Source organism: Neovison vison, chromosome 6, assembly GCF_020171115.1.
Source record: "Neovison vison isolate M4711 chromosome 6, ASM_NN_V1, whole genome shotgun sequence".
In the NCBI taxonomy this organism is placed as follows: domain Eukaryota; kingdom Metazoa; phylum Chordata; class Mammalia; order Carnivora; family Mustelidae; genus Neogale; species Neogale vison.
In genome coordinates, this window is record NC_058096.1 from 211,012,324 (window position 1) to 211,084,412 (window position 72,089).

At 39.5% G+C, this 72,089-nt stretch overlaps 2 protein-coding genes across 2 annotated transcripts; both read left to right on the forward strand.

Moving 5' to 3' along the window:
- Positions 1-13,849: 13,849 nt before the first annotated feature.
- Positions 13,850-14,818, forward strand: LOC122910221 (olfactory receptor-like protein OLF4). The gene has a single exon (XM_044254879.1). The coding sequence runs from the start codon at positions 13,850-13,852 to the stop codon at positions 14,816-14,818; it is 969 nt and encodes a 322-aa protein (XP_044110814.1).
- Positions 14,819-26,244: 11,426 nt separating this feature from the next.
- LOC122910222 (olfactory receptor-like protein OLF4) lies at positions 26,245-27,100 on the forward strand. Its single transcript, XM_044254880.1, is given in 3 exon segments — positions 26,245-26,599; positions 26,885-27,051; positions 27,053-27,100. Coding segments are annotated over 3 exon segments (570 nt in total).
- The last annotated feature ends 44,989 nt before the right edge of the window (positions 27,101-72,089 follow it).

A 72,089-nucleotide genomic window follows, 5' to 3' on the forward strand; every position in this document is an offset into this window, starting at 1 on the left:
TGAGATCAGAATTACACATGTCTGGATCTCTACAGGGGCAGAAGACGCCAGTGGGCAGGTAAAGCAGTGTGGGAACTGCAGACTGATATCAGAAGATAAACAAAAGGGGGAGGGAGCCACCAGAGGCGACAGGTTGGAAAGTAATACCCCCAATACAAATGAGAGTGCCCTGTATCTGGGGACCAGCATTAACTTGGAGACTGGTTGAAAGCACTCCAAAAGAGCAAAGGATCGCCAGAGAGGGGGGGAATTGTGGGAATCGGGGTGGCTAGGGACAGGGGCTTAAGTCCCTGGTCCCAGGACAGCCTCCCCAGGCACTGAGCCAGAGAGAGTGTGACAGAGAAACCAGGTCTTGGTCCCTAAGTCGCCAGTGCGCCAGAGAACACGTGGGGTCTGGCTCCTGTGAGGGGATGTGAGCCACGCCAGGCAGCAAAACATGCAAGCCCTGCTATAGAGCCCGAGATGTGCGTGCCCCTCATCGTTCCCTGAGAGAGGTACAAAGGCCCAGCCAGAGCCCTTTGATATGTGCCATGTTTCAGAGCCTAAGATGCATGCACCAAACTCTCTCCTCAGAGAGGCGCACAAAGGCCCAGCCTGGTGAGTTCGGACCTGCACCCAGTTCTCAGAGCCTGAGACCCATGCGCGACCCACAGCCTCCCCTGAAAGAGGTGTGTGCAAGCCGGGCGCTCTTAGACACAGAAAGACCAGGCACTCCCAGCCCGGGGCCAGCGGCAAAGTCTCAGTGTGCGATTGCTGCTTGGAACCTCTCTGGCGGTCTGGAGCTGCCCAGACAGCTGCCCCTGCCATGGCTTTGGGTACAAGCAAAAGAGTCAATTATCATATGGTTTCACTCATTTGTGGAGCATAACCAATAGCATGGAGGACAAGGGGCGTTAGAGAGGAGTAGGGAATTTGGGTAAATTGGAAGGGGAGGTGAACCATGAGAGACTATGGACTCTGAAAAACAGTCTGAGGGGTTTGAAGTGGCGGGGGGGGTGGAGGTTGGGGTACCAGGTGGTGGGTATTATAGAGGGCACAGCTTGCATGGAGCACTGGGTGTGGTGAAAAAATAATGAATACTGTTTTTCTGAAAATAAATAAATTGGGGAAAAAAATAATAATTAAAATGACATACTCTGTAAAAAAAAAAAAAAAAAAAAAAAAAGATCCTGCATCCCCAGTGACCGCGACTCAAAACCTGCTCTGCCAGCAGCCACAGGGGAACTTACTTGGGCTCTGCAGCCAGACTGAGGCTTCTCTCTGAGAGGGAGGACAGGGTTCACTTTGTTTTCTTCTAAAACTACAAAAACCATCAAAAGTGGTCAAGGTGAGAAAAAAAAGTGAACAAACATAAAAACCGCCAGAGAACAAAAGCCTGGAAAAAAACAGTTTCCTCAGAGCCCACCCCCTTGAGGGGGGCAGGAGGACTTAACTCAGGGAACATCATTGACTGAAAACCCATGTGGCAGGACGCTCCCCCAGAAAACAAGCCAAGAAAAAAAAAAAAAAAGGATGACAAGAGAACAACCACCACTACTTCATAGGAAAACTTTTATTTTTTATTCGTTCCCACTACTCTGATTCAATTTTTTTCAAAGATTCTGTTTATTTATTTATTTGATAGATAGAGATCACAAGGCAAGCAGAGAGAGAGGAGAAAGAAGGCTCCCCGCCAAGCAGAGAGCCCGATGCGGGGCTCAATCCCAGGACATTGGGATCATGACCTGAGACAAAGGCAGAGGCCTTAACCCACTGAGCCACCCAGGCGCCCCTCAATTATTTTTATATAGATAATTTTTTAACCTATTTACCATCACACTGAACTGTCCAGTATATCAAATTCCATAATAACCTTCTACCCTAAACTTTTTGATAGATACACCTATGTTTTTCTTTTGAATTTCTGTTTTTTTTTCCCAATTTATTTATTTTCCCAAATTCCCTACTACTCTCTAACGCCCCTTGTCCTCCATGCTATTGGTTATGCTCCACAAATGAGTGAAACCATATGATAATTGACTCTCTCTGCTTGACTGATTTCACTCAGCATAATCTCTTCCAGTCCCGTCCATGTTGCTACAAAAGTTGGATATTCGTCCTTTCTGATGGAGGCATAATACTCCATAGTGTATATGGACCACATCTTCCGTATCCATTCATCCGTTGAAGGGCATCTTGGTTCTTTCCATAGTTTGGCGACTGTGGCCATTGCTGCTATAAACATTGGGGTACAGATGGCCCTTCTTTTCACGACATCTGTATCTTTGGGGTAAATACCCAGGAGTGCAATTGCAGGGTCGTAGGGAAGCTCAATTTTTAATTTCTTGAGGAATCTCCACACTGTTCTCCAAAGAGGCTGCACCAACTTGCATTCCCACCAACAGTGGAAGAGGGTTCCCCTTTCTCCACATCCTCTCCAACACATGTTGTTAGTAAGGAGACTCTTTGCCCTGGCAGCTTTCAAGAGATTATACCTACAATTATGATTCCTCAGTTTGACTATCAGGTGTCGTGATTTTTTTTGGAATGTATAATCTTGGGTGGAGACCATTCAGCTTCTAGTACATGAACGCTGGTTCCATTCGCAAGATTCCGAAAATTTTCATGAAGAACTCGTTCCACGATATCTTCTAGACTTCTTTCTTTCTCCTCCCCTTCAGGCATTCCAATAATTCTGACGTTGGAATGTTTCATGGCATCATTTATTTCCCTGATTCTGTTTTCGTGGTTTCTAAGCTGTTTGTTCCAGGCTTCCTCCTTATCCTTTCTATCTGTTTGTCCTCCAGATCTCTAATTCTATCTTCTGTCTCAGTTACCCTAGCTTTGAGAGAGTTTAGATTGGATTGGATCTCATTGAGAGCATTATGTATCTCAGCCCTTGTAACTTTCCGCTCAGCCCTAACATTGTGAACATCATCTGTCATTGCTTTCAGCTTGGCCCTAATCAATTCTGTTTGGTCATCCATGGCTTTCTCCAACCTAGCTATTGCCTGGATAATTGTTAGCCTGAATTCTCTTTCCGACATATTGTCTATGTTGATAGCCATTAGCTCTGTTGCAGAAGGTCCATCCTCTGTATTTTTCTTCTGTTGGGCATTCCTCCTCCTAGCCATTTTGGTGGGAGATGACTGAATAGATGTAGCTGGATGTATTGACCGTGGTGCAGTCAAGGTGCACCCTGGAACACTTCTGAGCAATCAGGACCCCACCCAAACGAGAGACAAAAGAAAAGAAAAAAAAAAAAAGAGAGAGAGAGACAGGAAAGAAAGGGATGATGAAAAAGGTGGTTCAGCCCAAATGGGCCCAAGGTAAGATTTAGGAAGTAGACAAACAAAAACAGACAAACAAAAAGACTGATAAAAGTATATGACAAGAGAAAAATATATATATATGCAAATAAAGGAAGAACCTCATCAAAAAGAACCCCAAGTGTAAGATTTATATAGTATCAGGACAAACACAAAAACACAGAAACACTGGTGGAAGAAAAAGATGGGAGAGTGGTTATGAATTCTCAGTGTGTGCGAGGTGTATCTTGATATCTTTGTTAAAGGACTCAACTTTCCTAAGATAAAGGGGGATTAAAAATTGGTTCACCTATAAGGGAAGTATTGATTGGGTAAAGGGGATTACTTTGAAGTTTAACTCTATATGAATATTAGAAAATAAAAATAAAAAGGAATAAGTGGTGGGGGGTGGGATTTCGGGGTACCAGGTAGTGGGTATTATAGAGGGCACGGATTGCATGGAGCACTGGGTGTGGTGAAAAAATAATGATACTGTTATGCTGAAAATAAATAAATTAAAATAAAATTTTTAAAAAAGGAATAAACTAGACTAAACTAAACTAAAATTTTAAAAAAAGAAATTCAAAAAACAGAAATTCTGATTTCAAGCTTTATTACAAAGCTGTGATCACCAAGACAGCATGGTACTGGCATAAAAACAGACACATAGACCAGTGGAACAGAGTAGAGAGCCCTGATATGGACCCTCAACTCTATGGTCAATTAATCTTTGACAAAACAGGAAAAAATATACAGTGGAAAAAAGACAGTCTCTTCAATAAATGGTGCTGGGAAAACTGGACAGCTATATGTAGAAGAATGAAACTCGACCATTCTCTTACACCGTACACAAAGATCAACTCAAAATGGATAAAAGACCTCAACGTGAGACAGGAATCCATCAGAATCTTAGAGGAGAACATAGGCAGTAATCTCTTTGATATCAGCCACAGCAACTTCTTTCAAGATACGTCTCCAGGGACGCCTGGGTGGCTCAGTTGGTTAAGCAGCTGCCTTCGACTCAGGTCATGATCCCAGTGTCCTGGGATCGAGTCCCACATCTGGCTCCTTGCTTTGCAGGGAGCCTGCTTCTCCCTCTGCCTCTGTTTCTGCCTGCCACTCTGTCTGCCTGTGCTCGCTCTCTCCCTCTCTCTCTTTGATAAATAAATAAAATCTTAAAAAAAAAAAGATACGTCTCCAAAGGCAAAGGAATCAAAAGTGAAAATAAACTTCTGGGACTTCATTAAAATCAAAAGCTTCTGCACAGCAAAGGAAACAGTCAAAAAAACAAAGTGGCAACCACGGAATGGGAGAAGATATTTGCAAATGACAGTACAGACAAAAAGTTGATATCCAGGATCTATAATGAACTCCTCAAACTCAACCCACACGAAACAGACAAACACATCAAAAAATGGGCAGAAGATATGAACAGACACTTCTCCAATCAAGACATACAAATGGCTATCAGACACATGAAAAAATGCTCATCATCATTAGCCCTCAGGGAAATTCAAATTAAAACCACATTGAGATATCACCTTACACCAGTTAGAATGGCCAAAATTAACAAAACAGGAAACAACATGTGTTGGAGAGGATGTGGAGAAAGGGGAACCCTCTTACACTGTTGGTGGGAATGCAAGTTGGTGCAGCCTCTTTGGAGAACAGTGTGGAGATTCCTCAAGAAATTAAAAATTGAGCTTCCCTACGACCCTGCAATTGCACTCCTGGGTATTTACCCCAAAGATACAGATGTCGTGAAAAGAAGGGCCATCTGTACCCCAATGTTTATAGCAGCAATGGCCACAGTCGCCAAACTATGGAAAGAACCAAGATGCCCTTCAACGGATGAATGGATACGGAAGATGTGGTCCATATACACTATGGAGTATTATGCCTCCATCAGAAAGGACGAATATCCAACTTTTGTAGCAACATGGACGGGACTGGAAGAGATTATGCTGAGTGAAATCAGTCAAGCAGAGAGAGTCAATTATCATATGGTTTCACTCATTTGTGGAGCATAACCAATAGCATGGAGGACAAGGGGCGTTAGAGAGGAGTAGGGAATTTGGGTAAATTGGAAGGGGAGGTGAACCATGAGAGACTATGGACTCTGAAAAACAGCCTGAGGGGTTTGAAGTGGCGGGGGGGTTGGAGGTTGGGGTACCAGGTGGTGGGTATTAGAGAGGGCAAGGCTTGCATGGAGCACTGGGTGTGGTGAAAAAATAATGAATACTGTTTTTCTGAAAATAAATAAATTGGAAATAAAAATGTCTATACTGCCTAGAGCAATCTATACTTTTAGTGTCATTCTATTCAAAATTCATCTGGTATTCTTCAAAGATCTGGAGCAAATAATCCAAAATTTTGTATGGAAGCCAAAGAGACCCTGAATCGCTAAGGAAATATTGAAAAACAAAAATAAAATGGGGGCATCACGTTACCTGATTTCAAGCTTTACTACAAAGCTGTGATCACCAAGGCAGCATGGTATTGGCATAAAAACAGACACATAGACCAGTGGAACAGAGTAGAGAGCCCAGATCTGGACCCTCAACTCTATGGTCAAATAATCTTCGACAAAACAGGAAAAAATATTCAGTGCAAGAAATAAATCGTGCTGGGAAAACTCGACAGCTATATGTAGAAGAATGAAACTCGACCATTCTCTTACACCGTACACAAAGATAAACTCAAAATGGATAAAAGACCTCAACATGATACAGGAATCCATCAGAGTCCTAGAGGAGAACATAGGCAGTAATCTCTTTGATATCAGCCACAGAAACTTCTTTCAAGATATGTCTCCAAAGGCAAAGGAAACAAAAGCGATGTTGAACTTTTGGTACTTCATCAAAATCAAAAGCTTCTGCACAGCAAAGGAAGCAGTCAACAAAAGAAAGAGGCAACCCACGGAATGGGAGAAGATATTTGCAAAGGACAGTACAGACAAAAGGTTGATATCCAGGATCTATAATGAACTTCTCAAACTCAACATACACAAAACAGAAAATCATATCAAAAAATGGGTAGAAGATATGAACAGACACTTCTCCAATGAAGACATACAAATGGTTATCAGACACATGAGAAAATGTTCATTATTACTAGCCATCAGGGAGATTCAGATTAAAACCACATTGAGATATCACCTTACACCAGTTAGAATGGCCAAAATTAGCAAGACAGGAAACAACATGTGTGGGAGGGGATGTAGAGAATGGCGAACCCTCTTGACTGTTGCTGGAAATGCAAGTTGGTGCAGCCTCTTTGGAGAACAGTGTGGAGATCCTCAAGAAATTAAAAATAGAACTTCCCTGTGACTCTGCCATTGCACTCCTGGGTATTTACCCCAAAGATACAGATGTAGTGAAAAGAAGGGCCATCTGTACCCCAATGCTTAGAGCAGCAATGGCCATTGTTGCCAAGCAGTGGAAAGAACCAAGATGCCCTTTAAAGGACAAATGGATAAGATAGACGTGTGGTGTTTTTTTTTTAAATATATACACTATGGAGTATTATGTCTCCATCAGAAAGGACGAATACCCAACTTTTGTAGCAACATGGACGGGACTGGAAGAGATTATGCTGAGTGAAATAAGTCAAGCAGAGAGAGTCAATTTTCATATGGTTTCACTTATTTGTGGAGCATAACAAATATCATGGAGGACATCCAGAGATAGAGATGAGAAGGGAGTTGGGGGAAATTGGAAGGGGAGGTGAACCATGAGAGACTATGGACTCTGAAAAACAATCTGAACCATCCTTGTAGTCCAGGGATGAATCCCACCTGATCAATGTGGATAATCTTTTTATGTGCTGTTGGATCCTGTTGGCTAGGATCTTGTTGAGAATCTTAGCATCCATATTCATCAGTGATATTGGTCTGAAATTCTCCTTTTGGGTATGGTCCTTGCCTGGTTTGGGGATCAGGGTAATGCTGGCTTCATAGAAAGAGTCTGGAAGTTTTCCTTCTGCTTCAATTTTTTGAAACAGCTTCAGAAGAATAGGTGTTATTTCTTCTTGGAAGGTTTGGTAGAATTCCCCAGGGAATCCGTCAGGTCCTGGGCTCTTGTTTTTTGGCAGGTTTTTGATCACTGCTTCAATCTCGTTATTAGATATCGGTCTATTCAGGTTGTCGATTTCTTCCTGGTTCAATTTTGGTAGTTTATATTTTTCCAGGAATGCATTCATTTCATCTAGGTTGCTAAGCTTATTGGCATATAACTGTTCGTAATAACTTCTGATGATTGCTTCTACTTCGTTGGCGTTAGTTGTGATCTTTCCCTTTTCATTCATAATTTTATGAATTTGGGATTTCTCTCTTTTCTTTTGGATTAGTGTGGCCAGTGGCTTATCGATCTTATTGATTCTTTCAAAAAACCAGCTTCTAGTTTCATTGATACATTCTACTCTATCTCTGGTTTCTCCCTCATTGATCTCAGCTCTAATCTTGATGATTTCCCTTCTTATGTGTGGAGTTGGTTTGATTTGTTGTTGATTCTCAGGTTCTTTAAGGTGTAGAGACAGCTGATGTGTTCTAGATTTTTCAATTTTTTTGAGGGAGGCTTGGATGGCTATGTATTTTCCCCTTAGGACCACCTTTGCTGTATCCCATAGGTTTTGGACTGAAGTGTCTTCATTCTCATTGGTTTCCATGAATTGTTTCAGTTCTTCTTTGATCTCCTGGTTGATCCAAGCATTCTTAAGCAAGGTGGTCTTTAGCTTCCAGGTGTTTGAGTTCCTTCGGAACTTTTCCTTGTGATTGAGCTCCAGTTTCAAAGCATTGTGATCTGAGAATATGAAAAACAATCTGAGGGTTTTGTAGAGGCTGGGGGTGGGTGGTCGGGGTACCAGGTGGTGGGTATTATAGTAGGCACGGATGCATGGAGCACTGGGTGTGGTGCAAAAATAATGAATACTCTTATGCTGAAAATAAAAAATAAATTAAAAAATAAGAAGATATGGGACTGGAGGAGATTATGCTGAATGAAATGATTCAAGCAGAGAGAGTCAATTATCATATGGTTTCTCTTACTTGCAGAGCATAGGAAATAACACAAAGGACACTGGGAGAGCAGAAGGGAGTTCGGGGAAATTGGAAGGGGAGATGAACCATGACAGACTGTGGACTCTGAGAAACAAACTGAGGGTTTCAGAGGGGACAGTGGTTGGAGGTTAGGTGAGCCTGGTGGTGGGTATTATGGAGGGCATGTACTGCATGGAGTACTAGGTGTGGTGTTTAAAAAAATGAATGTTGGAACACTGAAAAAAATATGTTAAATTAAAAAAAAAGTAAAAAGGGAAAATAACTTGCTAGAGATGTCAGGGATATCATCCACCCCAAGTCAATGCTTTGACGGACAAAAGAGACCTAGTCAGGATCAATTCCTCAGTCTTAAGCAGGAGAAAATGTTCACTCAGGGATGTTATAAGGTGCTGGGAGTTAAGATCTCTAAAAAGCAGAAGTCATAGAAAAAGAGTAAGAAAAACTGACTTCACTTGGCTTAACATCTGGTCTCCTATGAACAAAAATTCAATAGGAAAACATTCCTTTCTGTCCACACTAGTGTCCCTCAGGGAAAACATGTGCTTACAGGTAGGAGGAACAAGAGGAAAATGTGCCTAATGAGCAGACCAAAGCAGCTGTAAATATCTCCATTGCTGCAGTCCCACAGCATGGGCAAACTTGTAAGGGACAAGATCTGGTCTTTTCTTGTGCAGCCCTAAGTCTGGATGGGGCACTGGAGCCTGATTCATTCCTGCTTTCTTGTCTGGGGACAGAGCTTCATCCTCCATCATCTATCGACCAGACAGGTATTTTTGATTTCCATGTAGAGACCTTCCTCTCCGTGACCCTATCAAGTTGAGTTTACTGCCTATTAGGGACAGAGCAGGAAAAGATAAAGAAAGTGAAAGTCAAGGGAATTTACCTGAGTTCATCTGAGGGCCAGCCAAGCCCAGCCCAGAGCTGAGAGTTTGCTGTGGCTGTTTGCTGGCTTGATTAAGAAATTTACTGGTTGTTTCATGTATATATTTATGATGCTAAAAATGGAAGTTAACATGGAACTCCAAAATGAAAGGTTTAATGTTTGCAAGGAATAATAATAAGGGGAAACCCAATTCTGTGAGGGATAGAAAGCATAAAAGTAAAACATGATATCAAGGATCTTTGCAATTAACCAGAGTAGAAAAGTCAAGTATTAGATGTGGAAGGATATACAGTGAAGTGAGTATACAGTGAAGTGGGGATATGTCTCTTCATGTTTAAGATGGGACATATTAGACTATATTTCTATGTTGAGGAGAAAAGTCCAGATGAAAGAATTCTCACAGATATATCCATGTAAGAGCCGTCCATAAAACATACGTATCAAAGTACTTCCTTTTTCAAGTATTCCAATGAAATTTTTTACAAGGATTTGTGGAAAAGTGTATGCTAATGAGCTTCCTTTACAATTACCTCATTACCTGTGAGCCACAGTATGTGCTGGGTTAGCTAGTCACACACTTTCTCTGTTAAAAATTGTCTGTAGGAGTCAGAATGGTTTTATTTCTGTTTTTTATTGCATTCTTTCAAGCAAATTACTGCTATTTATTTCACCAATTTGGCTACTTGCCATTTTTTTCTTTTTTAAGTATGTGTAGATGTATTTGTGCAGAATGTGCGAGTGTTTAAATTTTGAGTTTTAAGTCTCTGAGTTAGTCATAATATATTCCCTATACTGATTTTCTACTTTTTGTTTGTTTTGCTGGAACAATTGATATTACCATAATATTCTTCACTTGTTCATACTTTTTTTCTAAAAATGAATGTCCTTCTGCATATTTATTGCTCACAAATCGCTCTTTATATCCAACTTGTGTTCACATCTCCACATACCTTATTGTTCCTTTTGGTCTTTTATTATTGGCTCTATTTCTAAAATAGAAATGCCATCATTTGAAAGGAATTCTTATTATATTTGACCATGAATCACCTTTACCTTCCATAAGCATACTTTCATCTCTTTCCGTGAGATGAAACTAAAAAGTTAGATACTGCTTCTCTCCACATTAAAAGACTTTTTCAAATTCTTTCCTAAGTCCTTGGCAATCTAATTTATATTTGAATAGGCACAGGAAAAACAAGATTTTCGTTGCCTGCTATCTGGTTAAAAAATGCCCCAATTTTGTGAAATTTTTGTTTATTCTTTTTACTCATTTTTTTCTTGTGACGTTCACTCTGTAAGGTGTTTCACACCATAAACATGTCACTACTTTGTGTTGTGGACAAATTTAATTTAGCTCTCATTATTTTTTTTCCAATTTATTTATTTTCAGAAAAACAGTATTCATTATTTTTTCACCACACCCAGTGTTCCATCAAGCCGTGCCCTCTATAATACCCACCACCTGGTACCCCAACCTCCCACCCCCCGCCACTTCAAACCCCTCAGACTGTTTTTCAGAGTCCATAGTCTCTCATGGTTCACCTCCCCTTCCAATTCACCCAAATTCCCTACTACTCTCTAACGCCCCTTGTCCTCCATGCTATTTGTTATGCTCCACAAATAAGTGAAACCATATGATAGTTGACTTTCTCTGCTTGACTTATTTCACTCAGCATAATCTCTTCCAGTCCCGTCCATGTTGCTACAAAAGTTGGGTATTCATCCTTTCTGATGGAGGCATAATACTCCATAGTGTATATGGACCACATCTTCCTTATCCATTCATCCATTGAAGGGCATCTTGGTTCTTTCCATAGTTTGGCGACTGTGGCCATTGCTGCTATAAACATTGGGGTACAGATGGCCCTTCTTTTCACGACATCTGTATCTTTGGGGTAAATACCCAGGAGTGCAATTGCAGGGTCATAGGGAAGCTCTATTTTTAATTTCTTGAGGAATCTCCACACTGTTCTCCAAAGAGGCTGCACCAACTTGCATTCCCACCAACAGTGTAAGAGGGTTCCCCTTTCTCCACATCCTCTCCAACACATGTTGTAATCTCATTATTTTTGATAGGTATAAATGGGTTGTAACCAGAAGGGGATGACATGAACACCAAAGTAACTTTCCTTCCTTGTAAGGAAGGAAATAAGCTCAGAACAACTGAGATTATTAGGTCATTTTATTCTTTATGGCCATCTAATTTCTCCCTCCCTCCCTCTGTCTATTTGTCTCTATCTCTCTGTCTATTGAATAGAATTTTTTTCTGCTGTTATTTTTATAATTTCTAACTTAAATTCAATTTAATTTAATGAACATATTGTGTATTATTAGGTTCAGAGGTAGAATTTAGTGATTCACCAGTTGCATATAACACTCAGGGCTCATTCCATCAAGTACCCTCCTTAACGACCATCTCCCAGTCACCTCATCCCCTTACCCACTCCCCTCCTGCAACCCTCAGTTTCTGTCCTATACTCAAGTCTTTATGGTTTCCCTCCTTCTCTGCTTTTACCTTATTTTATTTTTCATTCCTTTCCCCTATGTTCTTCAGTTTTATTTCTTAAGTTCTACATATAAATGAAATCATATGGTATTTGTCTATCTCTGATTTATTTTGCTTAGCATAATACATGCTAGTGCCATCCACATCCTTGCAAACAGCAAGATTTGATCTTTATTGGCTGAGTAATACTACATTGTGTATATATACCACATCTTCTTTATCCACTTATCTGTGGATGGACATCTGGGCTCTTTCCATTTTTTGCCTATTGTGGACATTGCTGCTATAAACATTGATTGCATGTGCCTCTTTGTGACACTATGTTTGTACTGATTGGATGAATACCAAGCAGTGCAATGGCAAAATGGCAAGGTAGCTCTTTTTTGAACTTTTTGTGGAACCTTCATACTGTTTTCCAGAGTGGCTGCACCAGATTGCATTCCCACCAACAGTGTGAGAGGGTTCCTCTTTCTCTGCACCTGGGCGAACATCTGTTGTTTCCTGAATTGTTAACTTTAGCCATTCTGACAGGTGTGAGGTGGTATCTCATTGTGGTTTTTATTTGTATTTGCCTGATGATGAGTGATGTAACCACACATTTTTCATGTGTCTCTTAGCTGTATATAATTGTACAAAAACCATGAGATATCTAGGAAGAAACCTAACCAGAGAGGTAAAATATCTATAGCTTGAAGAATAATTATGAAAGAAATTGAGGAAGGCATAAGGAAATGAAAAACATTCCATGCTCATGGATTGGAAGAACAAATATTACTATAATGTCTATGCTACCCAAAGCAATCTACACATTTGAAACAATCCTTATCAAAATACCACCAGCATTTTTCACAGAGCTGGAACAAATAATCTAAAATGTATATGGAGCCAGAAAAGGCCCCAAATGTTGAACACAATTTTTTTATGTTTCTTTACATATAGGTCAGAAAGTGGCCATTCCAAAATGGAGCCCCAAGATGATTTGTCCCTGGGAAGCTCTAAATAGGAATTTCTGGGTCCTAGTTTTACATTCTTTATGGGAAAGGTAATATGATGTATATGCATTCATATTCCTAAAAAGTGTGTTAGAGCAGGTGGGGAAGAGGTGAGAACGACATAGAAGTAATAAACACCAGGAGGACATGGTGTGCTGAGTTGCATGTATGTGACACTGTGTGTGTGTGTGTGTGTGTGTCTGTATGTGTGTGCACGTGCACATGGGCATCTTAATGAGTGAGAGGAGTCCTCAGAGCAGTGATACACAGGATCCTCCATTTTAATGTGAACTTTATAATACACAGGCCAAACTCAATCAACATATGATACTAAGAAGGGATAGTCAACTGACAGGATCCTATTGCAACCATTATAAAGTGCAAGACGTACATAGTGGGAACAAGGAATTTTCCGTGTCTTGAACTTCAAGCAGCTGTGAGGCTACATGATTCTGTGTCATCCACTGCCACCACCTTTCATCACTCTCCCTTCTTGTCCATTTCCCTAACCACACTGGATGCTTTCTGAGCTTTGATTTTCTGACAGAAGCACTGCCTCAAGGCCTTTCCCCCAGCTTTTCCCTCTACAAGGAAAGCCTCCCTTCTTCCATCCTCTCTCCCATGAGGTCTTTGTTCAAAGGTCACCTTGGTAGCTAAGCTTGACTGAATATTCAATATAACACCTAACACATTCTCTCCCTTAATCAGCTTCTGCTCTGTTCATATCATCTCTCCCCACCTCATGATTATTTGACCTTTAAATGTGCAACTAAGCTATCACCATCACTGAATTGTAGGAACATTTTTCTTTTCAGCACTCTACTTTATTACTAGAGTTTCCAAAACATGGTCAATGCGCTATATAGTCCTCCAATGCATGAAATATTTTCTTGCTAAAATGGTAAAATACCCAACCTTTTGGGGAACATCTGATGTTGTGATGAAAATTCCTAATCAGAGAGGAACTAGGGATCCTCTCAAGGGGCCCAAATCCATTCACAAAATATTGCAATTGGTTTCTTCACTGAAAATATAAATTGTTTCATTTCCACAATCTGAGGAAGGACTATTTGTGTGAAAATTAGTTCTGTTATTTTCCCCTGTGCTGGTAGTCAACTGCAACATATGGACCCAGGAAACAATACAGGAATTTCAGAGTTCCAGCTTCTGGGATTTTCAGAGAAACCAGAACTGCAGCTCCTCATTTTCGGACTTTTCCTCTCCATGTACCTGATCACTGTGGCTGGAAACATGCTCCTCATCCTGGCTGTCAATTCTGACTCCCACCTCCACACCCCCATGTACATCTTCCTTGCCAACCTGTCCTTTGTAGACATATGTTTTACCTCTACCACCATCCCCAAGATGCTGTGGAACATTCAGACTCAGAGCAAAGTCATAACCTATGCAGGCTGCATGACACAGATGTATTTTTTCATACTGTTTACAGGATTAGATATCTTTCTCCTGACTGTGATGGCTTATGACCGCTTTGTGGCCATCTGTCACCCGCTGTACTACACAATCATCATGAACCCCTGGATTTGTGGACTGCTGGTTCTGGTATGCTGGATCCTGAGTGTCTTTCATTCCTTACTACACACTTCCATGGTGTTGCGGTTGTCCTTCTGCACAGAGGTGGAAATCCCCCACTTTTTCTGTGAACTAAACCAAATGATCCAACTTGCATGTTCTGACACCTTTCTCAATAATATGGTGATGTATTTTGCAGCCATGTTGGTGGTTGTTGGTCCCTTCATTGGTATCCTTTACTCTTACTCTAAGATTGTTTCCTCCATATGTGGGATCTCATCAGCTCAGGGCAAGTATAAAGCATTTTCCACCTGTACATCTCACCTCTCAGTTGTCTCCTTATTTTATTGTACAGGCCTAGGAGTGTACCTTAGCTCTGCTGCTACCCAGAACTCCCATTCTAGTGCAGTAGCCTCAGTGATGTACACTGTGGTCACACCCATGCTGAACCCCTTCATCTACAGTCTGAGGAACAAAGACATAAAATGTTCTCTGATGAGATTCTCTGGGATGGCTGCTCAAAAATGGACAATTTTCCTGGAGCTGAAGAAGCACCCATGATTGCCGGGTTGAAAGCCTGAGCCAAATGTTGTGATACTTTGATCAAGTTGTGAAAGTGGAACATACATCTTCTATATTTTCTTTCCTGTAATATCTACTTTTTTACCTTTCTGCATAATTTATGTAACTCACTTTTTTAAAAAATATTTTATTTATTTATTTGACAAAGTGAGATCACAGTAGGCAGAGAGGCAGGCAGAGAGAGAGAGAGGGAAGCAGGCTCCCTGCTGAGCAGAACCCGATGCTGGACTCAATTCCAGGATCCCTGAGATCATGACCTGAGCCGAAGGCTGCGGCTTAACCCACTGAGCCACCCAGGCGCCCTGTAACTCACTTTATTAATATTTGTGATAACTCTGATATCCAAGAAATTTTCCCTTTGTCATTTTCCTACTCTCTTAATGTCCTTTCTAACCTTGGATATGAAATATTTGGACATCATTCCTTATTTGAGGGATTGCGTGCATATGTTAAGAATAATTTCTTCTTAAATAAAACATCCTAGTGATTTTTTTTTCTTTTGTTTACCTAAGTACACTTCTATGGGAAATCTACTCTTGGCCGCAACAGCTACTTATGTAAGTTTATAACAGAAAAATCTGAGACAACTATGCTTCACTTTTGTGAACATTATTCCTTTGTATATCACTGCCTTAAGTGCTTTTCTTAAGAATGCAAACTTCAACATAATGGTGGCTATAGCAGATTATGGGATATTTCTACACATTAGGATCTTTTTGTTACATAGCTTCTGTCCACCACGAGTTCCATAGTCACTTGCAAAAAAAATGATAATAAAATACATGTCTCCAAGTGCAATCTACCCAAAAAGACAAATATGTGTAAAAAGAGTGACATAATATGGCCTTAGAATCAAACTTGGCTTCAAGGATGATAAAGCAAAATATTAAATCATACATTTATTGCTGTGAAAAATAGTTCTTTCTCTGGCATTTCATGTATTCATTGAATTATGGTATATCAAAGTCATTTGTAAAGTGTGTTCATTAAGGTGAAAGACCAGTGGCATGTTTGGGTTTTTATTAAATTATTTTCTAGATTCTGGTTGGAATTTTCATGTGCTACATACAAATGTGATTCCTTGGGCCCCTGCGTGGCTCAGTCTGTTAAGTGTCTGCCTTAAGTTCAGTATATGATCTAGGGGTTCTGGGTTTAAGGTGGGATCCCTGCTCAGCAGGAGCTTCATCCCTTGAAACCAGCAGTCGGAGATATTCTGTTGGTATAGATTCTGATATATCTTCTTATGTCTCAGGCTGATTTTGTGGGCATTCAGAGTGGTCTGGTAGATATCCAGCTCAATTCAGGGAATGGTTGAAATAGGATCCCCTACTCCTCCACCTTCTTGACCTCCTCCCCTGTAGGCCATCTCTATGTCTTCATTGAAAAATGTCTGTTCAGATTATCTGCCCATTGTTTAATCAGATTGTTTGTTGCTATTAAGTTGCATGACTTCTTTATACATCTGGAATATTTACCCCTTAGATACATGATTTGCAAATATTCTCTGCTACCCAGGAGGATGCCTTTTAATTTATTGATGGTTTCATCTGTTGTGCAGAAGTACTTACTTTGAGGTAGAACTTTTTAGTTTTGCTTTTGCTCTGTTGCTTTTGCTGTCAAATTCTAAAAATTGTTGCCAAGACCTATATGTTTCCTTTTAGGGTTTTTTATGGCTTCAGGTCTTACAGTCAAGTCTTTAATCCATTGTGAATTAATTTTTGCCTTTAGTATAAGATAGTAGTCCAGTTTTTTTTGGGGGGGGTGTGGTTGTCCAGTTTACCCAACACCATTTATTGAAAGACTGTTTCTTCCTTAATTTAGATTCTTGCCTCTTTTGTCATAAACTTGTTAACCACTTATCTGTGGGTTTATTTCTGGGCTCTCTATTCCATTCCATTGACCTGTGGGCATTTCGTGCTCTTTCGGTAACCAGACCCTTGTAATATAGTTTGAAATCAGGGAAGATGTTGCCTCCAGGTTCGTTCTTCTTTCTCATGATTGCTTTGGTTATTGGGGGTCTTTGTGATTCCATAAAAATTGAAGGAGTGTTCTGTTTCTGTAGAATATGCCATTGAAATGTTGACAGGGATTACACTGAACCCACAGATATCTTTGTTTTTCAATGTAGTAGGAACATTGTAACAGTATTAATTCTTCCAAATAATGAGCATGGAATATCTTTCCATTTCTTTGTGTCTTCAGTTTCATTCAGCAATGTCATACAGTTTCCACTGTACAGATGTTTCACCTCCTTGTTTAAATGTACTCTTAGATATTTTATTTTTGTTGATGTAGTTGTAAATGGGATTTTTTAAAAGATTTTCTGATAATCTCATTTTAGCGTATAGAATTGCAACCAATTTTTGTATATTGTCTTTATATCTTGCTGAGTCCATTGATTAGTTATAACAGATTTTTTTCTTTTAAACAATTCATTGAATTATAATGACACACAAGAAACTAAACAGATATAAAATGCAGAATATTCTGAATTAAAGCAATCATACAAAAAGCATGAGCACATGGCATCAGGAAAATACAAATCAAAACCACAGTGAGATACCACCTCATACAAGTCAGAATGGCTAAAATTAACCAGTCAGGAAATGACAGGTGTTGGCAAAGGTGCAGAGAAAAGGGAACTCTCCTACATTGTTGGTGGAAATGCAAGCTGGTATAGCCACTCTGGAAAACAGTACAGCGATTCCCTAAGAAGTTATAAATAGAGCTACCTTATGACCCAGCAATTGTGCTATTGGGTGTTTACCCTACAGAAACAAATGTAGTGATCTGAAGGGACAGTAACCCAATGTTGATAGCAACAATGTCCACAATAGCCAAGCTATGGAAATAACCTAGATGTCCATCAACAGATAAATGGATAAAGAAAATGTGGTATATATATATATATATGAAAGTTATGCAGCTATAAAAAAAGCTGAAATGTTGCCATTTGCAATGTTGTGGATAGAACTAGAGGTTATTATGCTAAGAAAAAATAAGTCAATCAGAGAAGGACAATTATCATATCATATCTCTGATATGAGGAATTTAAGATAGGATGGAGGGTTGTAGGGGTTGGAACGAAGGGAAAAATGAGACAATATGGGACTGGGGAGGGAGACAACCATGAGACTCAATCTCAAGAAACAAACTTAATCTCAAGAAACAAACAAACGGAGCAGGGGGTGGGAAGAAGGGATATGGTGTCTGTGTTATGGATATTAAGGAGGGTATATGCTATGGTAAATCCTCTGAATTGTGTAAGACTGATGATTCACAGACCTGTACCCCTGAAAAAAATAATACATTGTACGTTAACAAAAAATAAATCTAAGAGTACATATGCGGCCTGAGCCCATTTATACATAAACCAAAAAAGTGAACAAAAGCTTTGAAGATTTGTTATATGATTGTAAGAGAAATGTAATCAATCTGAAACTTCTGTTTCCTTATCTCTAATGCAGGTGGATGTTGTTAGGAATAAATACAGTGTTTGAAAATAGTGGGAGAGTTTAAGAAGAGTTTTGTCTATATATGTATGTATTACTTCTTACAAATACATTCTTACACATGTATGTGCAACACACATCAATAATCCCATCTCTTATATTGATAGGAAATCTGAAAGAAATTTGGAGAAGATAGAAATAAAAGAGTGAATTGTTGAAATAACATGAAATTAAAAGAATATAGATATTTAGACACAAAGACTTAAAGTATAATGGAACAACTTAATTTTAGTTATGAATTCTTTTTTAATCTCAAAATACATTGTATGTTAACAAAAAATAAAGGGAACAAAGAGAACAAAGTCAGAATTTATATTTTAATAAAGAGAACATTTAAATAAAAAACTAATGACATACTATAGGATGACAAATAATAAACAAATAAATAAATAAATATCACAGGGCACCTCAGTCAGTGGATCAAGCAACCTTTTTTTTCTCTTTAAAAACTTTATTTTTAAGTGATTTCTACAACAACATTGGGCTCAAACTAACAATCCTGAGATCAAGAGTCATGCACTACACCAACCATGCCAGCCAGGCAGTCAGAGCATGTAACTCTTGATCGTTGGGACATGGGTTCAAGCCCTTTGTTTGACATAGAGATTACTTTTAAAATAAATAAAAGGGGCACAGGGTTGGCTCAGACAGTTAAGGTCCAACTCTTGATTTAGTCTCACAGGATGAACTCAGGGCATGGATCAAAGCATCATGTCAGCTCCATGGTCAGTGGGGAGTCTGCTTAAGGATTCTCTTTCCCTCTCCCTCTCCCCTTCCCATGGCTCACCTGTGAGCACACTCTCTATACCCTAAGTAAATAAATAAATAAATAATTAAGTCAGTCACATTTACATTTTAGCAATGGGGAAGTCACCTTTTCCATTCCATTTCAGCAATGGAGGAGAAGCCCCAAATTGACTTTCTTTTATTTTTCCTCCATTTAAGGTGGCATTTTTTTTTTTAGACTTCTAATTTTCTTTTCTTTTTTTTCCAATTTATTTATTTTCAGAAAAACAGTATTCATTATTTTTTCACCACACCCAGTGCTTAAGGTGGCATTTTAACCCAAATGCCCTCACCCAAGAGTAGAGAAATGAATTGAGAAGCCAAAGTCCACTTTTCTCTAAAACAATTTTTTTGGATAGATGTCCATATTACATTCCTTTTTCTGCTGTAACAAATGACCACATGAGAGGCTTCAAAGAAACAAATATAGGCTCTTACTGTTTTGGAGGTCAGAAGCCTGGAATAAGTCTTAGTGAGCTAAAATCAAGATGTCTGTAGCATATGGTTCTTTCTACATGCTCCAGGAGAAAATATTTTCTTTCCTATTGCAGTTTCTAGTGGCAACAAGCATTCTTTGGCTCAATGCTCTTTCTCCATCTTAAAAGCCAAAGACGTGGCATCTTCAGATCTCTCTCTGACCCAACAATTCTGCTTTCCTTTCCCATATTCGGAGGACCATGGTGATCACTTTAGTTCCACCTGCATAATATTGGCCAATCTTAGTTTAATGTCAGTAATTAGCAGCCTTATTCTATTTGCTTCCTTACTCTCCTCCTTCCTATAAGAAAGAGCATATTCAAAGTTTATAGGTATTATAATGTGGACAACTTAAAGAGGCTTTTATTTTGCCTACTAGAAAGTCTTTTCCAAAAGTATTTTTTGTGCCCCTCAAGGGTCTTTTCATAAAAGAAACAAATGCAGAATTTCTCACAGCCCCTAGAATGACTGTATACACTAGTCATTCAAAGTATTATACAAACATGATCTTTTTGTGTCTGTGGGAAGAAGACCTAAAAATACCCACACTTTATCACAAAACAACAGCCTTGCTACTCAGAGAGTGTTCTACAGACCATGACGTGCAACATCAACATCACTCATTTGTTGGAAATGCTGAACTGGGCCTACCAGCACCTGCTAAAGCAGAATCTTCATTTAAGCTAGAATCCTACATGATTCCCATGCAATTTGAAGTTGGGAAAATGCTGGTCTGAACTACATTTTCTCACATTTTCATTTGACCTTTAGACAGGGTCATTATTTGTATTGGGAATTGTTCTGCTCATTGGAAGTGTTTAGCAGCATCCCTCAGACATTGACAGCTATGCCCAGGGGACAAGGACCACCTCTGGTTGGGACCACTAGGACAGAGTTTGAAAACTGGGAGCATCCTGAGAGAATGCAATCAACACCCTTTCCTCTCTGCAATGATAATTTTAAGAAATTACTAAATTCTTCAAGCCTCTTGTCCCTATGGGGAATAGAGTTCACACTAGTGCTTCCTTACAGAATTAGCTTCTGGAAAAATTAAATCAGACAATTCCTATAAGGTGCTAAACTTTGATCATAGTGCAGAAACACTCTAAATATATCTCATATTTAACAAATATTTTATTGTGATGTTTCAAGTTACAGATCTGAATTTGTGATAAAACTGTAAAACTCTTAATTGTTTTTGGCAAAATTGTCATGAAGGCCAGGAATGTAGTCTGCAAGGTTTTTATATTAAAAGAACAAACCTTGGGGCACCTGAGTGTCTCAGTCCTTAAGCATCTGCCTTTGGCTCAGTCACAATCCCCAGGTGCTGGGATCCAGTGCTGCATCTTGCTCCTTGCTTGGCTGAGAGCCTGCTTCGCCCTCTCTCACCCTCCACCCCTCAACTTGTGTTTCCTTCTTGCTGTGTCTCTTTCTGTCAAATAAATGAATAAAATCTCAAAAAAAAAAAGGAACAAACTATTCATCTCTGTTGAAAAAAAGCTAAAGTAACTTTCTAGAGATATCAGGGGTATCATTCATCACAAGTCAATGCTTTGAGGACAAAGGGACATAGCCAGGACCAATTTCTCAGTCTTAAATAGGAGAAAACCTTCACTCAAGAGTGGGTTAAGGTGATGGGAGTTTAGATCTCTGAAAGGAAGAATAAGGTATGCAAAAGAGGTAAGGAAAACGGACTTCTGACTTATCACTGGTCTCCTAGTAACAGAAATGCAACAGAAAAACTTTCCTTTCTGTCCACACTAGTGTCCCACGGGGAAATCATGTGCTTACGAGATGGAATAACAAGAGGGAAATGTGCCTAATGAGCAGACAAAAACAGCTATAAATTCCTCCCCAGCTGCAGTCCCACAGGGCAGACAACCTTGGAATTGACAAGACCTGGGCGTTTCTTGTGCAGTACTAAGTCTGGATGGGGTACTGGAATTTGACCCATTCCTGCTCTCTTGTCTGGAGACAGAGCTTTATCCTCCATCATCTTCCAACCAGACAGGTATTTTAATTTCCATGTAGAGACCTTCTTCTTAGAGATCCCATCTAGATGAATTTTACTACCCAGTAGGGTCTTCAGAGAAGGTCTAGTGGGTAGGTGTTTTAGCTGAGGTCACCTGAGGGCTAGTCCAGGACAACCCAGCCCAGAGCTGAGAGTTTGCTGTGGTTGTTTGCTGGCTTGATTAAGAAATCTATGACTTATTCATTTATGTACATATGATGTTAAATAGAGAAGTGAATAGTACTCAGAAATGCAAGGTTCTGTGCTAACCACTAAATTATAATAATGGAAAACCAATTAAATGGGACATGGGAAGCATAAAATTAGAACATGAGACCAAGAAATTTTACAATTAACCAGAGCCAAAAAGTCAAGTATTACCTGTAGAGGGATATACAGTGAGGTAAGAATATGTCTTTTCAAGTTTAAGACAGGGTGTATTAGATTACATTTCCATACTGAGGAGTAAAATCTGGACAAAAGAATTCTCCCAGGCATATCTATGCAAGAGCAGTACATGAAACATACATATCACAGTACTCCCTCTCTCGAGTGTTCAAATGTTATTTTTTACTTGTATTATGTGAAAAAGGGTTTGCTAATGAGCTTCCATTACAATTACCTCATTACCTGTGAGCCTTAACATGGTCTGCTTTAGCTAGTCACTCACATTTTCAATTGAAAATTGTCTGTGGTGTTTTTATAGTGGGATCAGAGTAGTTTTATTCCTAAGTTTTTTTGTTTTATTTTGTTTTTATTTTGGTTGGTTGTGTGTGTGTGTGTGTGTGTGTGCTCTTTCAACAAAGAATTGTTGTCAATTCTTTGTTGAACAAGCACACTTGTCCCATATATCTTTATATGAGATAAAACTAAAACTTTAGATACCGTTTCTTCCCACACTAAAATACATTTTTAGATTCTTTTATTCTTAGGGTGCTGGCTGGCTCAGCTGGTTAAGCAACTGCCTTCAGCTCAGGTCCTGATCTTGGAGTCCTGGGATGAAGTCCCACATTAGACTTCCTGCTCATCGGGGAGCCTGCTTCTCCTTTTTCCACTCTCCCTGCTGTTCTCTCTCTTTCTCTCTCTCTCTGTCAAATAAATCAATAAAATCTTCTAAAAAAGTTATTTTATTCTCAAGTTCGTATATAATGAGAACTAATTCCTTTTTTTAAATTAATTTTTTATTTATTTTCAGCATAACAGTATTCATCATTTTTGCACCACACCCAGTGCTCCATGCAATCCGTGCCCTCTATAATACCCACCACCTGGTACCCAGACCTCCCACCCCGCACCCCTTCAAAACCCTCAAATTGCTTTTCAGACCTAATTCCTTATTCATCCAACACAGCTGAAAGAGCATCTGCTCTGTGCTTAAAATTTGCTTTCTTTTTTTTTTGTTTGTTTGTTTGTCAGGAAAACATGTTTATTATATTGAAGATTGCTATAATAAACCCAGTATATAAAGATAAACAAATTCATTCAATAATTACATGTATTAAGATACATAGACATAAATTTCTAAGAACTTTTTATGTTATACCCTTGTATTTAAGGCCTTAGGGAATTTCCTTATTCATCCATGTTTATTTTATTTTATTTTTATTTCTAATATTTTATTTATTTATTTGTTTTGTTGTTGTTGTTGTTGTTGTTTTCCAATTTATTTATTTTCAGAAAAACAGTATTCATTATATTTTCACCACACCTAGTGCTCCATGCAAGCCGTGCCCTCTATAATACCCACCATCTGGTACCCCAACCTCCCACCCCCCCGCCACTTCAAACCCCTCAGACTGTTTTTCAGAGTCCATAGTCTCTCATGGTTCACCTCCCCTTCCAATTTTCCCAAATTCCCTACTCCTCTCTAACGCCCCTTGTCCTCCATGCTATTTGTTATGCTCCACAAATAAGTGAAACCATATGATAATTGACTCTCTCTGCTTGACTTATTTCACTCAGCATAATCTCTTCCAGTCCCGTCCATGTTGCTACAAAAGTTGGGTATTCATCCTTTCTGATGGAGGCATAATACTCCATAGTGTATATGGACCACATCTTCCTTATCCATTCATCCGTTGAAGGGCATCTTGGTTCTTTCCATAGTTTGGCGACTGTGGCCATTGCTGCTATAAACATTGGGGTACAGAAGGCCCTTCTTTTCACGACATCTGTATCTTTGGGGTAAATACCCAGGAGTGCAGTTGCAGGGTCGTAGGGAAGCTCTATTTTTAATTTCTTGAGGAATTACTGCTCCTCTAGGTCTTGTTTCAAGTTAGTTCTCTAAACTCCCCTCAATGTTGTCAGTGTAGTGGTGCTGAAACTGCTCTTTTTAACCTGGTTTTATCTCTTCAGTCGTTCTTTGTATTTCAGAAGGTCTCATTTTCTTTAATTTCTTCCAATATAAGTGCATATACAATCACTTACATAAAGAAAAAGATGAAGAGTGCAGGTGAAGTTGTTAAATCTTTAGTCCTTATCTCAGAGTGACAGGTAAGAGGGCTGTGAGATAAACATGAGTATGAGATAATATCTTCAGATAAGTCACATGAGCAGTATTCAAAGTAAGAGGTTAGATTGCCACAGGGTGTCTAGGGTTTTACAGAGTCCGGGGAGGCCTTTGCATGTTGGACAAGGAACATAACTGTGAGTAGTGGTGCTCCACAGACTAGTCAAGAAAGTGACTAAAACCCAAAGGCTAAGAATGACAAATAAACACAGAAGGATGTCACATAAGAAAAGTGATAAAGGGGCTCACCTCATTCTCTATTGAGCCAAATAAAAATCAGTGGGTTAAAAAATATAGAAAAGGCACAGGCGAAAAAAATTCTGCTTTTTGCTGTCTGGTAATAGAAATGCCTAATTTTGTGCAGTGTTGGTTTACTCTCTTTACTCATTTTTCTCTCTTGATATTCAATCTGGAAGGTGCTTCACCATAAATATGTCACTACCTTTGTCTTTTGGGCGATTTATTTTTGCTCTTTTATTAATTTTGCTCAGTATAATTGGGATCTAACCAGGATTGGAGGCTACCAGCACCAAGGAAGCTTTCCTTCCTTACAGTCTTTCAGGACAACAGAGCTCATTAGATCATTTTACTCTTTATGTCCATCTCATGTCTCTCTCCCTCCATATATCTTTTCCTCTCTCCTCTCTCTTTCTCTATGAATTTATTGAACACAATTATTAATGTTCTATACACACAGGTCAAAAAGTGTTCATTTCCAAATACAAGCCCAAGATAATTTGACCCTGGGAGTCTAGAAATAGGAATTTCTGGGTAATATTTCTATGTTCCCTATGGTAAAGTCTACACACCTTATGTATACGATGTGTATCCATTCATATTCTAAGCAGTGTGCTGGGGCAGGTGGCAGGTGGGGTGAGAAGGGCATAGAATAATACACACCAGGAGTACATGATATGCTGTGTTCTGTGTATGTGATTCTGTGTGTGTGTGTGTGTGTGTGTGTGTGTGTGTGCAGGAGTGTGTGTGTGTGGGGTCCATGATGAGTGAGAGCGTTCCTCAGAGCAGGGATACACAGGCTCCTTTATTACAAGGTTACCCTTATAATACACAGGCTGAACTCAATCAACAGATGATATGAAGGGAGGATGTTCAATTGACAGTACACTATTGTAACTGGATTCATAAAGAACAAGAGGTACATAGTGTGGATGAGGAAGTCCCTGTGTCTTGAACTTTAAGCAGCTATGAGGCCACATGACTCTACAGAATTAACTGCCACCATCAGTCATCACTCTCCTTTATGACCAATCGCCTGGGAACACTGGCTTCCCCTTGAACTTTGATTTTCTGACAGAAGCAGGTGCTCAACACCTTTTTTTTTTCCAATTTATTTATTTTCAGAAAAACATTAATCATTATTTTTTCACCACACCTAGTGCTCCATGCAAGCCGTGCCCTCTATAATACCCACCACCTTTTAACTGACTGTTCCCTCTGCCAGGAAGACCTCCTGTATTCCACCCTCTCCTCCTTGAGGTCTTTATTCAAATATTACCTTCTTAGCCAGTCTTGCCTGAACACTCACCATAACACCCCACCCACTGTCTCCTTTAAACTGCTTCTGTTTTTGTTTTTGTTTTCATGGCATCTGTCCCCATCTCATGATTAATTAGTCTTTACATTTGCTTCTATCATATCCCCATCCTTGAGTTATAGGGACTATTGCTATTCTGCACCCTCTACTTAATGACTAGGAATTTTTCAAACAGTTTCAACATTCTAGATTTCCTAAAATGTGTGATATAATTTCTTATTAAAATTTTATAATACCTGACCTGTTGGGGAACAGAGCAATCTTATGTTTGGATGGAAATTCCTAATCAGAGAGGAACTGAGTATCCTCTCAAGGGAGCCAGATCCATTCACAAAATATTGAAATTAATTCCCTTACTGGAAAATATAATTTGTAGCTTTTCCACAATGTAAGCAATGTTCAATTCTGTGAAAATTAATCTTATTATTTCCCCTATAGTGGTAGTCGGCTCCAACAATGGATCCAGGAAACAATACAGGAATGTCAAAATTTCTTCTTCTTGGATTTTCAGAGGACCCAGAACTGCAGCCGCACATATTTGGGCTTTTCCTCTCCATGTACCTGATCACTCTGTTTGGAAACCTGCTGCTCATCCTGGCTGTAAGCTCTGACTCCCACCTCCACACCCCCATGTACTTCTTCCTGGTGAACCTGTCCTTTTCAGACACCTGTTTCACCTCCACCACCATCCCCAAGATGCTGAGGAACATCCAGACACAGAGCAAAGTGATTACTTACGAAGGCTGCCTCAGCCAGATGTATTTTTTTTTATTCTTTTCAGGATTAGATGTCTTTCTCCTGACTGTAATGGCTTATGACCGCTTTGTGGCCATCTGTCACCCCCTCCAATACTTGGTCATCATGAACCCCTGCCTGTGTGGACTACTAGTTCTAGTGACTTGGGGCATAAGTTTCCTGCATTCCTTGTTAGAAACCTTAATGCTATTGCAGTTGTCCTTCTGCATAGAGGGGGAAATCCCCCACTTTTTCTGTGAACTCAATCAGATGATCCAACTTGCATGTTCTGACACCTTTCTTAATATTATGGTGATGTATTTTTCAGCTATGTTGCTGGGTGGTGCTTCCCTGGCTGGGATCCTTTACTCTTATGGTAAGATAGTTTCCTCCATATGTGGGATCTCATCAGCTCAGGGCAAGTATAAAGCATTTTCCACCTGTACATCTCACCTCTCAGTTGTCTCCTTATTTTATTGTACAGGCCTAGGAGTGTACCTTAGCTCTGCTGCTACCCAGAACTCCCATTCAAGTGCAGTAGCCTCGGTGATGTACACTGTGGTCACACCCATGCTGAACCCATTCATCTACAGCCTGAGGAACAAAGACATAAAGAGGGCTCTGATGAGATTCTCTGGGATGGCAGCTCTAAAAGGGTGAAACATCTTGGAGCTAAAGAAATGCCTGTATTGCAGGGCCCAAAACCTTTGAGTCAGAAGTTGTGAATTTTTACCATGAGGGTGGAAGTAGAGCTTGTTTCCTTAATTTATTTAGTAGACTTTCTTTGTTTGTGATTTGATGTCTCATACAGTGTATGTAACTTATTTTATTTATATTTGTTTTATTTTCCTCATAACAGTGTTCATTGTTTTTGCACCACCCCAGTGCTCCATGCAATCCGTGCCCTCTCTAATACCTACCACCTGGTACCCCGGCCTCCCACCACCCACCCCTTCAAAACCCTCAGATTGTTTTTCAGAGTCCATAGTCTCTCATGGTTCACATCCCCCTTCCAATTCCCCCCAAATCCCTTCTCTCTAACTCACCATGTCCTCCATGCTATTTGTTATGCTCCACAAATAAGTGAAACCATACGATAATTGACTCTATCTGCTTGATGTAACTTATTTTATTAAGCTTTGTGATATCTCTGATATCCAAGTGATTTTCCCTTTGTCATTTTCCTATGTCTCAATATCATTTCTAGGCTCGAATGTGAAGAATTGGACATAGTCTCTTATTCAAAGGACTACAGAAATGTTTTAAAAATAATTTCTTCTCAAATAAAATATAGCATAGTGATTATTTTTTCTTTTGATTTACTGAATACTACTCCATGGGAAAGCTGGTCTTAGTCACCACAGGTAGCTATTTATTTATTTATTTATTTATTTATTTATTTATTTTTCAGCATGACAGTATTCATTATTATTATTTTATTTTTTTAAAGATTTTATTTATCTAAGAGAGAGTGAGAGTGAGAGCAAGAGAGCACAAGCAGGGAGAGGGAAAAGCAGGCTGTCTGATGAGCGGGGATCCTGATGTGGGACTCGATCCTGGCACTCCAGGATCATGACCTGAGCCGCAGGCAGATGCTTAACTGACTGAGCCACCCAGGCGCCCCTTCTTGTTTTGTTATTTCATTTTTGTTCTCTTCTTGACGAAGTTCCGTAACTTCATAACCTTTAGAGCTAGGAAAAAGTTTGCAATCACTTTTTCCTTTTTTTTTTTTTTGGTGATTACAATATTTTAGTTATACGTACATTCTTTTTTTTTTTTTTTTTAGGTAGCTTTTGAGTTTCATTTATTTATTTATTTATTTTATCTATAAGGCAGTAGTCCTATGTATTTTTTTTTCCCAATTTATTTATTTTCAGAAAAACAGTATTCATTATTTTTTCACCACACCCAGTGCTCCATGCAAGCTGTGCCCTCTATAATACCCACCACCTGGTACCCCGACCTCCCACCCCCCCGCCATTTCAAACCCCTCAGATTGTTATTAGAGTCCATAGTCTCTCATGGTTCACCTCCCCTTCCAATTTACCCAAATTCCCTACTCCTCTCTAACGCCCCTTGTCCTCCATGCTATTGGTTATGCTCCACAAATGAGTGAAACCATATGATAATTGACTCTCTCTGCTTGACTGATTTCACTCAGCATAATCTCTTCCAGTCCCGTCCATGTTGCTACAAAAGTTGGATATTCGTCCTTTCTGATGGAGGCATAATACTCCATAGTGTATATGGACCACATCTTCCTTATCCATTCATCCGTTGAAGGGCATCTTGGTTCTTTCCATAGTTTAGCGACTGTGGCCATTGCTGCTATAAACATTGGGGTACAGATGGCCCTTCTTTTCACGACATCTGTATCTTTGGGGTAAATACCCAGGAGTGCAATTGCAGGGTCGTAGGGAAGCTCTATTTTTAATTTCTTGAGGAATCTCCACACTGTTCTCCAAAGAGGCTGCACCAACTTGCATTCCCACCAACAGTGTAAGAGGGTTCCCCTTTCTCCACATCCTCTCCAACACATGTTGTTTCCTGTTTTGTTAATTTTGGCCATTCTAACTGGTGTAAGGTGATATCTCAATGTGGTTTTAATTTGAATCTCCCTGAGGGCTAATGATGATGAGCATTTTTTCATGTGTCTGATAGCCATTTGTATTTCTTGATTGGAGAAGTGTCTGTTCATATCTTCTGCCCATTTTTTGATGTGTTTGTCTGTTTCGTGTGGGTTGAGTTTGAGGAGTTCATTATAGATCCTGGATATCAACCTTTTGTCTGTACTGTCATTTGCAAATATCTTCTCCCATTCCGTGGGTTGCCTCTTTGTTTTTTTGACTGTTTCCTTTGCTGTGCAGAAGCTTTTGATTTTGATGAAGTCCCAGAAGTCTATTTTCGCTTTTGTTTCCTTTGCCTTTGGAGACGTATCTTGAAAGGAGTTGCTGTGGCTGATATCGAAGAGATTACTGCCTATGTTCTCCTCTAAGATTCTGATAGATTCCTGTCTCACGTTGAGGTCTTTTATCCATTTTGAGTTGATCTTTGTGTACGGTGTAAGAGAATGGTCGAGTTTCATTCTTCTACATATAGCTGTCCAGCTTTCCCAGCACCATTTATTGAAGAGACTGTCTTTTTTCCACTGTATATTTTTTCCTGTTTTGTCGAAGATTAATTGACCATAGAGTTGAGGGTCCATATCAGGGCTCTCTACTCTGTTCCACTGGTCTATGTGTCTGTTTTTATGCCAGTACCATGCTGTCTTGGTGATCACAGCTTTGTAATAAAGCTTGAAATCAGGTAAGGTGATGCCGCCAGCTTTATTTTTGTTTTTCAACGTTTCCTTAGCGATTCGGGGTCTCTTCTGATTCCATACAAATTTTTGGATTATTTGCTCCAGCTCTTTGAAGAATGCCGGTGGAATTTTGATCGGAATGGCATTAAAAGTATAGATTGCTCTAGGCAGTATAGACATTTTAACGATGTTTATTCTTCCGATCCAAGAGCATGGAATGGTCTTCCATCTTTTTGTGTCTTCTTCAATTTCTTTCATGAGTGTTCTGTAGTTCCTCAAGTATAGATCCTTTACCTCTTTAGTTAGGTTTATTCCCAGGTATCTTATGGTTCTTGGTGCTATAGTAAATGGAATCGATTCTCTAATTTCCCTTTCTGTATTTTCCTTGTTAGTGTATAAGAAAGCCACTGATTTCTGCACATTGACTTTGTATCCTGCCACGCTGCTGAATTGCTGTATGAGTTCTAGTAGTTTGGGGGTGGAGTCTTTTGGGTTTTCCATATAAAGAATCATGTCATCTGCGAAGAGAGAGAGTTTGACTTCTTCATTCCCAATTTGGATACCTTTTATTTCTCTCTGTTGTCTGATTGCTGTTGCTAGGACTTCTAATACTATGTTGAACAAGAGTGGTGAAAGTGGGCATCCTTGTCTTGTTCCTGATCTCAACGGGAAGGCTGCAAGCTTTTTCCCATTGAGGATGATATTTGCTGTGGGTCTTTCATAGATAGATTTGATGAGGTTCAGGAATGTTCCCTCTATCCCTATACTTTGAAGCGTTTTAATCAGGAACGGATGTTGGATTTTGTCAAATGCTTTTTCTGCATCAATTGAGAGGACCATGTGGTTCTTCTATCTTCTCATATTAATTTGTTGTATCACATTGATTGATTTACGAATGTTGAACCATCCTTGTAGCCCAGGGATGAATCCCACCTGATCATGGTGGATAATCTTTTTAATGTGTTGTTGGATCCTGTTGGCTAGGATCTTGTTGAGAATCTTAGCATCCATATTCATCAGTGATATTGGTCTGAAATTCTCCTTTTTGGTATGGTCCTTGCCTGGTTTGGGGATCAGGGTAATGCTGGCTTCATAGAAAGAGTCTGGAAGTTTTCCTTCTGCTTCAATTTTTTGAAACAGCTTCAGGAGAATAGGTGTTATTTCTTCTTGGAAGGTTTGGTAGAATTCCCCAGGGAATCCGTCAGGTCCTGGGCTCTTGTTTTTTGGGAGATTTTTGATCACTGCTTCAATCTCGTTATTAGATATCGGTCTATTCAGGTTGTCGATTTCTTCCTGGTTCAATTTTGGTAGTTTATATTTTTCCAGGAATGCATCCATTTCATCAAGGTTGCTAAGCTTATTGGCATATAACTGTTCGTAGTAACTTCTGATGATTGTTTCTACTTCCTTGGTGTTAGTTGTGATCTCTCCCCTTTCATTCATAATTTTATGAATTTGGGATTTCTCTCTTTTCTTTTGGATTAGTGTAGCCAGTGGCTTATCGATCTTATTGATTCTTTCAAAAAACCAGCTTCTAGTTTCATTGATACGTTCTACTGTATCTCTGGTTCCTCCCTCATTGATCTCAGCTCTAATCTTGATGATTTCCCTTCTTATGTGTGGAGTTGGTTTGATTTGTTGTTGATCCTCCAGTTCTTTAAGGTGTAGAGACAGCTGGTGTGTTCTGGATTTTTCAATTTTTTTGAGCAAGGCTTGGATGGCTATATATTTTCCCCTTAGGACCGCCTTTGCTGTATCCCATAGGTTTTGGACCGAAGTGTCTTCATTCTCATTGGTTTCCATGAATTGTTTCAGTTCTTCTTTGATCTCCTGGTTGATCCAAGCATTCTTAAGCAAGGTGGTCTTTAGCTTCCAGGTGTTTGAGTTCCTTCGGAACTTTTCCTTGTGATTGAGCTCCAGTTTCAAAGCATTGTGATCTGAGAATATGCAGGGAATAATCTCAGTCTTTTGGTATCGGCTGAGTCCTGATTTGTGACCCAGTATGTGGTCTATTCTGGAGAAGGTTCCGTGTGCACTTGAGAAGAATGAGTATTCTGCTGTTTTAGGGTGGAATGTTCTGTATATATCTATGAGGTCCATCTGGTCCAATGTGTCGTTCAATGCTCTTGTTTCTTTATTGATTTTCTGCTTCGATGATCTGTCTAATTCTGAAAGAGGCGTGTTAAGATCACCTACGATTAGTGTATTCATATCAATATGACTCTTTATCTTGATTAACAGTTTTCTTAAGTAATTGGCTGCTCCCATATTGGGAGCATAGATATTTACAATTGTTAGATCATCTTGGTGGATAGTCCCTTTAAGGATTATGTAGTGTCCTTCTGTATCTCTGACTACAGTCTTTAGTTTGAAGTCTAATTTATCTGATATGAGAATCGCTACCCCAGCCTTCTTTTGAGTCCCATTGGCATGAAAGATGCTTCTCCACCCCTTCACTTTCAGTCTGCGTGTATCTTTAGGCTCAAAATGGGTCTCTTGTAGACAGCATATGGATGGGTCCTGTCGTTTTATCCAATCTGCAACCCTGTGCCGTTTTATGGGTGCATTTAGGCCATTCACATTGAGAGTGATTATTGATAGATACGTTTTTATTGACATCGAGTTACCTTTGAAGTCTTTCTTTCTGTAGACTGTCTCTATATTTCTGTTCAATGCTATTCTTGGGATTTTTCCTCTTTTATAGAACCCCCCTTAATATTTCCTGCAGTATCGGCTTGGTGGTTGCATAGTCTTTTAAGTCTTGCCGGTCTTGGAAACTCTTTATCTCTCCATCCATTTTGAATGTCAGTCTTGCTGGATAAAGTATTCTTGGCTGCATGTTCTTCTCATTTAGTGCCCTGAATATATCTTGCCAGCCTCTTCTGGCTTGCCAGGTCTCTGTGGACAGGTCTGACGTTATTCTGATGGGCTTCCCTCTGTAAGTAAGGAGCCTCTTTGCCCTGGCAGCTTTCAAGAGATTATACCTACAATTATAATTTCTCAATTTGACTATCAGGTGTCGTGATGTTTTTTTGGAGTGTATAATCTTGGGTGGAGACCGTTGAGCCTCTAGTACATGAACGCTGGTTTCATTCGCGAGATTCGGAAAGTTTTCATGAAGGACTTGTTCCACGACATCTTCTAGACTTCTTTCTTTCTCCTCCCCTTCAGGAATTCCAATAATTCTGACGTTGGAACGCTTCATGGCATCACTTATTTCCCTAATTCTGCTTTCGTGGGATCTAAGCTGTTTGTTCCAGGCTTCCTCCTGATCCTTTCTCTCTATCTGTTTGTCTTCCAGATCACTAATTCTATCTTCTGTCTCAGTTACCCTAGCTTTGAGAGAGTTTAGATTGGATTGGAACTCATTGAGAGCATTGTGGACCTCCTCCCTGGTAGCTTTAAGCTCCGCCCTAACATTGTGAACATCCTGTCTGGTCGCTTTCAGTTCGGCTCTAATCAATTCTGTTTGGTCATCCATGGCTTTCTCCAACCTAGCTATTGCCTGGATAATTGTTAGCCTGAATTCTCTTTCCGACATATTGTCTATGTTGATAGCCGTTAGCTCTGTTGCGGAAGGTCCATCCTCTGTATTTTTCTTCTGTTGGGCATTCCTCCTCCTAGTCATTTTGGTGGGAGAAGACTGAACAGATGTAGCTGGATGTATCAACTCTGGTGCAGTCAAGGTGCACCCTGGAACACTTCCTGATCTCCGTCTCAGAAGCCTCAGTCTGGGTGCAGAAGCTGAATAAATTCCCCCTTGGACGCTGGCAGTGCAGGTTCCAAGTTAAAGCCCCTGGGGGCGCAGGATCTTTTGCTCGTCCCCAAAGCCAAGGCAGTGGCGGCTGTCTGGGAGCTCCTGACCGCCAGAGAGGTTCCAAGCAGCGATCGCACACTGAGATTTTGCCGCTGGCCGGGGCTGGGAGTGCCCGGCTTGCGCGCACCTCTTTTCAGAGGCGGCTGTGGGTCGGGCGCGCGTCTGGGGCACTGAGAACGGGGCGCTGGTCCGTAAGCCGCAGGCTGGGCTTTTGCGCGCCTCTGTCCGGGGAAGAGTTACGCGGGCGCGCGGCTTAGACTTTGAAACAATGGCCCGGGTCAAGAAGCTCCCCAGGGCCTTAGAAACCCAGGAGAGCTGGAGCGACGTGCACGCGCATCTCAAGCTTTGTGGTAGGGCTAGCGCGCGTTCTGCAGACCGGCGCGGCTCCCATCCCCTCACCGGAGCCGGAACCCCGCGCTCTGGGGCACGCTGGCGGCTTAGGGACCAGGAGCCGATTTCTCCGCCGCACTCTCTCTGCCTCCGCGCCGGGGAGGCGGTCTGGGACCGGGGACTCAAGCCCCTGTCCCTAGCCGCCCCGATTCCCACAATTTGCCCCCGCGATCCTTTGCTCTTTTGGAGTGCTTTCAACCAGTCTCCGAGTTAATGCTGGTCCCCAGACGCAGGGCACTCTCGCTCGTATCGGGGTGTTACTTTTGCACCGGTCGCCTCTGGTGGCTCCCTCCCCCTTTTGTTTATCTTCCGATATCAGTCCGCTGTTCCCATTCCGCTTTACCTGCTCACTGGCGTCTTCTGCCCCTGTAGAGATCCAGACGTGTATAATTCTGATCTCAGGCTGATTTCATGGGTGATCAGAGTTCTTTGGTAGGTAATCAGCTCACTTTGGGGTACCAGCTGAAAAGACGCCTCTTCCTAGTACCCCGCCATCCAGTATTCATTATTATTGCACCACACCCAGTGGTCCCTTCTCCTCTATCTCCCCATGTCATCCATGCAATTTGTTATGCTCCACAAATAAGTGAAACCATATGATAATTGACTCTCTCTTCTTGACTTATTTCACTCAGCATAATCTCTTCCAGTCCAGTCCATGTTGCTACAAAAGTTGGGGATTCATCCTTTCTGATGGAGGCATAATACTCCATAGAGTATATGGACCACATCTTCCTTATTCATTCATCCGTTGAAGGGCATCTTGGTTCTTTCCATAGTTTGGCGACCGTGGCCATTGAAGCTATAAACGTTGGGGTACAGAAGGCCCTTGTTTTCACAACATCTGTATCTTTGGGGTAAATACCCAGGAGTGCAATTGCAGGGTCATAGGGAAGCTCTATTTTTAATTTCTTGAGGAATCTCCACAATGTTCTCCAAAGAGGCTGTACCAACTTGCATTCCACTAACAGTGTAAGAGGGTTCCCCCTTTCTCCACGTCCTCTCCAACACATGTTGTTTCCTGTTTTGTTAATTTTGGCCATTCTAACTGGTGTAAGATGATATCTCAATGTGGTTTTAATTTGAATCTCCCTGAGGGTTAATGTTGATGAGCATTTTTTCATGTGTCTGATAGCCTTTTGTATTTCTTGATTGGAGAAGTGTCTGTTCATATCTTCTGCCCATTTTTTGATATGTTTGCCTGTTTCGTGTGGGTTGAGTTTGAGGAGTTCATTATAGATCCTGATGACATGATTCTTTATATGGAAAACCCATTCCAATTTTAATATATTTTATCTTTTAATATGTTCAGTTAGTCACTGTATAGTTCATCATTGGTTTTTGATGTAGAGCATACTCACATTGATGAGCCCAAGTCATGTGTAGAATTATTAAATCACTGTATTATGCAGCACTAGATTTTTTTCTATGTTCGCTTTATGATCTACACCAATAAAAGTTTATCAAATTGAAAATTGTACTTGTGGTAGACCTTTTGCTGAGATGCCCACAATTCAATACTTATCTCTGTATCCATGTACTTGGTAATGTGACTGTGAAGCTCCTTCCACTGAGAGGTGGAGTCTGTTTCTCCAACTTTGAATCTGGACTTAGCAACTGAACTTAGTCAGGGTTGTTTTTTCCTTGACTAAATGTATATGCTGAAAATGACAATGTGCTGCAAGGGGTCATAGTGTGTTTTTGCTGCTCCTTTGTAACCCTGCCTCTGCCACGTACAAAGTCCAGACTACCTTGCTGTGAGAGGTAAAAATATGTAAAACAGAGCTCAGCAATTGTAACCATGGTCAACCTAGACCAGCCTACCACCAGCAAGAGACCCCAAATGTGAAAACACGCTAGTATGAATGGAGCATTTCCAGCTGAGCCACAAATGACCACGGCCTCAAGAGGAGACCAGTGGAGACCAGAAGACTTTTCCATCATAGGCCCCCATGCTATTTAAAAAAAAAAACATTATCTTATATCATTTACATTTAGCATGGCTTGTCATGAAGCAACAGCTGACTGATTAAATAACCAATGTAAACAGAACTGAGAATATTAAGAATAATCTACTGCTTCTTAGATTTGATTTTTTTGATATATGAAAGCACTATTCATAATGGCTGGTTATTCACTTTTATTTCAAATAACTGTACAAGAAATTGACCACCATTGAGATTCCCATTCAGCTAACTGGGAGAGTTAGGAAAGACCTCTATCTTTTTAGAGGAATAACTTGTGGGACCCTCAGTCACAATTTCCATTCTCAGAGCATTACTAGCCATAATTCCAGCTCCTGTCTGGAATTGATCTATGATCCTTTGATCATAGGATGAAAGAGAGTTTAGAACAAAAATATGGTAAAGAAAGTTGATGGAAATTGGAAGGAGAGGTGAACCATGAGAGACTACGAGCTCTGAAAAACAAACTGATGGTTTTGAAGGGGCAGGGGGTCGGAGGTTGGGGGAACCAGCTTGTGGGTATTAGTGAGGGCACGGATTGCATGGAGCACTGGGTGTGGTGCAAAAACAATGAAATCTGTTATGTTGAAAAGAAATAAAAAATTAAAATTACATTGACTTTGTATCCTGCAACATTTCTGAATTGTTGTATTAGTTCTAGTAGTTTTGGGATGGAGTCTGTTGGGTTTTCCATATAAAGAATCATGTCAGGGGCACCTGGATGGCTCAGTGGGTTAAGCCAATGCCTTCGGCTCAGGTCATGATCTCAGGGTCCTGAGATCGAGTCCCTCATCGGGCTCTCTGCTCAGCAAGGAGCTTGCTTCCTCCTCTCTCTCTCTGCCTGCCTCTCTGCCTACCTGTGATCTCTCTCTGTCAAATAAATAAATAAAATCTTTAAAAAAAATAAAGAATCATGTCATCTGAGAAGAGAGAGAATTTGACTTCTTCATTACCAATTTGGATACCTTTTATTTCTCTTTGTTGTCTGATTGCTATTGCTAGGACTTCTAATACTATGTTGAACAAGAGTGGTGAGAGTGGGCATCCTTGTCGTGTTCCTGATTTCCACGGCAAGGACACAAGCTTTTTCCCATTGGGGATGATATTTGCTGTGGGTCTTTCATAGATAGATTTGATGAGGTTCAGGAATGTTCCCTCTATCCCTATACTTTGAAGGGTTTTAATCAGGAACAGATGCTGGATTTTGTCAAATGCTTTTTCTGCATCAATTGAAAGGACCATGTGGTTCTTCTCTCTTCTCTTATTAATTTGTTGTATCACATTGATTGATTTGTGAATGTAGAACCATCCTTGTAGCCCAGGAATGAATACCACCTGGTCATGGTGGATAATCTTTTTAATGTGCTGTTGGATCCTGTTGGCTAGGATCTTGTTGAGAATCTTAGCATCCATATTCATCAGTGATATTGGTCTGAAATTCTCCTTTATGTTAGGTTCTTTGCCTGGTTTGGGGATCAAGGTAATGATGGCTTCATAGAAAGAGTCTGGAAGTTTTCCTTCTGCTTCAATTTTTTGAAACAGCTTCAGGAGAATAGGTGTTATTTCTTCTTTGAAAGTTTGGTAGAATTCCCCAGGGAATCTGACAGGTCCTGGGCTCTTGTTTTTTGGGAGGTTTTTGATCACTGCTTCAATCTCCTTACTAGTTATTGGTCTATTCAGGTTGAACCCAAACTACTAGAACTCATACAACAATTCAGCAATGTGGCAGGATATAAAGTCAATGTACAGAAATCAGTGGCTTTCTTATACACTAATAATGAAAATACAGAAAGGGAAATTAAAGAATCAATTCCATTTGCTATAGTACCAAGAACCATAAGATACCTGGGAATAAACAAAACCAAAGAGGTAAAGGATCTGTACTCGAGGAACTACGGAACACCCATGAAAGAAATTGATGAAGACACAAAAAGATGGCAGACCATTCCATGCTCTTGGATCGGAAAAATAAACATTGTTAAAATGTCTATACTGCCTATAGCAATCTACACTTATAATGCCATTCCGATCAAAATTCCACCGGTATTCTTTAAAGAGCTGGAGCAAATAATCCTAAAATTTGTATGGAATCAGAAAAGACCTCGAATCACTAAGGAAATCTTGAAAAATAAAAATAAAATGGGGGGCATCACGTTACCTGATTTCAAGTTTTACTACAAAGCTGTGATCACCAAGACAGCACGGTGCTGGCATAAAAACAGACACATAGACCAGTGGAACAGAGTTGAGAGCCCAGATATGGTTCCTTAACCCTATGGGCAAGTCATCTTCGAAAAAACAGGAAAAAATATACAGTGGAAAAAAGACAGTCTCTTCAATAAATGGTGCTGGGATAACTAGGCAGCTATATGGAAAAGAATAAAATTTGATCATTCTCTTACACCATACACAAAGATAAACTCAAAATGGACAAAAGACCTCAACGTGAGACAGAAACCCATCAGAATCCTAGAAGAGAACATAGGCAGTAGGCTCTTCGATATCCGCCACAGCAACTTCTTTCAAGATATGTCTCCAAAGGCAAAGGAAACAAAAGCGAAAATAAACTTTTGGGACTTCATCAAAATCCAAAGCTTCTGCACAGCAAAGGAAACAGAACAAAACAGAGGCAACCCACGGAATGGGAGAAGATATTTGCAAATGACAGTACAGACAAAAGGTTGATATCCAGGATCTATAAAGAAGTCCTCAAACTCAACATACACAAAACAGACAATCATATGAAAAATGGTCAGAAGATTTTGTTAACTGTTTCCTTTGCTGTGCAAAAGCTTTTGATCTTGATGAAATCCCAGTAGTTCATTTTTTCCTTTGCTTCCCTTGCCTTTGGTGATGTTCCTAGGAAGATGTTGCTGTGGCTGAGGTCGAAGAGGTTGCTGCATGTGTTCTCCTCAAGGATTTTAATGGATTCCTTTCTCACATTGAGGTCCTTCATCCATTTTGAGTCTATTTTTGTGTGTGGTATAAGGAAATGGTCCAATTTCATTTTTCTGCATGTGGCTGTCCAATTTTCCCAACACCATTTATTGAAGAGGCTGTCTTTTTTCCATTGGACATTCTTTCCTGCTTTGTCGAAGATTAGTTGACCATAGAGTTGAGGGTCTATTTCTGGGCTCTCTATTCTGTTCCATTGGTCTATGTGTCTGTTTTTGTGCCAGTACCATGCTGTCTTGATGATGACAACTTTGTAATAGAGCTTGAAGTCCGGAATTGTGATGCCACCAACTTTGGCTTTGTTTTTCACTATCCCTTTGGCTATTCGAGGTCTTTTCTGGTTCCATATAAATTTTAGAATTATTTGCTCCACTTCTTTGAAAAAGATGGATGGTACTTTGATAGGAATTGCATTAAATGTGTAGATTGCTTTTTTCCACTGTATATTTTTTCCTGTTTTGTCGAAGATTAATTGACCATAGAGTTGAGGGTCCATATCAGGGCTCTCTACTCTGTTCCACTGGTCTATGTGTCTGTTTTTATGCCAGTACCATGCTGTCTTGGTGATCACAGCTTTGTAATAAAGCTTGAAATCAGGTAAGGTGATGCCGCCAGCTTTATTTTTGTTTTTCAACATTTCCTTAGCGATTCGGGGTCTCTTCTGATTCCATACATATATTAGGATTATTTGCTCCAGCTCATTGAAGAATGCCGGTGGAATTTTGATCGGAATGGCATTAAAAGTATATAGATTGCTCTAGGCAGTATAGACATTTTAACAATGTTTATTCTTCCAATCCAAAAGCATGAAATGGTCTTCCATCTTTTTGTGTCTTCTTCAATTTCCTTCATGAGTGTTCTATAGTTCCTCAAGTACAGATCCTTTACCTCTTTAGTTAGGTTTATTGCAAGGTATCTTATGGTTCTTGGTGCTATAGTAAATGGAATCTTCAATAAATGGTGCTGGGAAAACTGGACAGCTATATGTAGAAGAATGAAACTCGACCATTCTCTTACACCGTACACAAAGATCAACTCAAAATGGATAAAAGACCTCAACGTGAGACAGGAATCTATCAGAATCTTAGAGGAGAACATAGGCAGTAATCTCTTTGATATCAGCCACAGCAACTTCTTTCAAGATACGTCTCCAAAGGCAAAGGAAACAAAAGCGAAAATAAACTTCTGGGACTTCATCAAAATCAAAAGCTTCTGCACAGCAAAGGAAACAGTCAAAAAAACAAAGAGGCAACCCACGGAATGGGAAGAAGATATTTGCAAATGACAGTACAGACAAAAGGTTGATATCCAGGATCTATAATGAACTCCTCAAACTCAACCCACACGAAACAGACAAACACATCAAAAAAGGGCAGAAGATATGAACAGACACTTCTCCAATCAAGACATACAAATGGCTATCAGACACATGAAAAAATGCTCATCATCATTAGCCCTCAGGGAGATTCAAATTAAAACCACATTGAGATATCACCTTACACCAGGTTAGAATGGCCAAAATTAACAAAACAGGAAACAACATGTGTTGGAGAGGATGTGGAGAAAGGGGAACCCTCTTCCACTGTTGGTGGGAATGCAAGTTGGTGCAGCCTCTTTGGAGAACAGTGTGGAGATTCCTCAAGAAATTAAAAATAGAGCTTCCCTACGACCCTGCAATTGCACTCCTGGGTATTTACCCCAAAGATACAGATGTCGTGAAAAGAAGGGCCATCTGTACCCCAATGTTTATAGCAGCAATGGCCACAGTCGCCAAACTATGGAAAGAACCAAGATGCCCTTCAACAGATGAATGGATAAGGAAGATGTGGTCCATATACACTATGGAGTATTATGCCTCCAACTGAATGGATGAATACCCAACTTTTGTTGCAACATGGACGGGACTGGAAGAGATTATGCTGAGTGAAATCAGTCAATCAGAGAGAGTCAATTATCATATGGTTTCACTCATTTGTGGAGCATAACCAATAGCATGGAGGACAAGGGGCGTTAGTGAGGAGTAGGGAATTTGGGTAAATTGGAAGGGGAGGTGAACCATGAGAGACTATGGACTCTGAAAAACAGTCTGAGGGGGTTTGAAGTGGCGGGGGGGTGGGAGGTTGGGGTACCAGGTAGTGGGTATTATAGAGGGCACAGCTTGCATGGAGCACTGCGTGTGGTGAAAAATTAATGAATACTGTTTTTCTGAAAATAAATAAATTGGGGAAAAAAACCAAAAAAACAAAACAAAACAAAACAGAAAACAAAAAAACAAAAAAAAATGTGTAGATTTCTTTAGGTAGCATAGACATTTTCAGAATATTTATTCTTCCAATCCAGTAGCATGGAACATTTTTCCATTTCTTTGTGTCTTCCTCAATTTCTTTCATGAGTACTTTATAGTTTTTCTGAGTATAGATTCTGTGCCTCTTTGGTTAGGTTTATTCCAAGGTATCTTATGGTTTGGGGTGCAATTGTAAATGGGATTGACTCCTTAATTTCTCTTTCTTCTGTCTTGTTGTGTGGTGTAGAGAAATGCAACAGATTTCCTGTGCATTGATCTTATATCCTGACACTTTACTGAATTCCTGTACAAGTTCTAGCAGGTTTTGGAGTGGAGTCTTTTGGGTTTTCCACATAGAGTATCAGATCATCTGCGAAGAGTGATAATTTACCTTCTTCTTTGCCGATTTGGATGCCTTTAATTTCCTTTTGTTGTCTGATTGCTGAGGCTAGGACTTCTAGTACTATGTTGAATAGCAGTGGTGATAACGGACATCCCTGCCATGTTCCTGACCTTAGTGGAAAAGCTTTCAGTTTTTCTCCATTGAGAATGATATTTGCGGTTCTCAATGTGGTTTTAATTTGAATCTCCCTGAGGGCTAGTTTGATGAACATTTTTTCATGTGTCTGATAGCCATTTGTATGTCTTCATTGGAGAAGTGTCTGTTCATATCTTCTGCCCATTTTTTATATGATTGTCTGTTTTTTGTGTGTTCAGTTTGAGGAGTTCTTTATAGATCCTGGATATCAACCGTTTGTCTGTAGTGTCATTTGCAAGTATCTTCTCCCATTCCACGGGTTCCCTCTTTGTTTATCCACCATGACTAGGTGGGATTCATTCCTGGGCTACAAGGATGGTTCAACAGTCACAAATCAATCAATGTGATAGAACAAATTAATATGAGAAGAAAGAAGAATCACTTGGTCCTCTCAATTGATGCAGAAAAAAACATTTGACCAAATGCAGCATCCATTCCTGGTTAAAACACTTCAAAGTATAGGGATAGAGGGAACATTCCTGAACTTCATCAAATCTATTTATGAAAGACCCACATCAAATATCATCCTCAATGGGAAAAAGCTTGCAGCCTTGCTTGCAGCCTTCCCGTTGAGATCAGGAACACGACAAGGATGCCCACTCTCACCACTCTTGTTCAACATAGTATTAGAAGTCCTAGCAACAGCAATCGGACAACAAAGAGAAATAAAAGGTATCCAAATTGGCAATGAAGAAGTCAAACTCTCTCTCTTCGCAGATGACGTGATTTTTTTATATGGAAAACCCAAAAGACTCCACCCCCAAACTAATAGAACTCATACAACAATTCAGCAACGTGGCAGGATACAAAGTCAATGTAGAGAAATCACTGGCTTTCTTATACACTAGCAATGAAGATACAGAAAGGAAAATTAGAGAGAGCGATTCCCTTTATTATAGCACCAGGAACCATAAGATACCTGGGAATAAACCTAACCAAAGAGATAAAGGATCTGTACTCAAGGAATTAAGAGAACATTCATGAAAGAAATTGAGGAAGACACAAAAAGATGGAAGACCATTCCATGCTCTTGGATCGGAAGAATAAACATTGTTAAAATGTCTAAACTGCCTAGAACAATCTACACTTTTAATGCCATTCTGATCAAAATTCCACCAGTATTCTTCAAAGAGCTGGAGCAAATAATCCTAAAATTTGTATGGAATCAGAAGAGACCCCGACTCACTAAGGGAATGTGAAAAACAAAAACAAAACTGGGGGCATCACGTTACCTGATTTCAAGCTTTACTACAAAGCTGTTATCACCAAGACAGCATGGTACTGACATAAAAACAGACACATAGACCAGTGGAACAGAGTAGAGAGCCCAGATATGGACCCTCAACTCTAGGGGAAAATCATCTTCGGCAAAACAGGAAAAAATATACAGTGGAAAAAAGACAGTCTCTTCAATAAATGGTGCTGGGAAAACTAGGCAGCTATATGTAGAAGAATGAAACTCGACCATTCTCTTACACCGTACACAAAGATAAACTCAAAATGGATCAAAGACCTCAACGTGAGACAGGAATCCATCAGAATCCTAGAGGAGAACATAGGCAGTAATCTCTTCGATATCAGCCACAGCAACTTCTTTCAAGATATGTCTCCACATTGGAAGGGGAGGTGAACCATGAGAGACTATGGACTCTGAAAAACAATCTGAGGGGTTTGAAGTGGTGAGGGGGTGGGAGGTTGGGGTACCAGTTGGTGGGTATTATAGAGGGCACAGCTTGCATGGAGCACTGGGTGTGGTGAAAAAATAATGAATACTGTTTTTCTGAAAATAAATAAATTGGAAAAAAAAAGAAAAAAAATTTAAAAAAAAGATATGTCTCCAAATGCAAAGGAAACAAAAGCAAAAATAAACTTTTGGGATTTCATCAAAATCAAAAGCTTCTGCACAGCAAGGAAACAGTCAAGAAAACACACAGGCCACCCACGGAATGGGAGAAGATATTTGCAAAAAAAAAAAATTTAAAAAAACAACAACTACCAAAAAAAAAAAAAAGAAGTTAAAAATAGAGCTACTACATGACCATGCAATTGCACTATTGGGTATTTACTCAAAGGATACAAGTGTTGTGATTAGAAGGGGCACCTGCACCCCAATAATTATAGCAGCCATATCCACAATAGCCAAAGTACAGAAAGAGCCCAGATGTCCATTGGTAGATGAATGGATAATCAGATTATATATATATATAACCTTATAATTATATATGTTATATATACTAATATATTGATTATATTTAAATATATATGTATTATATATAATGGAATATTACTCAGCCACCAGAAATAATTAAACTCTTACCTCTTACTTTGATGTGGATGTAACTGGAGGGCATTATGCTGAGTGAATTAACTCAGAGAAAAACAATTATCATATGATTTCACGCATGTGTGAAATTAAAGAACAAAATAGAGGATCATAGGGGAGGGGAAGAAAAAATAAATAAGGTGAAGTTAGAGAGGCAAACAAACCATAAGAGACTCTTAACTATAGGAAACAAGCTGGGAGTGCTGGAGTGGAGATGGTGGGGAGATGGGACAACTGGGTGATGGGCATTAAAGAAGGCATCTGATACAATGAGTACTGGGTGCATATGCAACTAATGAATTGCTAAACTCTACATCTGAAAATACTGATACACTATATGTTAAGTAAATTAATTTAAATAAAATAAGTTTTCAACAAAAGGTGCTCAACATCAGTAATATCCAGGGAAACAGAAATCACAACAACAATGCAATATTACCTCATGCCTCCTGGAATGGTCAGTATCCAAAAGACAAGAAACAAGTGTTGGTGAGAATGTGGGAAAAGGGAATCCTGTGCACTGTTGATAGGGATGTAAATTGGGGCAGCCACTGTAGAAGAGTATGCAGGCTCCTTGAAAACATAAAAAATGGAACTACCATATGATCCATGAATTTCACTTCTGAGCATTTTCTGAAGGAAATAAAAATATAGATTTAAAAAGATATACATACCCCTTTCATTCTGCAGCATATTTACAGTAACCAAGACATGGAAACTACCTAGATAGAAGTTCATCAATGGATGACTGGATAAAGGGTGTTGCACTCGGTGATGACAGAGTAGGGAACCTTCCTTTATCTGGTCCCTCAGATTTAGCTGGGTATCTATGAAATCATTCTGAACACAAATGAATTCCACCTGAGATATTAGAAGATTTATCAGGAACTCTGCAGTCAAAAAATGACTGCTTTCTGCAAGGTCAGAACTGCTGAATCATACACTTCCGAAATATTGGAAGATAACCAGAGTGGGGAGGAAGCCTCCATAAGCTGGCTACAAGAAAGTGATAGAACATCAGAGCACAAAATAGAAACCATTAGAAATCTGCTCCAGGGACATATATCCCTTTCTAAAAGGGGCTCAGGGGATGAAAAGAGCAAAATTATAGGTGAATCATTATGGTCTCAGGATTCTAGAAGACTCATAAGGAACAGGGGTGCCTGATCTGATAGAGTGCCCAAGGAGTGGAGTGGGGAAACTGGTTATGGTCAGTGAGCCCAGGAGGCAACTCTCAGCTCAGATCACAGTAAACTACAAGACTGGCCACTGCTGGTCCCAGATAGCATAGATATGCTATGATGTCTAGCATAGATAGATATCGTATGCTAACTAACTGAATTTAAATTAAAAAAGGAAGAAGAAGAAGAAGAAGAAGAAGAAGAAGAAGAAGAAGAAGAAGGGAGCCTGTGTCTTGATTTGTCTCCTCTTTTCAATAAATGGTGCTGGGAAAACTGGACAGCTATATGTAGAAGAATGAAACTCGACCATTCTCTTACACCATACACAAAGATCAACTCAAAATGGATAAAAGACCTCAACGTGAGACAGGAATCTATCAGAATCTTAGAGGAGAACATAGGCAGTAATCTCTTTGATATCAGCCACAGCAACTTCTTTCAAGATACGTCTCCAAAGGCAAAGGAAACAAAAGCGAAAATAAACTTCTGGGACTTCATCAAAATCAAAAGCTTCTGCACAGCAAAGGAAACAGTCAACAAAACAAAGAGGCAGCCCACGGAATGGGAGAAGATATTTGCAAATGACAGTACAGACAAAAGGTTGATATCCAGGATCTATCATGAACTCCTCAAACTCAACCCACACGAAACAGACAAACACATCAAAAAATGGGCAGAAGATATGAACAGACACTTCTCCAATCAAGACATACAAATGGCTATCAGACACATGAAAAAATGCTCATCATCATTAGCCCTCAGGGAGATTCAAATTAAAACCACATTGAGATATCACCTTACACCAGTTAGAATGGCCAAAATTAACAAAACAGGAAACAACATGTGTTGGAGAGGATGTGGAGAAAGGGGAACCCTCTTACACTGTTGGTGGGAATGCAAGTTGGTGCAGCCTCTGGAGAACAGTGTGGAGATTCCTCAAGAAATTAAAAATAGAGCTTCCGTACAACCCTGCAATTGCACTCCTGGGTATTTACCCCAAAGATACAGATGTCGTGAAAAGAAGGGCCATCTGTACCCCAATGTTTATAGCAGCAATGGCCACAGTCGCCAAACTATGGAAAGAACCAAGATGCCCTTCAACAGATGAATGGATAAGGAAGATGTGGTCCATATACACTATGGAGTATTATGCCTCCATCAGAAAGGATAAATATCCAACTTTTGTAGCAACATGGACGGGACTGGAAAAGATTATGCTGAGTGAAATAAGTCAAGCAGAGAGAGTCAATTATCATATGGTTTCACTCTTTTCTTTCCTTGTAACACTTTTTTTTCTTTGATTCCACACATGAATGAAATCATATAGTATTCAACTTTCTGGGACTGACTTATTTCACTTAGCATAAGATACCCTAGCTCCATCTGCGTTCTCCACATGGTAAGATTTAATTCCTTTGATAGCTGATATATATATATATATATATATATATATATATATATAATTTATTTATGTATTATTTGTTAATTTTATTTTTATTTTTATATTTTTATAAATATAAATATATTTATATTTATATATTTATATTTATTTTATATAAATTTTATTTTAATTATTTACTTTATTTATTTTTTTGTATATATTATATATATAATATATTTATTATATATATATATGGCCTCCCACAATTCCTTTATCCATTCATAAAATCATGGGCACTTGGCATAAAGTTTGGCTATTATAGACAAGATTGTTATAATCATTGCAGTGCATGTGTGCCTTTGAATTCATATTTTTGTGTTATTTGCATGAATCCCCTTTTGAATTCATAGCAGTGCAAATATGGGAATGTACAGGAGTTCTATTTTTTTTTAACTTTTTGAGGAACCTCCATACTGTTTGCATTCCCACCTACAGGACAAGAGGGTTTCACTTTCTGCATATCCTTGACAGAAAGTGTTGTTTCTGTGTTGTTAATTTTAGCCATTCTGACAGTTTGCAGTTATAACTCATCATAGCATTGATTTGTACCAAATGGGCATTATGAACGGAGTGACATGGTACCATTTATATTTTGCAATAAAAAATATACATTTATTTTGGTATAGATCTGATCCCATTTAAGGAGAGTTACCTGACATCTCTGATTGGGAATCCCTGTCCATTCAACCTTTTTCCTTAAGAGGGAAGGTATTACAGGTTTAATGACAAATGCTCTCCCTCATTTGAGGTGTAAATGTTGAGTATTGACATCTTTCAGACATAGAGCATGTGGTACTGGGATAAGAAGGTCCATAGATCCTTCAGGTAAATACCCAAGAATGCAATTGCTGGGTCATAGGGTAGTTCTACTTTTAGCTTTTTTAGGAACCACCATACTTTCCAGAGTGGCTGCCCCAGTTTGCATTCCCACCAATAATGCAAGAGGGTTCCCCATTATTCACATCCTCATCAACACCTTTTCTTTCCTGTGTTGTTAATTTTAGCCATTTTGACTTGTGTGAGGTGATATCTCATTGTAGTATTGATTTGTGTTTCCCTGATGATGAGTGATGTTGGGCATCTTTTCATGTGTCTGTTAGCCATCTGTATGCCTTCTTTGGAAAAGTGTCTATTCACGTCTTCAGCCTATATCTTAACTGGATTATTTGTTTTATGGGTATTCTTTATAAATTTTGGGTAAAAACCCTTTATCAGATATATCATTTGCTAATATCATTCCCCATTCCCTCAGTTACAGTACTAAGTTTCCCCCCAAAGGATAAAAAATACTAATTCGAAGGAGTACATACACCCTGATATTTACAGAAACATTGTCAGTAATAGCCAAAACATGGAAAGGGCCCAATGTCCACTGACTGATGAGTGGATAAGAAAGATGTGCATTAAGAAGGGCAAGCAATGCTCGGGGAGACAAAATGGTAGGGAAGTAGGAGGAGGTGCCATTTCAACCTGTACCCTAAAGTGAGCTGATTACCTACCAAAGAACTCCTATCACCCATAAAATCAGCCTGAGATCAGAATTATATATGTCTGGATCTCTACAGGGGCAGAAGACACCAGTGGGCAGGTAAAGCAGAGTGGCAACTTCAGACTGATATCAGAAGATAAACAAAAGGGGAGGGAGCCACCAGAGGCGACCAGTTGGAAAGTAATACCCCTAACGAGAATGCCCTGCATCTGGGGGCCAGCATTAACTTGGAGACTGGTTGAAAGCACTCAGAAAGAGCGAAGGATGGGGAGGTGGAAATTGTGAGAATCGGGGTGGCTAGAGACAGGGGCTTAAGACCCAGGACAGCCTTCCCTGGTGCTGAGCCAGAGAGAGTGTGGCAGAGAAACCAGGTCATGGTCCCTGAGCCGCCAGCACACCCAAGAACGCGTGGGGTCCAGGTCCTGTGAGGGGCTGGGAGCCTCACCAGACAGGCAGAACGCTGAGCCCTGCTACAGAGCCTGAGACGCGCGTGCCCCTCACCCTGCCCTGAGAGAAGTGCACAAAGACCCAGCCCAGCGCTCTTAGACCATTGTTTCAGAGCCTGAGATGCATGCTAGCCACAACCCTCCCAAGGCCCAACCTGGTGCTCTTGGACCTGTGCCCTGCTCCCAGAGCCAGAGATGCACGCGCGACCCACAGCCTCCCTTGAGAGAGATGCGTGTAAGCCCAACACTCTTAGATACAGAAATACAGGCACTCCCAGCCTGGGCCAGCAGGAAAATCTCAGTGTCCAATTGCTGCTTGGAACCTCTCTGGCGGCCCAGACAGCCGACACTGCCGAGGTTTTGGATACAAGCAGAAGAACCTGCGTCCCCAGGGACTGTGACTTGGAACCTGCTCTGTCAGTGGCCAAGGTGGAATTTATATGGGCTCTGCAACACCCACAGGGGACCAGGCTGAGGCTTCTCTCTGAGAGGGAGGTCAGGGTGCAGTTTGCTTTCCTCTAAATCTAAAAAAAAAAAACATCAAAAGCAGTCCAGGCGAGAGAAAAAAAAAAAGTGAAAAAAATATAAAAACATCCAGAGAACAAAAGCCTGAAAAAAACCAGTTTCCTCAGAGCCCAACCCCTTGAGGGGGGCAGGAGGACTTAACTCAGGGAACATCATTGACTGAAAACCCACGTGGCAGTCCCCTCCCCCAGAAAACCAACCAGGAAAGAAAAAAAAAAAAAAGACTAAAAGAGAACATCCACCACAAATAGGACAACATTTATTTTTAACTCGTTCCCACTATTCTGGTTCATTTTTTTTATATAGATAATTTTTTAACACATTTACCATCAGAGTGAGATATCCAGTACATCAAATTCCATAATAACATTCTAACCTGAACTTTTTGATATATACACCTGTGTTTTTCTTTGGCATTTCTATTTTTTGAATTCTTTTTTTATTTTAGTTTAGCTTAGTCTAGTTTATTCCTTTTTATTTTTATTTTCTAATATTCATATAGAGTTAAACTTCAAGGTAATGCCCTTTCCCCAATCAATGCTACCCCTATAGGTAAACCAATTTTTAATCCCCCTTTATCTTAGGAAATTTGAGTCCTTTAACAAAGATATCAAGATACATCCAGGAAGAATCAAAACAACCTTCCTTGCCCACACTGAGAATTTATAACCACTTTCCCATCTTTTTCTTCCACTAGTGTTGCTGTGTTTTTGTGTTTGTCCTAATAGCATATAAATCTTATACTTGGGGTTCTTTTTGATGAGGCTCCTCCTTTATTTGCATATATATATATATATACACATATATATTTTGTGTGTGTTTTTCTCTTGTCATATACATTTATGAGTCTTTTTATCTGTCAGTTTTTGTTTGTATACTTCCTAAATCTTACCTTGGGGCCCACTTTGGCTGAACCTTCTCTTTTATCTTCCCTTCTTTTCCGTCTCTCACTGTCTCTTTTTTTTCTTTTCTTTTTTCTATCATTTGGGTGGGGAATCCTGATTGCTCAGAAGTGTTCCAGGGTGCACCTTGACTGAACCACAGTTGATACATGAAGCTACATCCATTCAGTCATCTCCCACCAAAATGACTAGGAGGAGGAATGCCCAACAGAAGAAAAATATAGGATGGACCTTCTGGAACAGAGCTAATGGCTATCAATATAGACAATATGTCGGAAAGAGAATTCAGGCTAACAATTGTCCAGGCAACAGCTAGGTTAGAGAAAGCCATGGATGACCAAACAGAATTGATTAGGGCTGAACTGAAAGTGACCAGAGATGATGTTCACAATGTTAGGGCTGAGCTGAAAGCTACCAGGGAGGAGGTTCGCAATGATCTCAATGAGTTCCAATCTAATCTAAATTCTATCAAAGCGAGGGTAACTGAGACAAAAATTAGAATTAGTGATCTGGAGGATACACAGATAGAGAGAAAGGATCATGAGGAAGCCTGGAATAAACAGCTTAGAAGCCCCGAAAACAGAATCAAGAAAATAAATGATGCCATGAAGCATTCCAATGTCAGAATTATTGGAATCCCTGAAGGGTAGGAAAAGGAAGAAAGTCTAGAAGATATAGTGGAACAAGTTCTTCATAAAAATTTTCCCAATCTCGCGAATGGAACCAGAGGTCATGTACAAGAAGCTGAACAATCTCCACCCAAGATAATAGATTCCAGAAAAAATCAAGGCACGTCATAGTCAAATTGAGGAATCATAACTGTAGATACAATCTCTTGAAAGCCGCTAGGAAAAGAGGCTCCTTTCTTACAGAGGAAAGCCCATCAGAATAACGTCAGACCTGTCCACAGAGACATGGCAAGCCAGAAAGGGCTGGCAAGATATATTCAGGGCACTAAATGAGAAGAGCATGCAGCCAAGAATACTTTATCCAGCAAGACTGAAATTCAAAATGGATGGAGAGATAAAGAGTTTCCAAGAATGGCAAGGCTTAAAAGACTATGCAACCACCATGCCCACACTGCAGGAAATATTAAGGGGGGGTTCTATAAAACAGAAAAAAATACTAAGAATATCATTTAACACAAATATAGAGACAATCTACAGAAAGAAAGACTTCAAACGTAACATGATGTCAATAAAAACGTGTCCATCAATAGTCATTCTCAATGTGAAAGGCCTAAATGCGCCCATAAAAAGGCACAGGGTTGCAGATTGGATGAAATGATAGGACCCATCCATATGTTGTCTACAAGAGAAACATTTTTTTTCTTTTTTTTTCAATTCATTTATTTTCAGAAAAACATTATTCATTATTTTTTCACCACACCCAGTGCTCCATGCAAGCCGTGCCCTCTACAAGAGAAACATTTTGAATCTAAAGATACACCCAGATTGAAAGTGAAGGGAAGGAGAAGCATCTTTAATGTCAATTAAAAGAAGGCTTGGGTAGTGATTCTCATATCAGATAAAGCAGATTTTAAACTAAAGATGGTAGTCAGAGAAACAGAAGGACACTATATCATTCTTAAAGGGACTATCCACCAAGATGATCTAACAATTGTAAATATCTATGCCCCCAATATGGGAGCAGCCAATTTCATAAGAAAACTGTTAATCAAGATAAGGAGTTATTGATATGAATACACTAATCATAGGATATCTTAACAAGCCTCTCTCAGAAATACATCATCGAAGGAGAAAATCAATAAAGAAACAAGAGCATTAAATGACACATTGGACCAGATGGACATCATAGATATATACAGAACATTCCACCCTAAAGCAACAAAATACACATTCTTCTCAAGTGTACATGGAAGCTTCTCCAGAATAAACTACATAATGGGTCACAATTAAGGGCTCATCCAATACCAAAAGACTGACATTATTCCCTGCATATTCTCAGATTACAATGCTTTGAAATTGGAACTCAATCACAAAATAAAGTTCGGAAGGAACTCAAACACCTGGAAGCTAAAGGACACCTTGCTTAAGAATGCTTGGATCAACCAGGAGATCAAAGAAAAACTGAAACAATTCATGGAAACCAATGAGAATAAAGACAGTTCAGTCCAAAACCTATGGGATACAGCAAAGGTGGTCCTAAGGGGGAAATACATAGCCATCCAAGCCTCTCTCAAAAAAAAATTGAAAAATCCAGAATGCAACAGATGTCTCTACACCTTAATGAACTGGAGAATCAACAGCAAATCAAACCAACTCCACACATGAAAAGGTAAAAAATCAAGATTAGAGCAGAGATCAATGAAGGAGAAACCAGAGATACAGTAGAACATATCAATGAAACTTGAAGTTGGTTTTTGAAAGAACCAATAAGATCAATAAACCATTGGCCACACTAATTCAAAAAAAAGAGAGAAAGCCCCAATTCATAAAATTATGAATGAAAAGGGAGAGATCACAACTAACCCAAGGAAGTAGAAACGATAATCAGAAGTTATTATCAACAGTTATATGCCAATAAGCTAAGCAACCAAGTTGAAATAGTTGCATTCCTGGAAAACTGTAAACTCCCAAAATTGAACCAGGAAGAAATTGACATCCTGAATAGACCTATATCTAGGAAAGAGACTGAAGCAGTGATCAAAACCTCGAAAAACAAGAGCCCAGGAACTGATGGCTACCCTGGGGAATTCTACCAAACTTTCTTTTTTTTGTATTTTTTTTCAATTTTAGAATTATTCTTTATTAACATAATCTTTGGTTTTTTTAAAGACTTTATTCATTTTTTTCCAATTTATTTATTTTCAGAAAAACATTATTCATTATTTTTTCACCACACCCAGTGCTCCATGCAAGCCGTGCCCTCTATAATACCCACCACCTGGTACCCCAACCTCCCACCCCCCCGCCACTTCAAACACCTCAGGTGGTTTTTCAGAGACCATACTTACTCATGGTTCACCTCCCCTTCCAATTTAACCAAATTCCCTTCTCCTCTCTAATGCCCCTTGTCCTCCATGCTATTTGTTATGCTCCACAAATGAGTGAAACCATATGATAATTGACTCTCTCTGCTTGACTGATTTCACTCAGCATAATCTCTTCCAGTCCCGTCCATGTTGCTACAAAAGTTGTGTATTCATCCTTTCTGATGGAGGCATAATACTCCATAGTGTATATGGACCACATCTTCCTTATCCATTCATCCGTTGAAGGACATCTTGGTTCTTTCCATAGTTTGGCGACTGTGGCCATTGCTGCTATAAACATTGGGGTACAGATGGCCCTTCTTTTCACGACATCTGTGTCTTTGGGGTAAATACCCAGGAGTGCAATTGCAGGGTCATAGGGAAGCTCTATTTTTAATTTCTTGAGGAATCTCCACACTGTTCTCCAAAGAGGCTGCACCAACTTGCATTCCCACCAGCAGTGTAAGAGGGTTCCCCTTTCTCCACATCCTCTCCAACACATGTTGTTTCCTGTTTTGTTAATTTTGGCCATTCTAACTGGTGTAAGGTGATATCTCAATGTGGTTTTAATTTGAATCTCCCTGAGGGCTAATGATGATGAGCATTTTTTCATGTGTCTGATAGCCATTTGTATGTCTTGATTGGAGAAGTGTCTGTTCATATCTTCTGCCCATTTTTTGATGTGTTTGTCTGTTTCGTGTGGGTTGAGTTTGAGGAATTCATTATAGATCCTGGATATCAACCTTTTGTCTGTACTGTCATTTGAAAATATCTTCTCCCATTCCGTGGATAATACTTTCAATGTATTGTTGGATCCTGTTGGCTATGATTTTGTTGAGTATGTTGGTATCTATGTTCATCAGGGATATTAGTCTGTAATTCTCCTTTTTGATGGGTATTTTTTTTCCTTGTTTAAGATTCAGAGTAATGCTGGCATCATAAAATGAGTTTGGAAGGTTTCTTTCTTTTTCTATTTTTTGTAACAATTTCAGTAGAGCAGCTATTATTTCTTCTTTAAATGTTTGGTATGATTCCCCTGGAAGCCATCTGACCCTGGCCTTTGTTTGGGGGGAGGTTTTTGTTGTTGTTGTTGTTGTTGTTGTTTTCATTGTTTTGTTCTGTTTTTATTACTGCTTCATTTCTTTACTGGTTATTAGTCTAGTCAGATTGTCTATTTCTTCCTATTTCAGTCTTGGTAGTTTATACGTTTCTAGGAAGGCATCCATTTCTTCCATGTTTCTTAATTTGTTGAAATATAGTGACTGGTAATGATTTTTAATAATTATTTCTATTTCCTTTTTGTTAGTCATGATCTCTTGCCTTTCATTCATGATTTTTTGAATCAGATTCTTTTTCTTTTCTTTTGGATAAGTCCATCCAGTTGTTTATAAATCTTATTAAATTTTTCAAAGTAACAGCTTCTAGTCTTGTTGATCTGTTCTGCTGTTTTTCTGGTTTATATTTCATTTATCTCTGCTATAATCTTTATTATTTCTCTTCTACTTCTTGTTTGAGGTTTTACATGCTGTTGCACTACTGGATATTTACCCCAAAGATACAGATATAGTGAAAAGAAGGGTCATATGTTCCCCAATGTTCATAGCAGCAACATCCACAATAACCAAACTGTGGAAAGAACTGAGATTCCCTTCAACAGAGGAATGGATAAAGAATATGCTGGCCATACATACAAGGAAATATTAGTCGGCCATCAGAAAGGATGAATACCCAGCTTTTGCGTTAGCGTGGATGGGACTGGAGATTTTGCTAGTGAAATAAGTCAAACAGACAAAGTCAATTACCTTATGGTTTCACTTACTTGTGGGACACAAGGAATAACATGGAGGACATTAGGAGAAGGAAGAGAAAAATGAAGGGGGAGGAATCAGAGAGGGAGATGAACCATGAGAGACTATGGACTCTGGGAAACAAATTGAAGTTTAGGAGGGAGGAGTCAGGGGTGGCTGAAGCTAGTGATGGGTATTAAGGAGGACATGTATTGCATGGAGCACCAGGTGTTATATGCAAGCAATGAATCATGGAACACTACATCAAAAACTAATAATGTATTGTATGGTGACTAATATAACACAAGAAAAAAATAAAAACAAACACTGTGGTGTTAAAAAAATTGGAAAGAAAAAAAAATTGGGATCTGATAGCATTCAGAGAATAATCTAAACCTTTTGCTATCAATTGAGACCTGATTTGTGACCCAGTATGTGTTCTATTCTAGAGAAAGTTCTGTCTGCATTCGAGATGAATGAGTATTTTGTATTTTGTTATTTTAGGGTAGAGTGTTCTATATATATCTATGATGGACATGTGGTCCAATGTGTCATTTAAAGTTCTAGATTCTTTGTTGATTTTCCTTTTATTTTATTTTTTTAGGCTTTATTTTTTTTTCAATTTATTTATTTTCAGAAAAACAGTATTCATTATTGATTTTCCTTTTAGATGCTCATTGCTGAGAGTGGATTGTTAACATATCCTACTATTAATGTATTATTATCAATATGGTTATTTATTTTGGTTAACAGTTGGCTTATATAGTTGGCTGCTCCCATGTTGGGGGCATAGATATTTACTATTTTGTTAGATTCTCCTGTGGATAAATCCTTTAATGTTTCTTGCAGGGCTGGCCTGGTGGTCATGTATTTCTTCAGTTTCTGCATGTCCTGGAAGCTCGTTGTCTCTCATCCATTCTGAATAACAGCCTTGCTGGATAAAGTATTCTTGGCTGCATATTCTTCTCATTTAGTACCCTGAATATGTCTTCCCAGGCCTTTCTGACTTGCCAGGTCTGATATTATTCTGATGTTCCTCTCTCTGTATGTTAGAAATCTCTTCCCCCTAGATCTTCTTAGGATAGCTTCCTTTGCTCTAAGATTAGCAGATTTCACCAGTATAGGCCGGGGTATTCTTGTATTTTTATTGACCTTGCAAGGGATCCTCTCTGCTTCTTGGACAAATCATAGCAGAGAACTTCCCTAATCAGGGGAACTTCCCTTGGGAAGTTCTCAGCTATGATTTATTCACATATATCTTCTAGTCCTCTCTCTACTTCTACCGCCTCAGGATCCCAATTATTCTGAGGTTACAACATTTCATGGCATCATTGCATCTCTCTAAATCTGCCTTCATGTGCTTCCAGCTGCCTCTATCTATCTTTCTCAGCTTCCTCCTTTCTGTCAGTTTATCTTCTAGATCACTGATTCATTCTTCTGCCTCATTTGCCCTGGCTATTAGAGGATCCAGTTAAGAATGCATCTCATTCATAGCATTTTTAAGTTTGGTCTAATTAGATGTCATTTATGCCCTTAGAGATACTATATCTCTAATGTTTTTCTCAAGCCTAGCTATTGACTTCATAATTGGTACCCTGAAGTCTATCTCTGACATTTTACTTATACCCATATCCATCAGATATATGGTGAAGGCCATTGTCTCTGGTGCTTTTATTCATTTGAAGTTCCTCCTACCAGTAATTCTGTTGATGGATGGTTGAGGGAATATACAGAAGCCAAAATATCAACCATGAGCTAAGCAAGATGCACCCTAGGAAAATCAGGACCGGTTGGAAACCACCACAAAAAATAAACAAACAAACAAATAAATAAATAAATAGATGGATAGATAGATAGATAAAATATGAGGGAGACAAAATGGCAGGGAAGTAGTAGGAGGCGCCATTTCAACCTGTAACCTAAAGTGAGCTGATTACCTACCAGAGAACTCCAATCACCCATGAAATCTGCCTGAGATCAGAATTATAAATGTCTGTATCTCTATGGGGGCAAAAGACACCAGTGGGCAGGTAAAGCAGAGTGGGAACATTGAACTGATATTGGAAGATAAACAAAAGGGGGAGGGAGCCACCAGAGGCGACCAATTGGGAAGTAATACTCCAATACAAGAGTGTCCCGCGATTGGGGACCAGCATTAACTTGGTCCCCAATCAAGCACTCAAAAAGAGCAAAGGATCATGTAGGGAAATTGTGGGAATCAGGGAAGTTAGGGACAGGGGCTTAGGTTCCCGGACCCAGGACAGCCACCCCTGGCACTGAGCCAGAGAAAGTGTGGCGGAGAAAACAGCTCTTGGTCTCTGAACCACCAGCGCACCTGAGAACGCATGGGGTCCAGCTCTCGTGAGGGGCTGGGAGCCTCGCCAGCTGGCAGAACACTGTGCGGTGCTGTCAGAGCCTGAGACACATGCGCCCCACACCCTCCCCTCAGAGATGTGTGCCAAGGCACCAGCCCAGCACTCTTGGACCCGGAAAGACTGGGTTATCCCAATCACAGGAAAATCTCAGTGTGCAGTCACTTCTTTGAACCTCTCTGGTGGTCTGGAGCTGCCCAGACAGCTGCCACTGTCGCGGTTTTGGGTACAAGCAGGAGTTCCTGTGTCCCCAGGGACCGTGACTCAGAAGCTGCTTTGCCAGCAGCTGAGGGGGAACTTATGTGCTCTGGAACACCCAGAGGGGAGCAGACTAAGGCTTCTCTCTGAGAGGGAGGTCAGGGTGCAGTTTCTGTTCCTCTAAACCTCCAAAAACCATCAAAAGCTTTCAAAGTGAGAGAAAACAAATGAACAAACATAAAAACCTCCAGAGAACAAAAGCCTGGGGAAAAAAAAAAAAAAAACGGTTTCCTCAGAGCCCACCCCCTTGATGGGAGCAGGAGGACTTAATTCAGGGAACACTGCCTGAAAACCCACGTGGCAGGCCCCTCCCCCAGAAGACCAACCAGGAAAAAAAAAGGAAAAAAAAGATAACAGGAGAACAACCACCACTATTTCATAGATACAACTTTTATTTTTAACTCGTTCCCACTATTCCAGTTCATTCTTTTTATATAGATAATTTTTTTTCTATTTCAACTCCTTTTTTTTTCAATTTATTTATTTTCAGAAAAACATTATTCATTATTTTTTCACCACACCCAGTTATATAGATAATTTTTTAACCTATTTACAATCACAGTGAGATGTCCAGTATATCAAAGTCCATAATAACCTTCTAACCTGAACTTTTTGATACATACACCCGTTTTTTTTCATTACAGTGAGGAGAAAGACATCGAATCCTGAAAAAAAGTAGGAAAAAATACATCTGTCTGAGGCAGCCTTTGTAAGTAATGCTCTGTGTTTGCTCTGTGTCTGGATGTTCCACAGCATCTTGGGGATGGTGGTGGAGGAAAACAGCTGTCTACAAAGGACAAGTTGGCAAGGAAGAAGTACATGGGAGTGTGGAGGTGGCAATCAGAGCTGACAGCCAGGATGAGGAGCAGATTTCCAAACACAGTGATCAGGTACATGGAGAAGAAAAGCCCAAATATGAGGGCCTGCAGTTCTGGGTCCTCTGAAAATCCCTGAAGAAGAAATTTTGACATTCCTGTAACATTTCCTGGACCCATTCATGGAGGTGACTACGACTACAGTGGAAATAACACAGTTAATTTTCACAGGAAAGGGCATTGCTCACTTTGTGAAAAAGCTACAATTTGTTTTCCCATCAGGAAATTAATTTCAATATTTTGTGAATGGATCTGAGCCCCTTGAGAGGATCCCTAGTTCCTCTCTGATTAGGAATTTCCATCCAAACATAAGATTTCCTCTGTTCCCCAAAAGGTCAGGTATTATACAGTTTTAATAAGAAATTATGTTATATGGGGCGCCTGGGTGGCTCAGTGGGTTAAGCCGCTGCCTTCGGCTCAGGTCATGATCTCAGGGTCCTGGGATCGAGTCCCGCATCAGGCTCTCTGCTCGGCGGGGAGCCTGCTTCCCTCTCTCTCTCTCTGCCTGCCTCCCCATCTACTTGTGATTTCTCTCTGTCAAATAAATAAATAAAATCTTTAAAAAAAAGAAATTATGTTATATATTTTAGGAAATCTAGAGTGTTAACCATGTTTCAGAAATTTCTAGTAGTCAAGTAGAGGGCGCTGAAAAGCACTAGTCCCTATAATTCAATGACGGTGATAATATAGAAGCAAGTGTAAATGAAAAGATGGAAGACCATCCATGCTCTTGGATCGGAAGAATAAACATTGTTAAAATGTCTATACTGCCTAGAGCAATCTATACTTTTAATGCCATTCCAATCAAAATTCCACCAGTATTCTAAAAAGAGCTGGAGCAAATAATCCAAAAATTTGTATGGAATCAGAAGAGAACCCAAATCATTAAGGAAATGTTGAAAAACAAAAAATAAAACTGGGGGCATCAAGTTACCTGATTTCAAGCTTTACTACAAAGCTATGATCACCAAGATAGCATGGTACTGGCATAAATGGGGAGATAGAGAGGAGAGAGGAGTTGGGGGAAATTGGGGAGGTGAACCATGAGAGACTGTGGACTCTGAGAAACAATCTGAGGGTTTTGAAGTGGCGGGGGGTGGGAGGTTGGGGTACCAGGTGGTGGGTATTATAGAGGGCACGGATTGCATGGAGCACTGGATGTGGTACAAAAACAATGAATACTGTTATGCTGAAAATAAATCTCAAAAAATTTTTAAAAAACCAGACATATAGACCAGTGGAACAGAGTAGAGAGCCCATATATGGACCCTCAACTCTATGGGCAAATAATCTTTGACAAGGTAGGAAAAAATATACAGTGGAAAAAAGATAGTCTCTTCAACAAATGGTGCTGGGAGAACTGGGCAGCTATATTCGGAAGAATGAAACTCGACCATTCTCTTACACCATACACAAAGATAAACTCAAAATGGATAAAATACCTCAACATGAGACAGGAATCCATCAGAATCCTAGAGGAGAACATAGGTTGCATTCTCTTTGATATCAGCCACAGCAACTTCTTTCAAGATATATCTCCAAAGGCAAAGGAAACGAAAGCAAAAATAAACTTTTGGGACTTCATCAAAATCAAAAGCTTCTGCACAGCAAAAGAAACAGTCAAAAAAGAAAACAAAGAGGCAACCCACAGGATGGGAGAAGATATTTGCAAATGACAGTACAGACAAAAGGTTGATATCCAGGATCTATAATGAAATCCTCAAACTCAACACATACAAAACAGACAAACATATCAAAAAATGGGCAGAATATATGAACAGACACTTCTCCAATGAAGACATACAAATGGCTATCAGACACATGAAAAAATGCTCATCATCACTAGCCATCAGGGAGATTCAAATTCAAACCACATTGAGATATCACCTTACACCAGTTAGAATGGCCAACATTAACAAGACAGGAAACAACATGTGTTGGAGAGGATGTGGAGAAAGGGGAACCCTCTTCCATTGTTGGTGGGAATGCAAGTTGGTGCAGCCTCTTTGGAGAACAGTGTAGAGATTCCTGAAGAAATTAAAAATAGAGCTTCCCTATGACCCTGCAATTGCACTCCTGGGTATTTACCCCAAAGATACAGATGTCGTGAAAAGAAGGGCCATCTGTACCCCAATGTTTATAGCAGCAATGGCCATGGTCGCCAAACTGTGGAAAGAACCAAGATGCCCTTCAATGGACAAATGGATAAGGAAGATGTGGTCCATATACTCTATGGAGTATTATGCCTCCATCAGAAAGGATGAATACCTAACTTTTGTAGCAGCATGGACAGGACTGGAAGAGATTATGCTGAGTGAAATAAGTCAAGCAGAGAGAGTCAAGTATCATATGGTTTCACTTATTTGTGGAGCATAACAAATAGCATGGAGGACATGGGGAGTTAGAAAGGAGAAGGGAGTTGGGGTAAATTGGAAGGGGAGGTGAACCATGAGAGACTATGGACTCTGAAAAACAATCTGAAGGATTTGAATGGGCGGGTGGGTGGGAGGTTGGGGTACCAGGTGGTGGGTATTATAGAGGGCACGGCTTGCATGGATCACTGGGTGTGGTGAAAAAATAATGAATACTGTTATGCCGAAAATAAATAAAAAATAAATTAAAAAATAAATAAGTAAAAAGATTTTATCTATTTATTTGACAGAAAGAGTCACAGCAAGAGGAGGAACACAAGGAGGGAGGTGGGAGAGGGAGAAGCAAGGTCCCTGCTGAGCAAAGACCCTGATGTGGTGCTCAATTCTGGGACCCTGGGATCATGACAGAGCCGAAGGCAGATGCTTAAAGGCTGAGCCACCCAGGCGCCCCAACGTTTATTCTTTTAATATAAAATCTTGGACACTACATTCTTTGGCTTCATGATAACTTTTCCAAAACAATTAGAAATCTTGAAGTTCTATCACAAATTCAGGGCTATGACTTAAAACATCACAAGAAAATATTTGTTAAATACAAGAGATATATTGAGTTTTTATGCACTATGATTGAAGTTGAGCACCTTATCGGAATTGTCTGATTTAATTTTTCCAGAAATCCATTCTGTGAGGAAGCACTGGTATAAACTCCATTACCCATGGGGACAGGACGCTTGAAGAATTTAGTGATCTTCCCAAAATTATCATTGCAGAGAGGAAAGGGTGTTTTGATTGCTTTTTTTTAGGATGCTCCTAGTTTTCAAACTCTGTGCCAGTGCTCAGAAATAGAGGTGGTTCTTGTCCCCTGGGCATAGCTGCCAATGTCTGAGGGATGCTACTGAACACCTCCACTGAGAAGGACATCCCCAAACAGATATATGACACTGCCTAAAGGTCAAATGAGAATGTGAGAAAACGTACTCCAGACCAGCATTTTCCCAACTTCAAACTACATAGGAATCACCAAGGATTCTAGCTTAAATGAAGATTCTGCTTTAGCAGGTGCTGGTAGGCCCAATTCAGCATTTCCAACAAACTCCTGAGTGATGTTGATGTTTCAGGTCATGGTCTGTAGAACACTCTCTGAGTAGCAAGGCTGTTGTTTTGTGATAGAGTAAAGTGTGGGTGTTTTTAGGTCTTCTTCCCACAGACACAAAAAGATCATGTTTACATAATATTTTGAATGACTAGTGTATACAGTCATTCTAGGGGCTGTGAGAAATTCTGTGTTTGTTTCTTTTATGTAAGGACCCTTGAGGGGCACCAAAAATACTTTCAGAAGACTTTCTAGTAGGCAGAATAAGAACCTTTTTAAGTCATCCACATTATAATATCTAGAAACTTTGATGTTATTTCTTATAGGAAGGAGGAGAGTAAGGTAGCAAACAGAATGAGGCTGCTAATTAGCTGACATTAAACCAAGATTGGCCAAGATTATTCAGGTCGAACTAAAGTGATCACCATGGTACTTTGAATATGGAGAGGAAAGCAGAATTGTTGGGTCAGAGAGAAACCTGAAGAAGCCACATCTCTGGCTTTGAAGATGGAGGAAAGGCAGTCAGCAAAGGAATGCTTGTTGCCAATAGAAACTGCAATGGGAAAGAAATGATTTTGTCCTGGAGCATGTAGAAAGAACCAGATGCTACAGACATTTTGATTTTAGCTCACTGAGACTTATTTCAGGTTTCTCACCTCCAAAACAGTAAGAGCATAAATTTGTTTCTTTGAAGCCTCACATGTGGTCATTTGTTACAGCAGAAAAAGGAATGTAATATGGGCATCTATCCAGTAAGATTTTTTAGAGAAAAGTGAGTTTTGGCTTCTCAATTAATTTCTCTACTCTTGGGTGAGGGCATTTTGTGTTTAAATGCCACCTTAACTGGAAGAAAAAAAATAATAAAGTCAATTTGGAGCTTCTCCTCCCTTGCTGAAATGGAATGGAAAATGTGACTTCCCCATTGTGAGAATGTAAATGTGACTGACTTATTTATATATTTACTTATTTAGTTACTTACATATTTAAGAGAGAGAGATAGTGTGCTCATGGGTGAGCCATGGGAAGGGGAGAGGGAAAGGGAAAGAGAATCCTTAAGTAGACTCTCCACTGGGCATGGAGCTGACCTGGTGCTTTAATCTGTGGCCTGAGTTCATGCTGGGAGCCAAAATCAAGAGTCAGACACAAACTGACTGAGCCACCCAAGTGCCCTTGTATTTATTTATTTATTTATTTTCCCTAACTAATTCTATTTTATTTATTTATTTATTTATTATTTATTTATTTTTTATTTTTCCAATTTATTTATTTTCAGAAAAAAGTAATCTCTGTGTCCAACAAAGGGCTTTACCTCATGACCCAAAGATCAAGAGTTGCATGCTCTGGCTGCCTGGCTGGCTTTGCTGGTGTAGTGAATGATTTTTGATCTCAGGATTGTGGGTTTGAGCCCCATGTTTTTGTAGAGTTCACTTAAAAATAAAATCTTTTTTAAATTTTTTTTAATTTTTTAATAAACATATAATGTATTATTGGTTACAGAGGTACAGGTCTCTGAATCGCCAGGTTTACACACTTCACAGCACTCACCATAGCACATACCCTCCCCAATGTCCAAAACCCCACCACTCTCTCCCAACCCTCCTCCCCCCAGCAACCCTCCGGTTCTGAACCATGAGAGACTATGGACTCTGAAAAACAATCTGAGGGATTTGAAGTGGCGGGGGGGTGGGAAGTTGGGGTACCAGGTGGTGGGTATTATAGAGGGCATGGCTTGCATGGAGCACTGGGTGTGGTGAAAAAATAATGAATAATGTTTTTCTGAAAATAAATAAATTGGAAAAAAAAGAATCTTTTATGTTTTGTCTCCCTCCTGATCCCATCTTGTTTCATTATTCTTTTCCTACCAGCCAAACCCTGCATGTTCCATCTCTATTTCCACATATCAGGGAGATCGCATGATAGTTGTATTTCTCCCATTGACATATTTTGCTAAGCATAACACCCTCTAGTTCCATCCAAGTCATCACAAATAGCAAGATTTCATTTCTTTTGATGGCTGCATAGTATTCCATTGTGTATATATACCACATCTTCTTTATCCATTCATCTGTTGATGAGCATATACGTTCTTTCCATAGTTTGGCTATTGTGGACATTGCTGCTATAAACATTCAGGTGCACATGACCATTTGGACCAATATGTTTGTATCTTTAGGGTAAATACTCAGTAGTGCAATTACTGAGTCTTAGGGTATCTTTATTTTCAACTTTTTGAGTAACCTCCTTGCTGTTTTCCAGAGTGGCTGCACCAGCTTGCATTCCCTCCAGCAGTATAGGAGGATTCCCTTTCTCTGCATCCTTGCCAGCATCTGTCATTTCCTGACTTGTTAATTTTAGCCATTCTGACTGGTGTGAGGTGGTATCTTATTGTGGTTTTGATTTGTATTTCCCTGATACCAAGTATGTGGAACATTTTTTCATGTGTCTGTTGGCTGTCTGGATGTCTTGTTTCACAAATGGCTGTTCATGTCCTCTGCCCATTTTTTTATGTTATATATTTTTTAATTTATTTTTATTTATTTTCGGCATAACAGTATTCATTATTTTTTCACCACACCCAGTGCTCCATACAATCCGTGCCCTCTATAATACCCACCACCTGGTACCCCAACCTCCCACCCACCCACTAATTCAAACCCCTCAGATTGTTTTTCAGAGTCCATAGTCTCTCACGGTTCACCTCCCCTTCCAATTTACCCCAACTCCCTTCTCCTTTCTAACTCCCCATGTCCTCCATGCTATTTGTTATGCTCCACAAATAAGTGAAACCATATGATACTTGACTCTCTCTGCTTGACTTATTTCACTCAGCATAATCTCTTCCAGTCCTGTCCATGCTGCTACAAAAGTTGGGTATTCATCCTTTCTGATGGAGGCATAATACTCCATAGAGTATATGGACCACATCTTCCTTATCCATTTGTCCATTGAAGGGCATCTTGGTTCTTTCCACAGTTTGGCGACCATGGCCATTGCTGCTATAAACATTGGGGTACAGATGGCCCTTCTTTTCACGACATCTGTATCTTTGGGGTAAATACCCAGGAGTGCAATGGCAGGGTCAAAGGGAAGTTCTATTTTTAATTTCTTCAGGAATCTCTACACTGTTCTCCAAAGAGGCTGCACCAACTTGCATTCCCACCAACAATGGAAGAGGGTTCCCCTTTCTCCACATCCTCTCCAACACATGTTGTTTCCTGTCTTGTTAATGTTGGCCATTCTAACTGGTGTAAGGTGATATCTCAATGTGGTTTGAATTTGAATCTCCCTGATGGCTAGTGATGATGAGCATTTTTTCATGTGTCTGATAGCCATTTGTATGTCTTCATTGGAGAAGTGTCTGTTCATATCTTCTGCCCATTTTTTGATATGATTGTCTGTTTTGTGTGTGTTGAGTATGAGGAGTTCGTTATAGAACCTGGATATCAACCTTTTATCTGTACTGTCATTTGCAAATATCTTCTCCCATTCCGTGGGTTGCCTCTTTGTTTTTTTGACTGTTTCCTTTGCTGTGTTTAAGCTTTTGACTTTGATGATCCTTTGCCCATTTTTGATTGGATTATTTGTTCTTTGGGTGTTGAGTTTGCTAAGCTCTTTATAGATTTTGGATACTAGCCCTTTATCTGATATGTCATTTGCAAATATCTTCCCCATTTTTTCAGTTGTCTTATGGTTTTGTTAACTGTTTCCTTTGCTGTGCAAAAGCTTTTGATCTTGATGAAATCCCAATAGTTCATTTTGCCCTTGATTCCCTTGCTTTTGGCGATGTTCCTGGGAAAAAGTTGCTGCAGCTGAGGTCGAAGAGGTTGCTGCCTGTGTTCTCCTCAAGAATTTTGATGGATTCCTTACTCACATTGAGGTCCTTCAACTATTTTGAGTCTATTTTTGTGTGTGGTATAAGGAAATGGTCCAGTTTCATTTTTCTTCATGTGGCTGTCCAATTTTTCCAACCATTTGTTGAAGAGGCTGTCTTTTTTTTTTCCATTGGACATTCTTTCCTGCTTTGTTGAAGATTAATTGACCATAGAGTTGAGGCTCTCTATTCGGTTCCATTGATCTATGTGTCTGTTTTTGTGCCAGTACCATACTGTCTTGATGATGACTGCTTTGTAATAGAGCTTGAAGTATGGAATCATGATGCCACCAACTTTGGCTTTCATTTTCAATATTCCTCTGGCTATTTGAGGTCTTTTTTTGGTTCCATATAAATTTTAAGATTATTTTTCCATTTCTTTGAAAAAATGGATGGGATTTTGGTAGGGATTGTATTAAATGTGTAGATTGTTTTAGGTAGCATAGACATTTTCACGGTATTTGTCCTTCCAATCCAGGGTTATAGAACATTTTTCCATTTCTCTGTGTCTTCCTCAATTTCTTTCATGAGTACTTTATAGTTTTCTGAGTACAGATTCTTTGCCTCTTTGGTTAGGTTTATTCCTAGGCATCTTATGGTTTTGGGTGCAATTGTAAAAGTAATTGACTTCCTAATTTCTCTTTCTTCTGTCTTGTTTTGGTGTAAAGAAATGCAACTGATTTCTGTGAATTGATTTTATATCCTGACACTTTACTGAATTCCTGTACAAGTTCTAGCATTTTGGAATGGAGTCTTCTGGATTTTCCACATACAGAATCATATTGTCTGCAAAGAGTGACAGTTTGACTTCTTCTTTGCTGATTTGGATGCCATTAATTTCTTTTTGTTGTCTGATTGCTGAGGCTAGGACTTCTAGTACTATGTTGAATAGCAATGGTGATAATAGACGTCCATGCCATGTTCCTGATGTTAGCGGAAAAGCGCTCAGTTTTTCTCCATTGAGAATGATATTTGCGGTGGGTTTTTCATAGATGGCTTTGATAATATTGAGGTATGTACTCTCTGTCCCTACACTCTGCAGAGTTTTGATCAGGAAAGGATGCTGTACTTTGTCAAATGCTTTCTCGGCATTTATTGAGAGTATCATATGGCTCTTGTTCTTTATTTTATTAATGTATTATATCACATTGATTGATTTGTAGATGTTGAAACAAACTTGCAGCCCTGGAATAAATCCCACTTGGTCGTGGTGAATAAACCCTTTTTAATGTGCTGTTGGATCCTATTAGTTAGTATTTTGGTGAGAATTTTTGTATCTGTGTTCATCAAGGATATTGGTCTGTAATTCTCTTTTTTGATGGGATCCTTGTCTGGTTTTTGGGTCAAGATGATGCTGCCTCATTACATGAGTTTGGAAGTTTTCCTTCCATTTCTATTTTGTGGAACAGCTTCAGGAGAATAGAAATTAATTCTTCTTTAAGTGTTTGGTAGAATTCCCCTGGGAAGCTGTTGGCCCTGGGCTCTTGTCTGTTGGGAGATTTTTTTTTAATTAATTAATATATTTATTTATTTTCAGCATAACAGTATTCATTGTTATTGCACCACACCCAGTGCTTCATGCAATCCGTGTCCTCTCCAATACACACAACCTGGTTCTCCCAACCTCCCACCCCCTGCCCCTTCAAAACACTCAGGTTGTTTTTCAGATTCCATAGTCTCTCATGGTTCACCTCCCCTTCCAATTTCCCTCAACTGCCTTCTCCTCTCCATCTCCCCTTGTCCTCCATGTTATTTATTATGCTCCACAAATAAGTAAAACCATATGATAATTGACCTCTCTGCTTGACTTACTTCACTCAGCATAATCTCTTTCAGTCCTGTCCATGTTGCTACAAAAGTTGGGTATTCGTCCTTTCTGATGGAAGCATAATACTCCATAGAGTATATGGACCAGATCTTCCTTATCCATTCGCCCATTGAAGGGCATCTTGGTTCTTTCCACAGCTTGGCGACTGTGGCCATGGCTGCTATAAACATTGGGGTACAGATGGCCCTTCTTTTCACTACATCTGTATCTTTAGGGTAAATACCCAAGAGCGCAATTGCAGGGTCATAGGGAAGCTCTATTTTTAATTTCTGGAGGAATCTCCACACTGTTCTCCAAAGAGGCTGCACCAACTTGCATCCCACCAACAATGGAAGAGGGTTCCCCTTTCTCCACATCCTCTCCAACACATGTTGTTTCCTGTCTTGCTAATTTTGGCCATTCTATCTGGTGTAAGGTGGTATCTCAATGTGGTTTTAATTTGCATCTCCCTGACGGCTTCTCCAATGAAGACATACAAATGGCTATCAGACACATGAAAAAATGTTCATCATCACTGATGGGAGATTTTTAGACTGCTTTAATCGCCTTACTGGTTATGGGTTTGTTCAGGTTTTCTATTTCTTCCTGGTTCTGTTGTGGTAATTTATATGTCTCTAGGAATGCATGCAATTCTTCCAGATTGTCAAATTTTCTGGCAAAGAGTTGCTTATAATTTGTTTTTATAATTGTTGTATTTCTTTGGTGCTGGTTGTGATCTCTCCTCTTTCATTCATTTTATTTATTTGGGTCCTTTCTCTTTTATTTTTGATAAGTATGGCCAGGAGATTGGTCAATTAATCTTTGACAAAACAGGAAAAAATATACAGTGGAAAAAAGACAGTCTCTTCAATAAATGGTGCTGGGAAAACTGTACAGCTATATGTAGAAGAATGAAACTCGACCATTCTCTTACACCGTACACAAAGATCAACTCAAAATGGATAAAAGACCTCAACGTGAGACAGGAATCCATCAGAATCTTAGAGGAGAACATAGGCAGTAATCTCTTTGATATCAGCCACAGCAACTTCTTTCGAGATATGTCTCCAAAGACAAAGGAAACAAAAGCGAAAATAAACTTCTGGGACTTCATCAAAATCAAAAGCTTCTGCACAGCAAAGGAAACAGTAAAAAAAACAAAGAGGCAACCCATGGAATGGGAGAAGATATTTGAAAATGACAGTACAGACAAAAGGTCAATCTTATAAAATCTTTCAAAGAACAAACTCCTAGTTTCATTGAGTTGTTCTATTGTTTTTTTTCTCTGGTTTCTATTTCATTAATTTCTTTGTTGTTCTTTCTCCAACTCCTTTAAGTGCAGGATTAGTTTGTGTAATTGAAACCTTTCTTGTTTCATGATAAAGGCTTGTACTGCTATATTCCTCTAAGGAATGCCTTTGCTGTGCCCCAGAGATTTTGAACCATTATGTTTCCATTATCATTTGTTTCCATAAATTTTTAAACTCTTCTTTAATTTCCTAGTTGACCCATTCATTCTTTAAAAGGATTCTCTTTAGTTTCCATGTATTTGGATTCTTTCCAAATTTCCTTTTGTGATTGAGTTCTATCTTCAGAGCACTGTGATCTGAAAATATGCAGGGAATGATCCCAATCTTTTGATAACGGTTGAGACCTGATTTATGACCCAAGATGTGATCTATTCTGGACAATATTCCATGTGCACTAGAGAAGAATTTGTATTCTGTTGCTTTGGGATGGAATGTTACGAATATATCTGTGATGTCTGTCTGGTCCACTGTGTCCTTTAAGGCCTTTATATCCTTGTTGATATTTTACTTGGATAATCAGTCCATTTCAGTGAGGGGAGTATTAAATTCCCCTACTATATTGTATTATTGTTGATGTGTTTCTTTGATTTTGTTATTAATTGGTTTATGTCGTTGGCTGCTCCCACATTAGGGACATAGATATTTAAAATTGTTAGATCTTCTTGTTACACAGACCCTTTGAGTATTATATAGTGTCCTTCCTCATCTCTTACTATAGTCTTTACAATAAAATATAATTGATCTAATATAAAGATTGCCAACCCAGCTTTCTTCTGATGTCCATTAGCATGGTAAATTGTTTTCCACCCCCTCACTTTAAAACTGGAGGTGTCTTGGGTCTAAAATGAGTTTCTTGCTGGCAACATATAGATGCTTTTTTTTTTATCCATTCTGATATCCGTGTCTTTTGATTGTGTTTAGCCCATTTACATTCAGGGTTAACTATTTAGAGATATGAATTTAGTGCCATTGTATTGCCTGTAAGGTGACTGTTACTGTATATTGTTTCTGTTCCTTTCTGTTTTACTACCTTTAGGCTCTCTTTGCTTAGAGGACCCCTTTTAATATTTCCTGTAGAGCTGGTTGGTGTTTACAAATTGTTTTAGTTTTTGTTTGTCCTGGAAGCTTTTTATCTCTCCATCTATTTTCAATGAAAACCTAGCTGGATATAGTATTCTTGGCTGCATATTTTTCTCATTTAGTGCTCTGAATATATCATGCCTGTTCTTTCTGGCCTGCCAGGTCTTGGCAGATAAGTCTGCTGCCAGTCTCATATTTTTACCATTGTATGTTACAGACTTCTTGTCCTGGACTGCTTTCAGGATTTTCTCTTTGTTGCTAAGATTTGTAAATTTTACTATTAGATGACAGTGTGTGGACCTATTCTTATTCATTTGAGGGGTTTCTCTGTGCCTCCTGAATTTTTTTAAAGGTTTTATTTATTTGACAGACAGAGAGAGATCACAAGTAGGCATCGAGAGAGGAAGGGAAGCAGGCTCCCTGCCTAGCAGAGAGCCCAATGTGGGGCTCAATCCCAGGACCCTGGGATCATGACCTAAAGGCAGAGGCTTTAACCCACTGAGCTACCCAGGCACCCCTGTGCCTCCTGAATTTTGATGCTTGTTCCCTTTGCCATATGGAAATTCTCTATAATAATTCCCTTCAATATACCTTCTGCTCCCCTCTGTTTCTTCTTCTTCTGGAGTCCCAATTATTCTAATGTTTCATCGTATGGTATCACTTATCTTTTGAATTCTCCCCTTGTGGTCCAGTGGTTGTCTCTCTTTTGCTCAGCTTCTTTATTCTCTGTCATTTTGTCTTCTATATCACTAATTCTCTCTTCTGCCTCATTTATCCTAGCAACAAGAGCCTCCATTTTTTAAATTTCATCTCACTAATAGCTTTTTTGTTTGCAACATGGTTGGATTTTAGTTCTTTTATTTCTCCAGACAGGGTTTCTCTAATATCTTCCACACCTTTTTTGAGCCCAGCTAGCACCTTGGGAATCATCATTCTGAGTTCTAGACCTGACATATTACCAATGTTCATATTGATTAGGTCTCTAGCCTTCAGTATTGCCTCTTGTACATTTTTTTGTGGTGAGTTTTTCCGCCTTGTCATTTTATCCAGATAAGAATATATGAAAGAGCAAAGACAATTCTGAAAGGGTGGGAAAGACCCCAGGAAAATGTGCTTTAAACAAATCAGAGGAGACCCCAAATCATGGAGGGATGAAAGGGGATAAAAAGAAGTTTAGAAAAGAAAAAACATATTAAAAGAGAAAAAAATAAAGAAAAAAAATATATATATATTAGATTGATGAATAGAACAAATTCACCCACTTAATATTGGGAGTATTTTGGTCTCTTAGAAGAAACTACCTACCAAAATTTTAAAGAATAAATATATATATATATATATATATATATATATATATATGGGTAAACACAATAAAGGAATGGAATATGACTATAAAGATGAAAAATAATTTTTTTTAATTTCTAAAAAAGGAATTGATACGTTGGTTGGGAGAATAAAGAAAAAGAAAGTGGAGAGAATTTGCTCAAGCTGGAGACTAGAACAAAGCCCTATGCTAGATATAGTGTATGTTTTTATCTATTAGAAGAAGTTGTATCCCAAATTTTTTTAGAAAAATAAAAACTATGTGTATACAAAAATATAAGTCAAGCAGAGAAAGTCAATTATCATATAGCTTCACTTATTTGTGGAGCATAAAAAATAACATGGAGGACAAGGGGAGATGGAGAGGAGAAGGCAGTTGAGGGAAATTGGAAGGGAGGTGAACCATGAGAGACTATGGACTCTGAAAAACAATCTGAGTGTTTTGAAGGGGCAGGGGGTGGGAGGTTAGGGGAACCAGGTGGTGGGTATTAGGGAGGGCACGAATTGCATGTAGCACTGGGTGTGGTGCAAAAACAATGAATACTGTTGCGCTGAAAAGAAATTAAAAAATTTAAAAATAAATTGAAAAAAAAATTTTAAAAGAAGTTAGATACAATGAAGGATAAAATGTGTCTGAAAAACAATCTGAGGGGTTTGAAGTGGTGGGGGGGTGGGAGGTTGGGGTACCAGGTGGTGGGTATTATAGAGGGCATGGATTGCATGGAGCACTGGGTGTAGTGAAAAAATAATGAATACAGCCTCTTTGGAGAACAGTGTGGAGATTCCTCAAGAAATTAAAAATAGAGCTCCCCTATGACCCTGCAATTGCACTCCTGGGTATTTACGCCAAAGATACAGATGTCGTGAAAAGAAGGGCCATCTGTACCCCAATGTTTATAGCAGCAATGGCCACGGTCGCCAAACTATGGAAAGAACCAAGATGCCCTTCAACGGATGAATGGATAA

Coding starts and splice junctions, on each gene's coding strand:
- LOC122910221 (XM_044254879.1), top strand. CDS start 13,850: ATGGACCCAGGAAACAATACAGGAATTTCAGAGTTCCAGCTTCTGGGA.